The 60,948-nt window shown below is 39.9% G+C and overlaps 2 protein-coding genes and 1 long non-coding RNA gene across 4 annotated transcripts; 2 read left to right on the top strand and 1 right to left on the bottom strand.

The window, feature by feature from the left end:
- The first annotated feature begins 2,543 nt into the window (after positions 1 to 2,543).
- LOC110955348 (neuronal vesicle trafficking-associated protein 1) lies at positions 2,544 to 7,455 on the top strand. Of its 2 annotated transcripts, none has more exons than XM_022200299.2 (5): positions 2,544 to 2,808; positions 3,098 to 3,236; positions 3,490 to 3,606; positions 4,941 to 5,051; positions 6,108 to 7,455. In XM_022200299.2, the coding sequence occupies exons 2-5, from the start codon at positions 3,108 to 3,110 to the stop codon at positions 6,309 to 6,311; spliced, it is 561 nt and encodes a 186-aa protein (XP_022055991.1). In that variant the 5' UTR covers positions 2,544 to 2,808; positions 3,098 to 3,107; the 3' UTR covers positions 6,312 to 7,455. The 2 variants fall into 2 exon arrangements, with proteins under 2 accessions (XP_022055991.1, XP_022056001.1); XM_022200309.2 differs by having other exon boundaries at positions 2,555 to 2,808; positions 6,111 to 7,455.
- Positions 7,456 to 7,604: 149 nt separating this feature from the next.
- Positions 7,605 to 25,558, bottom strand: stx18 (syntaxin 18). Its single transcript, XM_022200285.2, has 11 exons — positions 25,346 to 25,558; positions 13,982 to 14,049; positions 11,550 to 11,665; positions 11,248 to 11,325; positions 11,074 to 11,140; positions 10,872 to 10,963; positions 9,766 to 9,857; positions 9,404 to 9,462; positions 8,841 to 8,910; positions 8,658 to 8,738; positions 7,605 to 8,554 (listed from the first exon to the last, which is right to left on the bottom strand). The coding sequence occupies exons 1-11, from the start codon at positions 25,496 to 25,498 to the stop codon at positions 8,459 to 8,461; spliced, it is 972 nt and encodes a 323-aa protein (XP_022055977.1). The 5' UTR covers positions 25,499 to 25,558; the 3' UTR covers positions 7,605 to 8,458.
- LOC110955245 (uncharacterized) lies at positions 25,559 to 31,049 on the top strand. Its single transcript, XR_007942213.1, has 4 exons — positions 25,559 to 25,627; positions 25,938 to 26,239; positions 26,826 to 26,958; positions 27,102 to 31,049. It is a non-coding gene; the product is annotated as an uncharacterized LOC110955245 (long non-coding RNA).
- The last annotated feature ends 29,899 nt before the right edge of the window (positions 31,050 to 60,948 follow it).

Raw genomic sequence — 60,948 nt, 5'->3', positions numbered from 1 at the left:
TTTTTGCTTCTTTTGAATAAAAACATAGAATGGTACAATATTTTACCATCTAGTTCAGAATTGTAATTATTATGATCACACAGTTCTCAGCAAAAATCCCCTCACTGTGGTCATCACAGTGTGCAGCATGTAGCTGTGAAACCAGTGAGCTGGTGTCTCCCTCTGGTGTTCATTCATGAGAAGACAACACCAGCGCGAAGCCTTGGAACACCTCTCATTAGTGGAGCTGCTACCAAAAGCTGAATAAATAAATAATAACAGCTGCCTCTAGCATATACGATCGTCACTTTTTATGCAACTTTATGCCTCTGACAGTCAAAGCTTTATATAAGAATCAGCTGATGAGATTCAACTTAAACCATGTATATATTGAGGTCAATCTCTGTAGAGAATCTTCCTGCAGAGGCTGAAGTTACTCCGCTGCTTGAGTATTAAAAACATATACAATACAGTTGCACTGCAATGGACCTATAATAGCTTTTTAAAGTGTAATGGCATCGCCATGTAAAATAATGAAATCTAAACGACACCGGAATAAAACTCGTTCTGATGATGATTTAAATTGTTGATGGAGACCAAATGAGAATTGAGTGGATGACCAGTACTCATGAATTTTGGAAATTCATTTTAACTGACTATCGCATTGCTAGTGATTACACTGAAATTAAAGGGTTTATCCGCAATCAGTGTAATGCTCATTTCCCTACAGTTCTGGTACTCTTTCACGTCTAAAGGAACAAGGTATGAACTGCTTGCCATCATGCTGTGTCACTGTACATTTACTTGCTCTCCACACTGTATTTGCTTTCAGGAAACACATGACTTCACCTCTCAGGTCCCAGAGGGGAAACATGATAGCTGATGACTTTGTACCATAGACTCATCAAATCCTCAGATACAAGCAGCGCTGCAAGGAGCCTCTGCAGCTGTCGTAGCCACGAGGCCAAGTTTTCTAAAGAGATGTGGTTTCTATCTCAATTTGCCATAAGATCATTGTCATTTTCTTCTCTGCTGCTTATTTTTCAATATGGATGAAGAGGCTGGACTAGATCATTTATGCATCTCCCCTAACCCCCTTTTATTCACACTGTAGCCTGGCAACAAGCTACTGGAAATTATGCAGGCACATGCTAGCTTTACTTCACCATTTCTTGGATTTAATGAAGAGATCCAGTGGAAGAAATCCAGTCAAAGTGTTATGCATTTTAGCAGTGATTATGTCTTGTGCTTTTTAACAGAAACAGACGATCGTTTGAGTGTAACTGGATTGTTTGTTTTTTGCTAAACGGATCATCTTTGGAGGTCTAGGCTTTATGGTGAGAGTCACATAAAGTGAATGAGGTGTGTTATTTTCCCTCATTTTTTAATAGGTTGTAGACCAAATCTGAAACTACAACGGAAATCAGTACATCTAGAGCATGAGAGAAATACTTAAAAACCTGCAATAACTAAATATGCAGCCAGCATTCGCATATTATCCTTTAAAGGTCCCACATTAAACCCCCTTTTCACAAATTAAAGTAGGTCTCGCATGTCCCCAGAGTGGTTATGTTAAGATTCAATTTAAAACAGAGCACAGATTGTTCACTGTACCAAATCTATAATACCTCTGGTTTTCACCATGCTTCCATCCGAGCTGTTTCAGTGTCTGGGGCTTTAAATCTGGATGAGCCACTGTGGCCTTTAAGGAAGAGGACTGCAGAACCTCCTCTTTATGCATCTTTTCTGCACAGTAGGTAGCAAAGGGGATCCCAGAGGAGGAGGAGCCAGCTGCTGGCGGTGGTTATCCCATTCTGACATCACAACAGGCTGCAAACCAGAGGGGGCTCATTCGGATGCACATTTCCTGGTCTATGGAGAAAGGACAGAAACGAAACGATGGCCTTTTCTTGTATTTGGTGGTTTTCAAGACGCACAGGGGACATATGTTTCCATTAAAAAACAACAATGATTTTTCATAATATGGTCCTTTAAGCTGATATAAGGAAACCTAGTCTGCTGCAGAGAGAAAAAAGGAAACAATGTGAGATCGAAGTGAATGTGAGAGAAACTGTGTGCAGCAAGACAAACAGCTGAAACTTGCCATACCTCTGAAAAAACCAGAGTGACTTTGGATTTAGGTGACAATCCTCTGGTACAGTCACAGAAAAACAATGTGACTAAACTGTCATCATGTTTTCATATTGATTTTTTTTGTATCATAAAATAGTAATACTCATCAATGCACACTAACATAATAGTTTTCAGACACTATGTTCCAATAATAATTTCCATATTTTTTTTAAACAAATACGTCAGTTATTTTGCTGTAAATCCATTCTGACAAAGATAATAAATGCAAAGATAAGTTGGATCTGTGCAATTTGCTGGAGACACTATCGTTACTGGCAGCAACCTGAAATGCCAGATATACATTTACCAATATTTTTGGCACAATTACGCATAAGCATAAACCCTCTCTTTTTCTTTACCCCCCCAGCCCGGATTCTCTCATCTTGGGCTACAATAACAGCATTTAGTTTCTTCTGATTGCTCCTCTAAATCTCAGCTGGTGTCGGGCTGCTGCCACTGATCGGAGTGTGTGTGAGGATGGATGTGATGAGGACGTTACATCACTTGCAGTGCAGCCAGACGCCAGCAGCAGCATCCAGCTCGGAGGTAACGCACAGACCCAGCTGGCCATATTGTGCAGCAGCTCCTCGCAAATCGGCTGCGTCACACCTATAAAACCACACAGCAGCTTCGCAACAATAAAAACCAACACATCAGGACAAGCACGCTGATTTAAAAGGCGACTCGGCTCAGCTGGTAAGTGTTTGGATGCGGTAAATCTTTTTTTCCCTCTCTCTCTTTCTGTCTTCACGGTGATGCATCAATCCCTTTATGTCGAAGCCTGTCCTCTCCTGCGCTTTTGTGGGCTTTTCTCGTGGCCCACAAAAGAGCCCCACATCGTTTTTTAAATTTCTGTTGTTGTTTTTATAGCTAAAAAAAAACCCCAATAAAAAACCCAAACATAATTTAACCCTTCTGATTCCTTGAATGATTATCGATAATGTGTTTCATTTAGCAGTAAGTAGCGCTTGTTTACCCCCCTCAGGTTGGGGAAAATGGTTAAACTGGGGAATAATTTCACCGAGAAAAACAACGGGAAGGTGGTTTCTGAAGACGGATTTGACACCATCCCTCTCATCACACCATTAGATGCCAGTCAGCTGCAGTTTCCTCCACCAGATAAGGTAAGATTTTCCATTTGATATTTCCCATTTAAAGTGAGGCGCCCCAGTGTGTTTAATAATGGATTTCCACCATTTCAATCAGTCCAGTTAAGGGAACTATATTATTGTTTGGGCAACCAGTGCCCATGATTACAACCAAATACTTCTACATTTAGAAAAATACAAATTGGGGATGTGTGAAGTCTCATTTTGTCATGAGGCTGTAACTGAAAGCTGATTGGATCTTGTGTGTATATGTGTGTCTTTCTACCAGGTGGTGGTGAAGACAAAGGCAGATTATGATGGGGAGAGCAAGAAGGGGAAGCTACGGTCTCCTAAGATTGCAGAGTTCTCAATAAGCATCATTGAAGGCGTATCTGAGCGACTCAAAGTAAGGATAATGCAGAGAGTTTCATACATCATCCCATTTCCAGTATCTCCCACACATGCTGAGAGACGTCTCCCTGAAGCTCAGGACATTTGTCACACCCGTCACAATGTTACCTCTCCATTTCCAAGTTGTGGCTTCTTCGCTCAGGCCTCCATCATGTCCTGTGTTGCCTGTCATCTTGTCAGGCTACACAGGAAGACATAATGCACAATGATTCACTTAACCCCGCCCTGAAACTCTCATTAATTCAGCTGCTGCCATGGCGATGGCCTCCAAATGACAGCATCTCCTCCACCTCCCTCAACGCCTCCCTGTTCGGCAGATGTGTTTCTCTGTTCACACCTATAGAACGGTTAAAATAAAGAAAGAACACAATCACAGTTGGGTGACAGAACTGCGTGTGTGAAAGACTTTCTTTTAGGATTCGTAAAACTCTTCGGCATTCTGCCTGCACACTTCACCGCTCAGGCAGAATCAACAGATGAAATTGTCTCTGCGAGGTGTGTCAAGCTTCCTTTATAGAGCTTTAATTCTGAAACATCTGAAAGGCAGAAGCTGTCTCAGGGAACACAGCTTGTATCGTCACATCGGTGCTTTGAAATGCTGCAGGCAGGCCTTTCATCGCAGATAGTCCCTTTCATAAGCTCCTGTTGCTTCGCCTTGTACATGGTGTACTGTTTGCTCTGCTATGTAACTACAGGATTCAACCAGACAGAAACAAAAGAGTAGAACTTAATTCAAGCTAATCCACACTGCTAGGTTTCATGGCACTTTGCTCTCTATCCAAGAAATCCTCAGGATCCTTGTTTATTCTGACTGTTGCATCATTAGAATCACGCAATTTAGAACTATTTCTCTGACATTTCTTCGTATTTCTACCCAAGCAGGCAACACATCAGCATAATCATCTATAGTGACTCTAAAAACAGCTCAAGCACACCTTTGGGACTTAACATCTCAGGCAATAATGAGGCGATTTCTCCCACACCTCGTCTTTTCCCTCTCCCACTGTCCAGAAACACCAGTAGCTGTTACATAACTCCCCTGAGGGGTAGGAGCTGGGCTGTACAGATGGTCACACAAGCCGATTGCTTGCCGAGTTACTATTGTGCAGAAAATCCTCAAGCCCTGACTCTGTTACTGCTATATGCACATGCATGTATTTGCACATATTTTATGCCGTTTAACCTTAAAGAGATAATAAACAAATAAAAACCTGTTGTTGTACACTAGTCATTTCCTTTCATGAAGACACAGTCTCTTTGCAGAGTCTTTTAACTGAGCTGTCTCCTACGTCTTGTGCTGCTGATGATGTTGTTACGCGTCTCCTTTAGGTGACCTTGCTGGTGATCTGTGCCCTGGCTTTCCTGATGTGTGTGGTGTTCCTGGTCGTCTACAAGGTCTACCAGTATGAGCAGCCGTGTCCTGACAGCTTCGTTTACACGGTAAACACTTCCGAGCATTCTATGTGTGTGACTCCACCTGATGGTAACACATGCACAACATTAGAGTGTCACTATTTTGTTATCATTTCATGTTAAAATTGCTCATTTTATCTGGTCAGAAAGCATTTTTTTCCAGCATTGCTTTGAGAAGTGCAGTTTAAACGGGATTAATTATGCAATAGGTGTGCTGATACTATAACCAGTTATAATGGTATTTCTATTACGATGTGCTGCAATGAAGCAAAAAAATTACAGGACTGATATTTTTGGGATTTTACCAAGACTCCTTTTCACAATCAAAAGAAATGTGAGTGAGATTTATTTTCCCTCAGATCTGCCTATTAATTATGACATTCAGATGATTGTTCTTTGCAGATCTGACCTTTAGTAGAATGATTTTCTATTGTGAAGGCGTCTTTTTTAATTATATCTCTACTCCTGCGAAATTAGCAGTGTGTCTATGTAGCGAGAATGTGCAACTTTTAAGAGAGAGAAAAACTTCCTACTACAGAAGAAAAGTTGAATTAACAAGTAATCAAACACACCACTGCCCAATTCAATATATCAACGGGCTTTGCTGATTCAGCCTTACTGGTCTGATATGACCACTAGCTTATGGTGGCTAATTAACTTAATGCAACAGGCGATACTGCGTGTGCTGACTTTGACTGTTTTCACTGTTCAGTAGTGTAGCAGTTTGCATTATCCTGTAGTTGTCACTTGTAGCTGCTGCGGCTGCTGTCTTACTAAACCTGGGTGCTTTGGTTCAGGTTATTGGGTGCTGCCTCTTTTATTAACCACCCCAGGGTATTTGCATAGATGCCTGTATGAATTAGTTCATCAGATTTAGCTTTTGTTTGTTTGGTCTGTTTTTGATGTAAACTGTGGTATTCTGCTCTTGTGCTTAACTGCACAGCTCCATTTAGTTTCTGTCATTCAGTCCTGTGCTTCATTCAACTGTAAAACAATTTGTTTTGTAGTTTCTTTTGTACTTGCGCATTGTGCTGACTAGATGATTTATCATCTTCTGGTATGTTTAATTATTTCTTCCTGAAGCAGCAAGGCCGCTGCATGCCGATTGGGCCATATGGCAACTACCCCACTCAGGGGCCTGGGGGCCGCGGACGCCTCTTCACCCTCATCAACCACTACAACATAGCCAAGCAGACCATCACTCGGTCAGTATCACCATGGATGACCATCATGTCTGAGGAGAAGGTCACTCAGCAGGAGACGGAGACTGCCCAGAAACTGGCTTAACCAACCTGGGGTCAGGAGGTGGCCTCCCCCTGCTGCAGAAAAATAAATAATATGGTTGTGCCATTCAAGCAAACCTCAGATATCAGCTTCTCTTGCCTGAGGTGCTCTGCTGCCTTGATGTAGTTTGATCAGCGGATTTGTACTGTAGCTGGAAATCTGTGGAAATTTTGAACATGTTTTAAGCAAAGCGAGGCTAACAGTGGGGGGATTCATGGTTTGTTTGAATAGCATATGTTGTTATTTATTTACATTTTAAAACAGAGTGGCAAATGTGTAGAAAAAGCCCCAGAAACACAAACACTGACACACACTCACTGTCTTTGTACATACACATATGTAACACAACTCACTTTAGTACTCTGATTGTGAGATGACTGTGAATCATTTCGTGTCTGCGTCGCTTGTTTTTAACGCACATGCACGGACGACTAATAACAACACTTTGCTTTGAATCTCTTTCTTTCCAAATCTGTCAGAGCATGTCAGACCTCTTGAGGTATGGCAAATGGTAAATGTCTCTTAAATCGACGAAGGTTGCAGCATATTTGCCACCGAGGTTATCTGTATGAAAATATTTTACTGTCATGATATTGTGAAAAGCTGAGGCTTGACCTGGAGAAAACGTACCAGCGGAAAAAGAATATTTTGATTGTGTTGTGTTGAGTTAGCCCATACTGCTCTCTGCATATAGTGCTGTTAAAGAGTTTTCAGTATTTGATCCATCAAGTCTTTTTAACAGACATTAATGATTGTTTCCATTCATTTGAACTTTTTGTGAACACCATGTGCTTTTCTTTGCAGGCTCCATTAGAGTTATTTAATAGTTACTTTTGATAGCATAACTTTTATGCTACTGTATTGAATGTTTTTGCATTGCTAGTGAAGACACTGTATTGTGCAATGCTTTGCATTGATGAACATCACCATAGATGGCTGTTGGAAGCCATCACAGATACTAGAGTTAGGTTAATATAGTGGAACAATCTGACAGTAGTTGCTTGTCCTGTTGCTTTTTCTGTATCGTCATTTAACTTAAACTGTCACAAATTATGTACCTTTTTCAAAAATGTAATGGTTACCATTGAAGTGCATTTGCTACATAAAAATGTTCAATGAAAAACTGAAATAAAGTGCCCACATTTCACACCACCGTCTCTGTGGGATCCATATATGTAAAAGAACATTTACATTCATTATTTTCAAAGTAAATCTTGTCAGTGCTGCTGAAACTCCCTCAGTGCAGAGAATAAATATAGTTAACAGTTCCTGTTCCCTTGAGTTCAGATCAAAGAAGAAATTTCAAAGCGCTTTAATGCTGTCACAAGAATCTAGGTTAATCCTAATAAACAGATTAGCTGAAACATCAGGAGTCAATAGGCTCTTTTCCTCGCTGACATAATCCAAGACAGGCTGTAGCTTTCTGCTGCTCTTGATGGTATCTGAAATGGCATCAATATGAAATGCATCAACTGTTATAAAATAATACCCTGAAGTAAGGAAAGAACATACAGAATTCAATTAGGCATATTGCTTGGCTTTACTAGAATGTAAGTGGTGTGTTGGTACAGTTATGCTGTCATAGATGCTAAATAAAATTCTCTGCTGCTGACAGCTACCTGGAAAGCAAAACATTTTCAGCATTTGAGCGTGTTAAGTTACAGCAATCTGTAATAACTGCAATAAGTTACAGTATATCATTGTGGGAGAAATCTATAATCTACTTACATACATGAGAAGAGAAGAGTCAAGTGTCCTCTAGTGCACTGAATTCTGCTTCAGAAAGGAGCAACAGAAATGAGGCTTTGCTCTTTCAGTTTCACAAAAATATGCGCTACCGAACAAACCATTATCACTGTTTTAGTGGTAGAGAAAGGCCAACTGCTCGACACAGGACAAAGTGTTAAAGTGGGCACAGTGCTGCATACAGACTTTGCCTCTACAGAAGTGCATTAATACATCAAAGCCACCCTGGAAGCACAACGATGAAAAGGGACCAACAAACTGACATCTCTGCTTGAAGACACAATCTTCATGATGAACAAGCTGTCCACCAGATCCAGCAAAATAAACTGTACATTCAGTCTCAGTGTTGTCATCACTGGCTTCAGGCAGTGTCCTGTCGCGCAGAGTCCATTGTGGCAGTTGTGTTAACTGTCATACCAGTCCAGGAAGAGCAGAGAGAAAGAGCACATAACAAGGAAAAAGAGGATCCATACCCTGAAGCCAGCATTGTTTTTGATTGCCTTGTGAAAGACAAAAAAAAATGAATGACATTTTACCAGTTGGATTCGTTAATATTGACCAAAAGCAAAATTGCAGATGTTTGCTTTTTCATCAAGTACGTACCTCTCGTATATCCTCATTGCCTTCTTTGACGTTCTCTGTTGCACCCACAACTAGTTGATGAATACTGTCTATCTCAGTTTCCTGTCAGAGAGTGAGAGGGATGATCAGTTTATGTAAAACCTCCTGTCAAAACACTGTGCATTTAAGTGGCTGAGTGAATGAAATAGAAACAACTCCACTCACTTGCTGCAAGACTTTCTCAGCAAAGATCTCCTGAAGTCTCGATATTTCCACCACTTTCCCCTCGATTGTCCTGGTGGGCACAGAACGTAAGCATGAAACATCCCATGAAAACAGTGTGTCTAGCATATGTCAGCCTTTCCAGATGGCATTAGTGTTCTCAGAGTAGGTTTTTCTGGTGTTTGGTGATTTTTACTTTAGGACCTCAGGAGTTTTGTTCCATCTGGAACAAACATGTCTGTGATTTTGTCTGGCTATCACAGCAGTAATGTCATCTGAAAACACCCATGTCTCCAGGTCATTTCAATCCTGTCAGGACTTGCATCTGGCTTTTCATTTAATTATTGTCTTGCTCACCTGGCATTTCAATCACTAAGACCATGTAATTTTGTGACGCAGTGTAACATATACAAAAAAGCGTCTCTGCTTCACTACAGTCCCCCAATAAATTGTTTACTATTAACATCATTATTTACTGTACTTGTGTGAACAGACTGAAAACACAGGTAACAGATGCTGTTCAGAACAGACTTAGGAAAAAGAGATGTGAGCTGATGGAGACTCACCTCACTTCATCTACTAGGCTGTTCATCTCACTGATCAGCCTCTGGTTTTCCTGCTCAAACTAGACAAAAGCACAAATTAACACCTTCATTAGTGAGGAATTATGTAGATGTCGGACATTAACGTGTCTTCTGGATATGTTGCATTATCTGACCCTTTCATGGATTTATCAAGGGATGTCTAAAAGATAATTTTGTCAAGACAAGTGACACTTGTCCTCTACATACTTAATTCCCACAAACACGCTCAGTAACGCACATTTAAATACAGATGTACCTTCATGAAGCTCATAGCTAATATAGAGAGTACAGTACTACATTTTGCGTAGTGTATGATGTTAATAAGGATTTCTGTGATGTCACACCATCTGGATCTCTTCAGGAGACAGCTCATCCTCCACTCGGCTCTCCTCCCAGGGGTTCACAGGATCATCCAGGACCTCAGACACACTCTTCTCTACAGCAAGGGAATGGAAATGATAAATGTCCAGTGAATAAATCTTTATGTTACAACAGAACTGTCAACACTTTTACTTCTTAAAAATGAAACTATAAGCCTGAGTTGTTAAATACATGGATTCATTTAATTGGGTTATCTACTTTACATGTCACCACATTGGACTTAAGAACTAAGTACAGCCAGTTTTAGTTTTAACGAATATGGATGCAATTATGTGCAGTTATTAAAGGAAAATGAGTTGAACAGAAGTTAAGTTTTAAACTGTCCTCATTTTGTTTAATAAGTCTTAGGAAATAGACATAAAAAATGCAGTTGACATAATGACAATAAATTATCTTCTTGTCTAACTACCTTTCAACTATTAAGCCTTTTTTTTAATTTACTGTTTTAATTAAACTGCAGTACATCAAAATGCCAAGAAAACTGATTTTAAGATGATACATGCAATGCTACTGTTGTCAGTCAAAGTGGAATTAAGCTGAAGACACTGCATCTTGTGAGCCACTGTTTGCTTGGGACATCGATATAAATGATGACGGTCTTAAAAATGTTAATTAAAACCATTCTGAACATTTATTAATCTTTTGATTTGATTTTTATTATTGTGGATTTTGTGAAATGTTGAGTGTATCCCTGCATGCTAAAGATTGTCCAAAACATTTGATTTTGATCACATAAACTTGCAGAATTACAAGTTATCGGTTGTGATTTTATTGAAGCACTCACAAGGGATCGTCACATGTAATAGCGAAGTACTGTGAGGCCATGACTTAGACCATCTATCCATTCTGATATACATATTTGTAAATAATGTTGTATTGCATTGTCTTCTTGCTTAACTAAAATCGATTTTCATACACCTTTTGACTTTTTAAATACACAAAATGACGAGACCAGTAAAGCATAACTCGTTCTTACTAAAGTACCCAAACGTAGCAGAGAGGTTGCTTGTCCATTCTCTGAGCCTTCAAAGCAGTAGAGCTCAGTGTCTCTGGGGACTCGCTAACTCACCAGAACTTTCCTCCTTGACAATCTTCTCCTGTGTGGGCTCCACTTCTACAGTTTTCTCCACTCGTCTGTGCTGCTCCGGTGCCAGTCTTGATCTGAAACCACAGAGCATGAGGTTCTGTGAATCACAAGCAGTTTCAACAGCCTCAGCAGCCTTACACTGAGGATGACAGATATTATGAGAATGAGGTTTGCAAGTACTCACAGCCTCTTCTTGTCCACCATTCTCTTGACTCTAATTGCTCTCTGCTCGGAATAGATTTTACACACTCCTTAAGGACAATCATAAAGACAGACAAGATATAAGTTGCAGTTCAGTCCATGGAGGAGTCAGTCATGACAAGTTTAGTCTGAAGTGCAATTTGTTGCACAAACTCACCTTTTAGATACATTTCAACGAGGTCCAGCACTGCCCCCCTGTGCTCCTTTATCTGAGCTGACGTCACCTGCTTCTCCGCTGTGGTGGCAACAACACACTGTTCCCTTACTACTGATAAACTCAGTGATTTTTGGATTTATTCAGAGTTTTAAAAAACTATGTTATAAGTTGTACAGTATGCTGTGTATAAAAGGCAGTCCCAGCATCTCCTGACAGTTTGTTTTTTTTCACATATTATTTGTGTTAATCTGCTGCACTGTAAAAAAAAAACAACAACCCAGAAAACACACACACACACACACCTTCATTGCGCAGCTGCTTGATGGCTTCAGAGCAGGTCCTCATGAAGATCTGAGCATCTTGGTCGATCTGGTCTCGTTCACTGTCCGTCATGCGGGTAAGATCTGATGAAATCAGACTACAAAATACACAAGATCAGTCAGAGCAAGTTTAAATACACAGAAACTTCAATGCTATCTTGTCAAGTTAAAGACTTGGTGAAGTTCTGGTATAATTACTGTTAATGAGAGATTTCTTCCTCATCCCTCATTTTTATGCGTAGCTTTAACCAATCTCTACTTCAAATATCCTCAGTCACAGTCAGTTTGAGCAGAGGCACATCCCACCATGCAATAAGTGGATGGCAGGGAAAATCCTGAGGAGTTTTCCAGACCATTAAATGTCAAAGCCATACACTCCCTCCTACCTAAATAAGCACGTTAAGACTTTCTAATCCATCTGAGCTATATCTTTTGCACTCTAAGTGGAAACGAAAATGCTTTAAGGAAATGCAAACAAGGAAAAAAGGGACATTTCACCTGCAGTAGGAAAGACTTCCTATCATCAAGTGCTAGTGAGAAACAATTTTACAATCTGATTCTAATGCCAGAATGAAGCCGAGGTTGTACTCCTTACAGAAGTGCACAGGAACAGCTGTGACCACTATGGATGTAGTTGTGGCTGTTATTATACTACTATTCTAATCTGCTCAGAAGACTTTGTTCCATACATGCACAGTAGGTCGTATCTACGTATTCCACATGTGCACACTACTGCCAAGCATGCGCACTGTTGCCCTTGTAGCGTAGACGGCACACGGACAAGAATTTGGGGCTGCCTATGGATGTCTGCTGAGCGGTCCACATGGACTCTCAAAGGTCTCAGTAGATGGCAAATTTTACATCACTTTAGTGTAACCTTACGTACAGATGAGGAAAGTATAATATAGTTTCTGCAAGGGTATGTGTGACATAAATTTTGCCATCTCCCCAAGCCTGCAAGAGTCCCAGCAGAAACCTTAGCAGACATCCAGGTGTAGCCCAAAATATATGCCACAAGTGCAGTAGTGGGATGTGTGTCATATACACATATTAATCTACTGATCTATTACCACTGATGGACTGAACTCCTGAGTCCTCCAGGTGGACCACAAAGTAGTATAACAACAACAGCAGCATGTCTGTGGTGTCCACCGCTGTCTGTATGCACAGGGAGTACACTCAAGGCTTAAAACACAGTTTTTCTACTAAGCTAAACTTCCATAGAGCTGCTGCAAACAGCACACAGAAAGCAGGGACTCTATTCCCTCTGTTGCAAAGGTAGATTGGAATGGATTTTGGATTACTTCAATTCATTTAAGAAAGTAAATTCATGCAAAAAGTCAGCGCTCGTGAATAACCTTGAAAAATCAGCGAGTATTTTCATATTTGATTAGACATTAAAGACATTTTCTTTATACTGTTAGGTCCTGGGCTGCTGACTGAGCAAAAAGCATCCATCTGAAGACATAAGTAATTAACAGACTAGTGGAGAGTGAAAGTAATTCTCTTCTGAATAAAGAACATGTGCAATACTAAGTCAGAAAGCATGAAACTGAACGTGCCATCCTGTATCATATTTACGGAGAACAACTGAAGGATTTAAGGTTTGATCAGGTTACCATTGTATAATGTTATTAAAACTGAATTGCATGACTTTGCATTCTATTCTTAGGGCCCATCGATCCAGTTTTTGCTTCCACCTGCAATGATGACCAGCTAAACTAATTCAGTTATAATCCATAGTTCAGAATTATTCTATCAGGAAAAGAAGTTAATTGGAAAATTGGAGGTCAGGAAGAGCTAAAGCCGGAAGGTATGAGACTTACACACATATCAGTGGACTTTCCCACCACTAAACGCTACTGCGCTCCACCCACTGACATCCCTAATGTTTAGCTAATGTGGTCTGTTGAGGCTTTATCAACAAATCTTATAAAACACCAGATACTTCACACACCCACACCTAGGAAACACAGAGGAGCCTTGGAGAGAGGAAGGCCTGGATTAGTCCCTGGGCGTGATTTGTTCTCCACTTGGTTGCAGTTCAATTATTCCAGACAATTAGACTGGAGCCTGCCGCTATAGACCACCCTACTTGCTGCTGACCTGGTGCCAGCAGCCAGCCCCTGCACCCCACACACACACACACACACACCCACACCCACACACACACACACACACACACACACACACACACACACACACACACACACACACACACACACACACACACACACACACTGAAGACATATTTAAAAAGTCTCATCTAATAACCCTGACTCCCGACCTTTTCTGAATTTTGTCAGAATCAAAGTGCTTTCCCCCCATCATCGGCGTTCCCTGCAGCCTTGAGGGGTTTTGCCGCTGCTGTTGTTGATTGTGGTGGATTACTGTGACTGTTTGGAGAGGCTTACCTTCCGGCGCTCACATAATCTTTTCTGTGTTGGAGCAGAAACTCCTTGAGCTTGGTGATGTTCGTGATCTGCCAAGATAAAGTGAGAAGCAGCGTTACTCGACTTCATTGCCTTCATATCAGCGAGTCTCTTGAAAGGCTATCCCTCAATTCCTCCTTCAAATATGTTCACACTGTCAACACAGGTTTAGAAGAGTTTTTGACGTGGATCAGGAAACTATTTTCTCCCGACTACATTCAGACAGAGCCAGAGAAAATGTATAATTTAATATTTATTGGTTGTGACAGGCGACCAATGCCTGTCTATCTCTGTGAAATTTCAATATTTACTTACGACAACTCATCAATGCCAGGACATGCAAAAATCAAACATGCAATTTCCACGTCAAACAGCTCTCATAAATATAAACCATCAACTACAGCGTACAGAGCACTGACAGAGCGAGCTGTAATAAGCTTTAAATTCAAGATCTGTTACTATTTATCACCAAGAAAATGTCCAAGTGTATGTGTGTGTCTACAGGGAAACCAGAGGAAACTTGGTTCAATCCAATATTTGCTCCTGTAATTCGGTCAAATATTAAAAAAGACCAAATTGCTTCCCCGTCCACAGAGCTCTGCTGGCAGTGTACAAGTGGGTGTGAATGCACACACAGCGGGCTCTGTTGGATCCACAACAAGACAGAACTCTGACAAGCCCAGGATTGAAAAATGACACAATGAGTTTGACTGTGACAGCAACCACAGAGCGTGGGGGATTATTTTCATAGCATAACGGCGCTGTCTTCAGCCTTCAGCCTTTTCACTCTAACAACCTCAATTATCAAATTGCCTTGGCTGTAAAGCGTAACCTGGCACCAGACGTCTAATAATGTCTCTAAACATTCATTCCTCACGTCACGGGGACCTGAAGCAGTGTTTCATTTGAGCCAGTGTTTGAGAAATGACAAGTTTTTCACCTCAGAGGTGTCCTGTAAACAGAGCTGAGCAATTTGTTAGAAACCCAGAACTCCTTACTTGGTTTAGAAAGCAACTCAGTGACGTATGACACTGCTGTGGGGGACATGCTAACGCAGGCAAGGGTTGTGAAGGCAGACAGACCCCTGTAATAATACAATTATTTGAGGTCAAGAGTTAATTGTTCAGTGCAGTTGAGCTTAGAAAAGGGGTTCAGGGAGAACAGAACCTTTCTCATGGATCAAAATTATTCAAAACATTGTCAGTTCTGTAGCGTGTCAGTGAATGACAAAGCAACACTTGGTGATCTTTTTAGCAAACTTTGTGAAAGTGCACTCAGCAAATTTCATACAATTTTATTTTTTGGTTTTTCTTGAAAATTGCTGTACAATGTGAGCTCTGGGTATTTTACCTTGTGCTTTGGGATTTATAGTCTTTAAAGGATCATCGTAATTGGAGAAGCATGGCGAGATGTTCTGTCTCATCTTCTGGATGAATCACACAACTATCGAAAGTAATCTAGAGCTGAAACAATTTGTAAATTAAATCTATTGTGATAAGTGACTGAGTGAATTCTTTAAATAATGTCTGCATTTTCACATTTTCTTAGTATTTAATATTGTATTTCTGTAACATGTCTTGAAACTAATTTAGATTATCCCAATGCTATGGAAGTAGCATAGTTAGGACAATGCCATAACATGACATTTGCCTGAACAACTTGGGGAAAATATGTAATTGCAATTTTTCTAGCAGATACTGTGATTGCAATTTATCTACCAATATATTAATTTTAATTCAAGCTTAAGGTCAATATTAATTTTGTATTAGGTTTTAAACATGTGTATGAGCAGTTACACATAAGACAGCATTGAAAGTGTGACTGTTAAATAAGGACGACGGCATTAAATTGAGAAACCAGCGACACAACAGTTTAAACCCCAACACGTATGAGACTGACCTTGAGTCATTCAAACCACAGCATGCAACCCTGAAGTTTAAGTCTGCTTGAATTGAATACATCTGATTAAAACACTAGTCTCATTATCTAAAAGCCACATCTCCTACATCCTAAATTGCACCTTTTGCAATTTCCTAATTGTATTGTTTCAAATTGTTCAGCCATATTTTTGACTCTTGATTTGCTTAAGCAGAGCCAGCTCTGGTGGTAAAACAGTTATTTATAAGCCAGAAAAGCCACAATGGAAGCACATTTTTGAGTTTCAATAAAGTTCTCCTTGGCCTGCCACAAGGTGGAAAATACAAACTCTTAAACATGACATGACTAATGTATCTTTTACCATAAACTATGTTTTCTGGTTGCAGTTAGCACTTGGCTGCAGCTCGGTATTTATGTACAAAGGTATACTTGACTAAAAACTCTGTTCACGGCACTACACGTTTTTGACCAGCAGGCAGTGCTAAAACCACAGCGTTGAAACCTGCTGAATCAGAAAACAAACAAGCGGTAGAGGGGTGTGTGTTTGTAGGGGTGCCGGGGAGCGTCAGGACGGCTGCTCTGGGGGTTGAGCTGTCTCCTGTGTGTATACATTGGAGCTCAGATTCCCAGCACAACCTCAAGGGTTTGCAGGGGGTCAGAGGGATCAATTGCTCTTGTAACTTAAGACCTTAAAGAGCAAGTAATTCCTCAACAATGAGGAAGGGGGTGGCCTTGTGCATGCGGCTCACCATATATATGTCTATGTAGGTATATCTGAACATGTGTGTGGGTGTGTGTGTGTGCATGCGGCAGCCATAGGTGTGTGTGAGGCAGAGCTCGCAGCGAAGTCAGGAGGAGACAGTCTGCCGGGCTGTATCTAATCTCGTCATCATCAAAGACCCCCACTTTACCTCCTCACTTTCTCCTTCCCCCTGCTTCCCTCCAGCCCTGACTGAGCCCAAACAAACCATCAGGGGGATTATTATGAGGAAGAAAAGAGAAAAGGCTTAGCTAGCAGATTTCTAAAGAGCTTGGATGGCTCTTTGTTTTGTTAAATCCAGGTAACTGACAAAATTTGATGATGACTGTCCTGCTTTGGTTTAAGTCCCTGTGTGTCCTGACCGTGGGCTATCCTCACTGACGCCATGCCATGTTGTGTTTAGCTATGTGGGCCTGATACAGAGAGGATGCTTCAGTGCAGAAGACTGTGCCACATGTTGACTTTATTATCATGTTTATGTCTGACTCTCTAACGGGTCGGGTTTTGTCTTCTCATGTCTATTCACAGGACGCTTAAGTCAGCTCTATAAACAAACAAAACGCAATCAAAAGCAGCTTTTAGGAACATTTTTCAATGGGGTCTTTGACCTTTTTTTGATATGTGCTGAAGCTGTATTAATTTGTTATGATTTTACTACATCATTTATTTAGATTCAAAGATGCAGTAAACAGCGTTTGCATGCAGTCTTCTTGTTTGATCGTGGAGGTCAAATCAAGCATGGATACAAAATGTCAACTACACAGTGTTAAAGTTATGGAGAGCCTGAATCATATATGAGTAAACGCATTGCATGTCACAAAGAGTACACAGCTGAAACAATCACAACACAGCCATTGTGCTGCATGACTGTGTAACATTTCTCCTTTTCACAACAGACTGCGATAAGTCGATCATCTCGTCAGTAATAATTGGTAACTTTGCTGCTGTTGGAGCTCAATAAGATGGACTGATTTGGGGACATCCCTACTGAGAAAGGCCCTGTACTCTGCTTTGGATAACTATGAATGGAAAGTCAATTTCTGCATTTTAAAGCAATCACATTTCAACAATCAATTTCATATGAAACAGATGTAAAGTCAGGGGTTGTCACATTTAACCAAAAAAACTCTGAACACAAGAGAAGACAAAACAACCCGAGTAAACCCAAAGGCAAGAGCCATGTTCCTTGTAATTGTAAAGTCAATTTGAAGCAAATTTTTCAAATGTCCCAATTTTTCTTTAACAGAAAATGCAAATTAAGCTTGTTTTGAATACACAACGCTGCACAGTGTCATCAGAAGGTGGCGCTACAGGTTATGCTACACATGACTGTAAAAAACAGAGTAGAAGAAGTCAGAAACAAAACCACTTGTTTGCTAACCACTAAAAAACCTCAAAGAAAAAAAGAAACAAAACTTTGGCCATCTAACAGAGAAAAAGAAACCTTCTGGAACAGGTTTTTTTTTATATTGGGCAACTTAGAATTATTCTTTCATGGTAACTGATGTTGGCTTCATGATATCTGGAGAGGAAGACGGTGAATAAAAGAGAAACAGCTGATCAGTCATTTGTGGTAAATAGTCACTACATCAGAACTTTATTTTTTAAAAACACTTTCCAAAACCCATTATGTGCATCAACACTTTTGGGATAAAGTCTAAAACTATCTTGGTAAAATTGGGGATTTTTTTCTTTTTTGAGTTTGTCATTTTCATTAACTTCTTCTGATGCAATACTTTTAAAATGAGCCTAAAAATACATTATGAAAACATGGCTAATGCTGTCTCCATGGCAGACAGGTGACATCAAGTGAGGAGTCAAGATTAGACAGCCAGAGCAGGTATTTAAGAAACAAAGCAGAAGAGCTCCACTATAGTAAGTACTATTATTATTATGTACTGTTTGTGAATAAGAAGATCTTCTACTGTCATGTTTTTTGGAGTTTGATGAGCAAGAGCATTACCTCGTTTCTCCCTTACTTTCTTCAGTGTTAATATGAAGGTGCCGAGTCTGATTCACCAGACTCTTTGAACTCTCATTCAAAATTTTACCAATTTATAATTATAAATGTCTGTAATTTGAATTTGTGTAACGCGTGTGTGCTATCAGTAGCTTGACTTCACCCACTTAAAAAACAGTATTTTTTTTAAAAAAGTTGCAAGCTTTAAATATTCTAATTAAACATTTCATTGATATTAATATAGAAGAAGTTAAATCGGAAAATTATTGGGTCTATGACTTCTACAATGTTTTCCTAATCCAACCAACAAGCAATAAATACATAAAATTGTGATAATAGCAACAAGCGAAAATAAGTGATGCAGACATGAAGCACTTCATTAAGTAGCTTAATAAAGCAATATAAAAATTCCACAAAAACACCTTCGATCAGGTTTGTGATCTCACAATAACAGGGACATTTAAGGAAAACCAAATAAGTGAAATTCCCATTACTCAGTATCATGCACAACATTAAACATGCAAAAATTAACTAAACAGTAGAAGGTGACAAGACATATTTTCTCCTGTATGTCATAAACTACAAATTACTGAAATTTTAAGGATGTTTCTAAAAAAGAAAAACAATCTCACTCTCTTGCTTCTAAATTATGTCTGAAAAGTGAAGGTCAAGGAAAAAGTTACATAAAGACAAAAACCACAAACATTGTGTGAGCAAAAAAATGAAACCATGATTGATCTGAAAAAAGGCATATAATCTGAGGAATGTCTGGGAAGCGAATACCTGGAAAATATAGACTTTTCAGCTGAGCGGATGACAGATTCTCATCATATTCTAATAATCAAAGCGCAATAAAAGCAGAGAAATATGACTTGAACGGTCTACAAGGCAGCAAACTCTCGACCTTTCCTCAGAAATGAATTTAATATACTTTAGATGAATAATCACCACAAGTGAAATGCCAAAACAATATGTTTACTGTTATTTAAACAACAATAACTGCTTAGGTTTCACTTAGTACATTCAGTATCAATGTGAATTGTAATTAATACCTCATGACTTATTTCAACATCTTCATTTATAACAAACGGCACACTAGCCACTTTTAGAGCTGTCATCTGTTTAAGCAGATGAGTACACATCTGTTGCAGCTTTCGTGGTTCAGACTGTGTATTTGGAGTGTCAGGGTCAAGTATGCAGCCTGCTGTGATTTGTACTGGTAGTGTTTCAGTGATTGTAAATCACAGTAATTTGGATTTGTCTAATGACAAAACCTTCTTGACTAAACGTCCAGAGCTGCTGCTTTAGTTTTACATGTTTAAATATTTAAATTGAGCCTTCATCGATTGAGCTTGACGCTACTTTTGTTCAGCTAAAACTATTTATTTTGCAGCCTATCTGGTGTCTATCTCATGATTCAGACTTTGACACACATCTGTTAATCTGCATTTCACCACTTTTCCTCATTTGTTTCACGAATCATTCAAAAACGCATTGTCGCATGCAGCGAAACAAAGTCAAAATTGTGCTCAGGCCTGACAGCAGATGTCTCAAAATTCAATTTGCCCGGCTTTCATGAGAAAACAGTGCTGAGATTAGGCCGACTGGTAAAGAGGCCATTTAGTGGGACTGTTCATCTCAGGGTGATCCTGGCAAATCGCTTAGTACAGACTGGGCTTTGACAGCTGCATGAGAGCATGTTTTACTTGCATGCCCGCATACTTTGTGACATTAGAGCACAAACTAAATAAAAAACTACAGATTACACACGGACACCCAGTTCACAATAAAATGTGGCTACAATAATGTTCAATATTGTCTCACTTGACTATATATAATAGTCATTTAATGAACTTGTGCAAATCAATATCAGAAATACTTAAAGAGGAATAGTTTTCCTGCAGTGCTTATCTTGCATTTTGCATCTTGCAAAAATGTTTTAACTTGTACTTATCCAAAAATTAGTTTTAATGACATGCTTGAGTAAAACGGTTCCTAGACAAGCCAGAAAAGGCATCATTGTACCATCTTCTTTCTTTATCTGAATAAAAATTTTAATAGAAAAATAAGAATATCGCTATAAGCTATTCCAAAGTTTGATCTCCCACTTTGAATTTGCACCTTTACTAACACGTGATGTAATTCAATGTGAAAATATTTTAATTTCATGTTCACAGTCTGACTTTGTTTAGACTGGTTGAGTTAAGAGTATCTCAAACATAATTTTGATATTTGAAATGTTGAAAAACTGCTTTGGAGTTGGAAACTCGATCATCTTAAAAAATATTAAGTAAACCAGACTGTTGAAATTTAAACTAAATGTTTTGAAAATACATCAGCTTACTATTTCAACGTGGAGTTTTCACAGGGAAGAGCCCCTCTAACAACACACCATACTTTTAAGAGCTGGCTGATGCCACACTTTTCAGAGTTTCAAAGAAAACACTGTGAGAAGGAGCCAATTTTGGCATACCAATACGAAAGGCACAGTGGGGAGCCAAGCACTATTTTCTACACCCAATTTAACAATTTTAGAGTGACCTCCACCATTTAAACTCAAGAAGGGCAGCATGCTGCGGAGAGTGACGAGGTGAGCAGTGAAATGGAGATCACAGCGCCCAGAACCAACCCCTATGAGGTAAAAGATTCCCCTGACCAAACCCCATCCTGCAAACACTGACCCTCTTATTAGTCAATCAAACATCTACTGCATCGCCTTGAAAGAAGCTACATTTCCTTTCGCACTGCACTGATTTTTGAGCGGAAAAAAGTCTCACAGGACCACTGCGTATTTGTCAACTTTGATGTTTTCTTTCTATTTTTGTGAAGCTTCAGTGGGAACTTGGGAGGGAGAGTTAGTGGGAGAGTTATGCATGTCTTGAAGGGCACCCACATCTGTTGTGCATTAGGTGCCGGCCGTCAACATTGTTACTGGGGACCTAATTTAATATTTTCTCTGTTTTGATCTTCCACCTTTAATCACTGGCTCTTGGGAGGATCGGCTTTCCCCAGAAATTGTTCGAGAGCCGAAAGAAAATGTTATTGCAGTATGTTTATGGAATCATACATAGGAAGAGGCGACTTGCGCAAAAAATGCTGCCTATGTCAGGCAGTATAGAGAGAAGAATGGATAGCTGAGTTAGGGGAGATGTGGGCAAAAACCGCCACATAACTGTAAGCAGTCAGGACATTCCAAACTCCCAATTTCATTTTCTACAAAAACTGCTTTACCGAGATGGTCCGAGATGATATCTGCAGGACCAAAGAGACAGCAGTAGGGGGGAGGAGAGCAGAGGGCAGGCACCACAGGATAGGTTCAGGTTTCTTTCGAATCAGCAGCAGTGCTTTTATTAAACCACCATTTCTAATATCAATGTAACAGAGCATAACAAAAACCTGGTTGTGCAGAGCTGCTGCAACTGGGCTCATATTTGCCTCAGACTGATGGTTGGAGACATCAGGTACAACTTAAAGCCCTGATTCCCCTAGGGAAACGTAAAGTGGTTCTTCAAGGTGCCTTTGAAGAGGTTTGTGTTCATGATATTCATGTCAGGCCAAGGACTTCTGGCTGCATAAGCAATACTCATGACACAGAGTGAAGCCCTTCACTTGCCAATGATCCATCTCTCAATGCCAACCACAGATGATGGCTCTGTGCTTCAGTGGTAGAATAAAACTTAAGATGTTTTTTGTGGAGTTTCCTGAACTAATTAAATGCCAATGTTACCTTCTGCGCCAAGTTTGTAAAGCCTGTGTCCCATGACAGAAACAAGAGGTTCAGAACAAGTTTTTTCTTCAATATATTCAGGCTTATGTGAAATTACAGTTCAATCCTACAATTAAATCAAGATTACAGCAGTATTATAGAAAATGAAATCAAAATTTACTCATGGAAGCATAACTCCAAGCTATAGCTGAAATTTTAACTAAGCTGAAATTCTGTTTTAACTAGTTTCTCTCATTACAAGAAAGCTTGTCGTGTCTTTCTCAGTGATAGACTGAGGAAAATGCTCTTTTTGGTTTGGCAAAGTCATTTTTCAGCTTACTCCCGCCTCAAGTCCTGATCACACTGGGCAATTTTCCGGGTCAACTCCAAGCCCAGAACCCAAGCCTGTCAGCATTGGGGGAGCAGTGAAACTCGACAGTTGGCATCAAAGTATTTTGGGTTCAAAACTGCTAAGTCTGGCCAGTTGGCCCAATGGAATTTTTCTTTCAAACTATTTCAGTTTTGTCTACCTAGATCTCAAGCAGAGCTGCCATTTATTTTGAAAAGCACACACTGATCAGCATTCCCGCTGTCTGACCTCAGTTCAGGGCAAAACAGAGGTATTTTTATGAGCACCCTGTTTTTCACTAATCTTTATCTCACTATGTAAATTGCATTTTGGAAGTGATTTTTGTTCCAAAGTAGATTGACTTAGGTTTTGGTACTGTTCTTAGAAGTCTTTAGTCCATATTTATTGATTTCTATTTTTCTGAAAATAAAATCCTTGTGGGTCATGAAATGCTCTCTTTCTGAAATATAATGGTCAAGCAGGTTAGCAGAGCAGAGAAGGATTGCCTTGTCTGAAACTGACCACTTTATTCAAGAAAACCTAAAATTTAAAGTGTACTATGTACCACTATTAATTCCACAGAGCCAAGTAGGTCCAGAGATATGTAATCTGATTTTTGTCAGTACAATAAAATACATTTTTTTATCACATAAAAAATAGAAATCTGACACAGAATAGAAGTGACTTGAAAACCAGCTGTTTGTGTAATTGTGTTAACTATTGGTCTTTTACTTTATTCATAATATGTTCTTTTGTTTACTGGTCTCTCTGCTCCTATCTCACTGATCAGACTTTTGTCGTTGCTGCCAACTAACTTGTTTGCACTGGCTGACTTCTTGTTTGCAGGTTTGACACAAACGTCTCACAGGTGTTCTCTGGGGTATGTATCCATTGGCTAATGAGTATTTGAGTGACAGCTGAGTATGTGCATTCTGGCAAGTGTCAGTAGGTTCCAGCCATTGATATCTGTTGTCTCTCTCCTACTTTCTGTGTTCACATATACTGTAAGTTATTACAGCCGAATCCCTCTAATAGCTGTTTTCAACTACAAGCTTTTTCTGTTTCTGTTGTTGGACATCCAAGCAAGTATAAAATAGTGACCGACACCCATTAAGACTGCACGTTGCCCAGCAGTCACTTCCAAAATGCTGCTCTACACCTGCATGAATTCTACTAAGACGCATAAATACAGGCTGCAAGTAGCAGCATTAGATTGACTAAAATCAAATGCCAACTATGATATTTTTCACTTTTGCTCGCTGTAATTCACACACTCCTGCCAGAAAAGTGAGAACCATTGAAGATGAGCTTGACGAACAGACAGGGCATATTAAAAGCAAAAACAAATAAACATTCGAGCTTGAGATGAATGATGATGTGAAAGTCTGACAAAACAAGCATTTCTATCTAGATAATGGCTCAGGCAGCATTGTTTAGAATTCAGAAAAAGGGATAACCTTTTTGAGAGTTGTTTATATCAAACAATGTTTCCGTTTTATGATGGTGGTCTGAAGATTCTAAAATTGTATAAGGTAGGCCCCAGAAATAAAACAACCAATGGCACTACAATGGAGGATTTTCTTATCAGTAAAAAATAGCAAAATTTACTAAAAGAATGTTTGATAGTTCGCCACCTGGGTATCCCCTCACCCCCGTCCACAGCTACAGACCTTTCTGATTTAGCCAGTGGAGACCAGCAGCTGCCCTTGCAAGATGGGCTTTCCAGTCTAAAACCACAAAGACTCAGTGTCCCCCGCTACTTCCATCTGAGAGATGCACTCACAGAGGCTTGACGTTGAGATCCGCATGGAGGTCAATGCAGCTGTCCCATCTGGTGACACACAGTCTTCGCCAGCCATTAGAAACTTAAATCTTAATGTAGTATGACGGCTTCACTCTGATCTCCCTCCATGTACCTCCAGGTTTAACTTGCTTTCTTTATTTATTGTGCATCAAGGTGAGATGATTCCTTAGTTCCTGGTCATTTTTTATGTGTGTGCATTTATTTACTTGTGTGTTATTTAATAATGTGTTACCAATAAAAGCCTTTCCTGTGTTCTGTTAATAATAGGCTAACTTGCTAAATTCAAAGTAGGATGGTTTAATTCAAATTAAACATTTGTCTCACGATTTAACAAAATACGCCAATAAAAATTCTAAGTAGTTTTCAATACTAATTGCAGTTTGTAAAAATGTACAACTGTACTACAGTTTTTCTGCAGAACATGAAGGTAATATTTCCCCCTATAAGGCTCTGAAATGTTTTCTTAAACACGTATAAGATCTTTACATGGTCGGCAATACACAGTACGATTATCTACTTACTGGATTACCCTAAAATAACTTCACCGTTTATCAACTGATTTGCAAAAAACCCTCAAAACCAATCTTTTTTTAAACTACAGATCGTGATAGGAACAATTTAATGCATATTCCCTCTTGGAAAACCAATTTAACTTTCATGTGGTATTCGCACTATTACAAGAGGCCTTACTGCTGGTGAGCAGCAATAGTAAGGACTTTCAGGTAGCCACTTTTACTGTACACTTTTACAGGCACAAAGGCTGCTTGTAAAATGCAAGAAAGGTTGCAGCCTCATCAACATCGCTCCTTTATAAAGCTGCCGTTAAGTGTACAGCAGGGTCGTGACAGTACTAGCACAGTTAGCTAAAACTAGCTTCAGTAACACTCACCACTTCTTTCGCTTTCGGCGAGAAGCCTCCCTTTGGTCTGCTTCTCTTGAAAATTTCATCTTTGGTGGAGTCAAAGCCGATTCCTATGGCTTTGTTCCTGGTTTTGACGGTCTTGACACTGGCTTTGAAAAGTAAAGTTATATCCACAGCCATGCCTTAGCCGCTGCAGCGCGAGCACCGCTGTAAACAAACCGACACGTCACCACGTGTTAACGTCACTGTCCTGCGACGCTGAGGATTTTCCCTGAGACGGAGAAGAAAGCCTTACGTTTCACCTTAAAGGTATTTTTAGTATTTATTTAACGTAGCATGTATTGTACATCTTAATATTTACATGCCGCAAGCGTCCGACCTGATATTCAATCACTTTTGACTTTAATTTAACTCGTGAAGCGAAAATCTTAACATTCGAGAAAATCTCTTAAATATAATAACTTAAGTCTTAAGTGGAAGCCTTTACCTGTGGTTTTGATCGTCATGCTGAGTAGTATTGTTGAATTTAGTCATGAAACATTTTCTGCTCAGTTTTAGGCATGTGTTTGCGGAGTAGTTGTACATATAAACCATTTGGCTGTGTCTCTTTCGCTTTCAGACAAATGTCTCTACATGTTGTTGAAGGAACACCCAGCAAGAAGCGAAGACCCAACTGGACAGACCAGGAGTCTCTTCTTCTTGCTCACTTAATGCAGGAGAGGAAAGACATTGTCAGAGGGAAGTACAGTACTGGAGTTTCAATCAAAGCCAAGAGACATGCCTGGGAAGAGATGGCTCAAGCCATCAATGCTGCTTTTCCACAGGTTCAGCGCACAGTTTCTGACTGTAACAAGAAATGGGAAAATCTGCTGGCGAAGGCAAGGGAGGAAATCAAACGACAGAAAAGGCAAGCGGGTAAAGGTGAGGCAAATCTGCAGGTTGTTAACAAGTAAAACCTTTACAATTAGTATTATACAGATGACACATTTATCACAATAAAATGATTTATTTAAATCAGTGTCAATAATTATTGCTAATGTTGAATGGCCTGCTTTAATAAAAAACAACAGTAAAAAGGAAAAATAAATATGAAAGCAACCACTTCAACTAGAAAGAAAATATGCAAATAATAATTTTAATGATAAAACAACAAATAAAAACACACTGAAAAAAATGACACACAAATGTAAAGGAATTATCTCATCTTAATGCACACTAAATTTAAAAAGCTGCCGCACTGCGCTGAGTTTAAGATTCTATGGCCGATTATTACTGGGTATCATCAGACAGGATACTGTGTGCACCCAACGTCAAGTCTGTCAACCTCCTGAGCAGGCTGCTGGGAGTTTGTCCCTTAGGTGGAGGTTCTGTTGGACACACAGGGTTGTGCTTCTACCCAATAAAAGATTAAACTGAGAGGAATAAATTAGCTTTTTCACATCCCTTCAGTTTTCTATTAAATTTACTGTATTTATTATTAATTTTTGAAATATTTTTTCATTCACAGATGCAGTCCTATCCATTGAACAGTTCAGTGCCGTGACCCAAATAGTTATTACAGTGATGAACCTCTCAGACATGCTGCAACAGGACAAAGACGACTCTTCAGTCTCGGAGCTGATGGAAACTGAACACAACAGGTAGTACATTTTTTATTTGTTGCCTTGAGTAGCTGCACTATCAAATCACCGTGGATTATTTATAGAAACTGTAACCTTGTTTGGAGAAAGAGGTCATGCCATTATTTTACAAAATTATTGATTAACTAACCTTTTTTTTCCAGCTCTGATAAAGACGGAAATGCTCACACAGTAAATGAAAGATTCACAAACAAGTGTCCGTCGCCTGAACATGAGCTCCCGACATATTCAGGTCCATCCATCTGTCCAGCAGCACAAAAGACGACTTTTTCCAACACCGCAAAATCATTCACTGTGCAGCTTGGCACTCCTCATGCGGTTGTCTTGACTGACTCTGGAGAACATCTGGGTAGTTCTTGCTCCACCTGTCCACCATCAGCACACTGCACAAATCTGCAGGAGCGAATGGATTTGGAAATGTCTGTGCTGAGAAGACAAGAAGAAGTCCTGAAGCTTCAACAGGAATATTACACACTTAAAATAAAGCTGATGAAAAAGCAAATGGAAGAGTCACCTCAAAAGGACTGAAAAAGCGATGCACCTGTATGTGATTTGTGCAATTCTACAGTTTATTTAGGAGACTCTTTTATCCAAAGCGACGTACAGTTAGCCTAGCCACGCTATACCCATGTTTCTGACGGCACAAAGGTCTAGGGAAGCTCGACAGGGAGGGAGGCGGGCTAAAAGGTTGTCTATCAAATCCCTCTGCAGCAATTGGGTAGGTATACAACCAATCTGCGCAACAAATAGGCTGACGGAGTTCCTAGAGCACCGGCGGATTGTGGCTAAGTCCCATTAGCTTCCCAACCAGCGGGAGCCAACTGGTATATTAAGGATTTGCCATATCCCGTCGGCATAAGTCCAAATATGTCTTTCTTCTCAATGAAACACTTCAGTGCCGTCCTTTGTTTATCTTTTAAGTAGAATTTTAGCTTCAAATCTTTAAGGGCTGTGGCCAAAGCCGAGTCGAAAGTTAACTGTTTATTGTGCGCTGGTTGTTTCTGTCAGAATCGTCGCGCCTCTGTCGTCACTTCGTTACGCCCGCCTTCTGACTCTACACTTCATGGTGATTGGTCCGGCCAGTTTTAGGAGCATCCAGCCTCGAGCCTTATGGAGGGTAACTAGACTCACCCTGGCAGAGAATTAAATTCGTTGCCTTGGGTTGTCTAGCGCGGCTAGGCTAACATACAGTGCCTATCATAAGTATTCACCCCCTTTGATGTTTTACCCTTTTATTGCTTTCATAAATCAATCATGGTCAATAAACAAAACAAAAAAAATATTGGAAAAAACTCTTTAATGTCAACGTGAAAACAGATTGCTATAAAGTAATGTTAATGAAAGAAAATTATATAAATAAAAATAATTGTTTGCATAATTATTCACCCCCTTCAAGTCAGTATTCAGTAGATGCACCTTTGGCTGCAATCACAGCAGTGAGTCTGTGTGGATAGGTCTTTTTGTTAAAAAAAGCCAAATTTTATTGACCATGATTGATTTATGAAAGCAATAAAAGGGTAAAACATCAAAGGGGGTGAATACTTCTGATATGAACTGTATATCTGAGAGTAGATACAACACAATATGACCACTGAGACTTTAAGCAGTGGGATTCATCTGTTTTACAGTTCAAATGTGTAACGTTTTCTGTACAGCACAGTGCGATGGAACAGAGAAACGCTTTTAATGTCGTTGAAAAATCTTTCCATATTCCGCTTTGAGAAACAAACGTCAGATTTGTTCCGTCACGCTAATGAGACGGCAGTGCCACTTCTGTCCTCATCATTCCAGTAAAAAATATTTTGTGACCTGGTCAGCTAGTAACGTTCATATTTTAGTACATCTGCAAATGCACAAATTGAATTTATTTTGGAGAACGCTGCTGGCCATGATAGCGACCAATGTGCCTCATGTTGGGCTGAGGATTTATGGTCTATGAGACATGTTGGATAGTTTCCAACGCTTTTTCAAGGCCTTGTATTCAGAAACTGTGCCATTTTTGTGCTGGACCGTGATGCTGCAAGACAACCTCTGGCTCGTAGTAGTGTGTGTGTGTGTGTGTGTGTGTGTGTGTGTGTGTGTGTGTGTGTGTGTGTGTGTGTGTGTGTGTGTGTGTGTGTGTGTGTGTGTGTGTGTGTGTGTGTGTGTGTGTGTGTGTGTGTGTGTGTGTGTGTGTGTGTGTGTGTGTGTGTGTGTGTGTGTGTGAGTGTGAAAATGATTTTTGTGTTTAGCTTAAGTTGTCGTTTTTCTGTGAGAAAGTCTTTTATTCCTAGTGTGCGTTAATGGTTCTGGTCAAAGAGCAATTTTGTCTCTTCCAGGCATCCATATAGCTGAAACCACAGTCAGTTTTATTACCGCTGTACAGTCTGGTAGATGATGACTGTGTATCAGAGTTAACCAAAACTTGTTAAATTACATAGTTTTTGCTAGAATTTTTGTTTGTTGTTCTACTTGATTACAGTCATTACAAAAGCGTTCTTAATTTTTTCGTAGCACTCTGTTTCCTACAGACCTATCATTTGTTATTTGAGTTGTTAAAAAAGTAATCCAGTGTGGTGTGCTGTGTCGTCTGTTTAGACTCTGAACAGACGACAGTCTAAAAGTTAGACTAAGTTGAATGCAATGTGAATGTTGTAGAGTGAGATACATCTTGAATTAATGAATTTGTCATGTCACATTTTATTGCCATTTCAATCTCTGAACAAAACATGAAAAAAGTGCTGTAATTCATTAAAGAAAAGAACTGTTGAAAAAAGAAAGCAAAGTTCCCTTTATCAACATATCCAGGATGAAATTTCAGTCTTATGTAAATCAAATGGTGCAGTCCGCAACTCTAAATGGTAATTAGATTTTCAAGGTAGTTTATGTCACACTTCACTACTATTACTGGTAAACAATATGGTTTAACAATAGTTAAACATCCTTCAAGTTATTTTAAATTATTGTACACTGACAGTCAATAGAAACTTTGAGACCATATTTTTCAACATAATTTTTTATTTTGAAGCCTGAAACTAAATTTCTTCATATGAATCATTTGTTTAGCATACTAGCATACAGAAACAAAAATCTAAAGTTTCAAGAATGATTTCAAAATAAAGAATTTCACAAAAGAAAACGGCACCTGCCAAACACAAAGTCACAACAGTCAACACCGAGTATGGCCTCCATTTGCTTCGATGCAGCCAGCAATCCGTCGGCGCATGCTTTGGACCAGGCTTCTGATTGTGGGTTGGGAACAGCCCATACGCCTGGCTACATCACTGTAGCTCAAACCGGCCTCCACCATACCCAGTGCCCGGAGACGTTGTTCATGTGATAGACGCGGCATGATGCTGTTCACTGGACTAACAATGGTGGCCTTTTTTGGGCCTTTATATAGACCTTCAAAACCCATTCTCAAATTGTGCAGATACTCACTGAGTCATGCTTGGTGTGGATTTGGTTCACTTTTGCAAAGTGACCAACCCATGTGCAATGAATCATGATAAAATGACAACTCCTCATTATCTCAACTACCAGGGCACTAGATCATCAGTAAATCCACAATGAATAATTACAACCCCCCTACAAGTAGAATTCTGCGTACATTTCTACCTCAAAGTTTCTATTGACTGTCAGTATACTATAGTTGTACAATACTAAGGTGACACATCTGCACAAGTTCATGCAACTTTTAAATATCTTTTCAGGTTTCCATATAACTAGAACTTCAGCTACAAAGTTCTCAAATTTTTTAAATCGACTCGTTCTTTGCGGGAAGTATAATTTGTGTTTTTCTTGCAGAAAACTACACTTCATGTGTATATTTGAAAACTGTGAGAAATGTAGTTTATTTGCTGATTCATCCCATTCATTCTTAAGTACAAATTTGGAAACTGTAAATGTTTGACATGTACCAATAAACATATTCGTAAAAATCAAACTTGATCATGCCAATGTAAGTAAAGCTACAATAATGTCCTGTCTAGACAAATGTAGTAATTTGTGCATAATATTTCTCATAAATCTGTTTATTTGTAAGTGACTGGGGTTGGCACCCAGATATAAGCAGTGGGGCCCAGCGTGTTGAATAAAAGTCTGTTATTTGCTGTGTGGTTTGCTCATTTCCTTTGTTAGTGTTGTGCCAGACTGTGTTACAGCTGAGTGCTGTGACAGTCTCTCCTTTTCTGCTCTCTCAGCATTAACAGCTCGTCTTTTCATGCACTATTTTAGCTCTCACTGTGGAAAGAGCAGCTTTTTAAGAACCAAGGTTATGGACACGAACTAGAGCTTGACTGACTTTATGGTACCAAGTGTGTTAAAAGCAATCTAACAAGGCATTAAAGTTTCCTAACTTTCATCTTATCACAGGATAAAACACACCAATTGAGCTTTCTGCAAGCAAATACAGAGTAAGAATAGGAAGCTGTGTGATGGAGGGATGCTTGTTTTTTTGTTTTAAAAAGATGGAGGGATGCTTGAAGAACTGATTTGACCTCAGTGTGTGTCACAGAGCTACAGTCTGTTTGTTCATATGCTGAAAAATCAGTGGTTTCCAAACATCAATGTAGCTTTCAGATGCGTTCATGTGTCCTTTTATCTGCAACATATTGTTATTGTACTATGAATTCAAACATTTTAAATTTAATATTATTATGGATAGGAAATTAGATAGTACTACACTTTTTCATCCATTAATGTCAGCCAACTATTTCTATTTACTCTTTTTTTAAAACTGTTTTTGTATTAATTAGAAAAAAAGAAAAAAAAAGTAAAACAGGGGCGTCAAACTCATTTTGGTCCAGGGGCTGCATACGGCCTAATTTGATCTCAAAGGGGCCGGACCAGTAAACTTATAGCATAATTACCGAAAAGTAACAATAATTTTAAGTTTTTCTGATGTTTTAGTGCAAAGGAGAACAAGTACATTAGAAAAATCTTCCTATGTAATGAACTGTCCTTTTAAAAATTATATTAGAAACAACCAGAGATTAAAGTAAATGCAATTTCAACAACATTACGACTCAGTTTAACATTTATTTGTGTGCATTGTGCATTACAACGGATCACAGTGATTGTACAATGGCACAACATATTTAGTCACAGGTATGTGTAACTTAAAAACATAGTCCTGGAATTAAAAAAAAACAAATTTATCAAGATATAGAAGTTTTTTGAAGTCCGTTTTCCACATCTGGAAAGTAATTGTGAACACCTAAAATAACTAAGCACACCTTTAAATCTTAAGTAGCAGCTATTTTATACAGACAGTTAAGAAAGTAAAGTTGTCACCTGCCTTGTTTATGTATAAAATGGATATGTAAAATATACATAAAAAACTACATACATAACATGGATGCATCCATTAGAAATAATCTATTCAATCAAACACTTTTGTAGTGAATCTGATGACCAACACTGAATTTCACAGTATTTACTACAGCAAGTTTTCATTTAGCAACTGTTTTTTCCTAGGGCAACAATGTTTAAAGCAGCATTTTACAGGATTTATCCTTGCTTCGTATTTGCTCTTGAACCTTGACATCTTTTAGCCTGCACAAGTGCATCAGTATCAGGCATCATGTCCTGAGCAGTAGCCAACTTCAGCATGTCAGTTAAGTGCTTATGTGTGAGCTTTGTGCACTGTTTTGTTTTATTGAGAATATTACTTGTAATGTATACTGTGTGCGGAGGGGTACCGGACCGCCGGGGGTCCGACCCGGCCCGTGGAATACATCTACAATATCAAAAAATATTCAAAATCATCTGCTTTTTGTGTGAACACCTTCAGCATACAGTTCTTCAGAAACTCTCCCTCGGTAAATGACCTGATTTGGCTATCTCTTCTGCCACAATAAAGCTTGCTTTCACAGCAGCTTCACTTTGTGTTTTCGTTTGGTGAAAAACGTCTGCTGAGATGTCAGATTCTTCTTTAACTCTTCTACTTTCTGTAGCTTCTGGTCTGCATGCAGGTTTTTCAGCTTGTCCTGATGTTTTGTCTCAAAGTGCCATCTTAGATTAAATTCCTTAATTACAGCCACATTAGCTCCACAAATAAGACACATGGCTTTACCAGCAATGTCAACATACATATACTCAGCCTCCCATCGCTTTGAAAGGCTCTGCTTGCAGAATCAACTTTTCTTTTCGCCATTGTTAAGGGCTAGCTTTGACGTTACAATAGGGTTGCAGACAACAACAGACGCTTGACTTAAATGATGCGGAAATGTTCCCAGGTAACCTCTCATTTGGCAAGGCAGCTGTTGCGCTGCATTATGGGATCTGTAGTTTGTGTGTTATCAGCGCTTCATATCGTCAGGCCATTAATAACAATAATAATAAATCAATGTAAAATGATCTCACGGGCCGGATATGGCCCGCGGGCCTTGAGTTTGACACATGTGGTCTAAAAGAATCCATTAGTTTTAGCCAGGTATTAATGTTTATTCATCACTTTGACTATTTGAACCACTGAATTTCTTCCTTTACTAAGAAATACGTGCCTTTTTCAACTAAATAACTTTTATTTTCAGTTGACCTTTAATTTTCCACCAAACCTCTGACAACTGCTGAGTTACAGTTGTGCCCTTGGGTTCAGGTAACTCTGGCTGCTGTTAAAGGTTGTTTCTCTTACTTTACTGCAGTCGACATACAAGCTTGTTGATATTTTCTGCCGTTCCTTTTATTATATTTGTTTTACTCATCTAAATCAGAATATCAGCAAGATGGTAAATAAATAATGTAAAACATGTAAACATTCTGATAAAGTAGACAACTGATGATAAACAAGAAATTCACCTATGGTACAAGAGACTATACATTCCTAGATCCTATCTATGCCTGGGTGAAGCGTCAGTGATGGTATCCATTCCCCACGTCCCTGACAGATGAGCCATGTTTTGGAGTGTCCTCTGGGCAGTCCACTTAACTCCCTGAAAAGGAACCCCTTAATCTCCACTTTCTCTTTGTTTGGACTATTATCAGAGCTGTCAGTCCTGGCTGCTTTATCTTCACAAGACTCATCTACTGGCTGTTTGACGTTGGCTTAATTATATCAAAGACTCTTATCTGTGCTTTGCCTGAGGATGCATCCTTCCTCTGACTTGCTAGAGTGGCCATAGCTCTGATAAGAGATTCATTTATTGGGGTGAATAACACTGTTTTGTGCAGCAGCTTTTTCTTTATGCATATCGCTGCATCATGGGAATTTTTTTCCCTGCTGGATTTCCTGCTCAGTCGAGTCCCTCGTTGTGCTGTTTTTGTGCGTTTGCATTGTTTATTAGCAGGGTGTAGTCTGAAACCTGAGCTAATGACACAACGATATCCCATCAGCCACCACTGATCCAGTTAGGAGATTGTCCCCTTTGATGGCAGCTGACTCTGTCTTTTGGCTGTAGTTACTTGAAACAGTCTGCAGGAATGTCATGCAGCTTGATCTGATGAAGAGCAATTACTTGGGAGGGAACTGCTGCCTTTGAGGTGGAAGCTTACCTGCCACACCCTGCAGGCTTACAAATAAGCCTCTGGACACTTCCCAAAATGTGTGAGGATAGTCTCCTTTCTTTGTGTCCTTCTCCTCTGACATATGGTCTGACAGGATCTGACAGGTGGAGGCAGAGAGGAAAACACTGGGGCCAAGGTGTTGAATCAACTCATTTAGTTTGGATTTTTATGTTACGTGTCAACAACACAAAAGGAAGAAGCCTTTTAAGAGCGCAGAAGGTAATTTTTTCCAGGACAGATTGTTTGATTGAGGGGATAATCATCTCAGTTTCTTTCTTTGCCTCATGACATCATGTCAATTAAATAAACAACGTATGATATGTCTATTTGTTTTCAAACAAACAGAGATTAGGCAGATACACGATGTATTACTGTTTGCTTGTATGAGCTTGTGTGTGTTAGGCTGTGAGAAAATACAAATACACGTTTCTGAGTTCTGTACGCTGTACATGGATTTGCATGTCTGAGAACACTTAGATGTAAATTCTTTTTTACCGTTATAATAGTAATGGATACAGTTTTTGCATGCAAGGTCATGTACATGTACGTTTCCTGGAAAACGAATCATGGAAAAGACGTGCAGCTTAGCTGCTTTGACCAACAAAGAGCTACCCATAGGTTAAGTACAGATGTTGCAATCACAAATTGGATTTTCCATAATGCAGTCGCTGTTACAAACGCTTAACTTTATTTAGAATAAAAAGGCCATTGCCCATTACCAAGAAGCTTCAGGCACAATTCTCTGCTCCAGGGATTAACCACAATTTCTGCTTTTATTTTGCTGGCATGCTGACAGCCAAGAAAAGGAAACTTTGTAAGAGACATGGTTACAAGGTAAATTACCCTTTACCCACTTCTTTTATTTTGTCTTACCTGTCACCACAAGAACAAACAAAATAGTTAGTCAAGAAACTAGTTTTTCAGCACGGATCGGTGGGACTGTGTCCATCACCGTATCTTGTTTTGTTTGCTCTTGTCACGAAGTCATTTGGTTTTTGGTTTCCATCAGATTAGAAGTAATTTTGTAAAAATCGTGGATATGTGAAATTCAAATATGACATAATCATACCGCACAAAAGCAGTCTAGATTTAAGCATTCTGGATACGCTTGACTTGATGATTTTCCACAACGGTCTTCAGAAATGGACAGCAATTGCCCCACCAATGAAAGGGGATCCTCTTTGTAATTAAAGCCAGTAGAAAATTGGATCATTTTTTGCCTGGACAGCTTTCACATTCCAGCCTAATATGGCACTGGAAGCTTTTGAAGTTGCTGTCTTGGCAGTCCCAAATTATACCTTTCATCAGCCAATCATAAGAAAATGGCAACCTGACATTCCCAATCACAGCTTACTTTTCAGTTGGAGTCCATGTAATCAAGGAGGAGTGCCTGATACCCACTGACAAATCGACTGTGAATACTAGAATTACATTTTCTTCATTATAACTCACGTAATGTTTTACTTTAAAGCTCAAAATGAAGCCTTTACTTCATCTACCAAAAGTCACATCTATATAATTATCTCTTTACTTCTTATTGATTCAAATGATCACCTTTTCAGTGAACCCTGAGTAATGCTACTTATTCTGATTTAACTGTCAAGTCTTAGCTGACGTCAGCAGTCACTGTCACTGCAAGCAGCGCATTAAAACTGATATTCTAAATAGGTTTTCAGTCTTCTGCAACCTCCTCTGACCTTCAGAGCTTTTGTTGTAATGCTTAACAGCACCATTATGGGTTCAAGTTTGTCTGAGGGCTTGGTCTCACATCATTTAAGCAACAAAAAAAACACAAAACAGGTATTTTTTTTTAAATATAAAGCTTCTCCACTTTACTGTCATACAACCAAGTTATTATATTAATTTTCCTGTTGCTGAGGAATAAATGCATCCATCGGGTGAAAAACTTGCATCCTGTTATTTGTGAGTCTTACAAAAAATAGAAACATGCTCTGTGTAATATGAAGTCAGCTGGTTGTATTGGTCAGAATTAATCACGTTGCTCTGTCACCGCTGTAATGGACAGCTGTATTGCTTTGCCCTCTGAGCTCAAGTTCACTGAACGGTTTTCTTGCTACTTCTGCACGGTCGCCCAATTATGACCTGACACAGCCGACACAGACGACTACATTCACACTGGCACAATGATCCTGCAGGACGAAAACGCTCAATGGAAGCATTTACAGAGCTGGATATTCTGTGCCCCATTGCCTCACCCTCGGTGGACCGCTGTGAGTTTGAAGTGACACAGGGAATTATGGGTGTTAGCACAGGTCAAAGGGTTCACTGGCAAAATCTATTTTACAGTAAGACTGTGGCAGTATAGGTAATATACAGTATATGCTGCAATTTTCTCCTCCAGCAGTATGAGAGCATGTAATTTTGTATAACCTTTATTGACCCACAGTAAAAGACAAAGTCGTCCAGCACGACAGTTGGCCAGTTGAGGTCAATTAAACTTGTGCTCTTATGCTGAGAGACTGTTGGCTGACCAGTGAAAGCCCAAAACAATGGAAGCTATTATGCATCGTCGAGCGTGTCTACTGTAAAGGCACGTACTTCTGCCCCAGAACAAACCAACCTCCTCAGAGACACTGGAATGAAACATGAACTAATTTGTGTTTTGGTGGTTTCTCCCATTCTTAACCCCGGGCTCTGGCCGAGGCCAGGGCATCGTGAAAGACTTCATGTATTTATAAATAGGCAAAGACAAAAAAGGATGGAGAGAAGGGAGCCCAGCAAATGACTGAAACCATATGGAGCTGATGGAGAGTAACTCATCTTGTGACAACATAGCACGCAGCACCCACCTCGCCAGCCTCCCACGTTCCCCCTCCGGTCCCACTCATGTCTCATGTCACAGCCGTTCACGAAAGACTGCAATTGGAGAAGGTCAGTCGGTGGCTGGGGCCAAGAACAAAGTGATTGTGATTTTCAAAAAGTACATGCAGGATCTGAAGAGGAAATGGTTTTGCCGCCAAACACTCAATTACATGTAATTACAATAATTCAACCTTGGAGGATGGTTTATTCCATTTTATTATGAGGTTTGCTCTTTCATGTCTCATAAGAGGGAGGAGGCCGAGGCGGAGGGGAGCGTCCTGAGGAGCGACAGGGACTATGTGAAACAGATACTTGGTCCCTCATCTGAATGCGTTCATTCTTTCCTTTCATGTCCTGCAGGAGTTGAGCCCAGGGCCAATTATTTTTTCTCAAGATTATATTAGGATATAAGGTCACTCTGCACAGACACTACGCACAACTGGCCAGACCTGCTGCAAAGGTAAAGGCCTCTGATGTGTATCCTGCACATTTCAAATTGCTCTTTGGATTAATATCACTATTTAGTGCAAACACAGCAGTAGGTGTGAATGTAAATCATTAAATGTTTCTTGTTGGACTCACAAGAGAAAGATTTTTTAAAAATACATGAAGCAGCTGGATAAAAGATAACATGAAGCTGAATTCGAATTTGAGTCCAAAAACCCTGGCTCCTACATGTCCCATAATTCAGTGCAATATTGTTTTTCATTAGATCCTCCTTGCCTGCTAAAAGCCTGTATTTTTCCAACACCTTAAATTTGTAACACGGAAATGGTAGAGATACCCCTGATAATAGCATCCATCCATCAATTATCTATACACTGCTTAATCCTCGTTAGGGTCACAGGGGGGCTGGAGTCTATCTCAGCTGACTTAGGGTGAAGGCAGAGGACACCCTGGACAGGTCACCAGTCTATCACAGAACTACATATAGCGACAAACAATCAAACTCACATTCACACCTAAATACAATTTACAATCACCAGTTAACCTCAGCATGTTTTTTGGATTGTGAGAGAAGGCTGGGGAAAACCTGCACAGAGAAACCACGCAAACTCCAAACAGAAAGATCCCAGCACCAGGCCAGGCCACAAACAGGGGATCTTCTAGCTGCAAGGTGACAATGCTAACCATCAATCCACTGTGCAGCTCTGATGATAACATCAGAATAGTTTTATGCAATCTTTGGAAAGCTAGCTCCAAGCCGACTCCTCATGATGACAAAAATGTATTTTATATAGTGGGTACGGAAAGTATTCAGACCCCTTGAAATCTTTCACTCTCTGTGTCATTGCAGCCATTTGCCAAAATCAAAAAAGTTCATTTTATTTATCATTAATGTACACTCAGCACCCCATCTTGACAGAAAAAAACAGAAATGTAGAATTTTTTGCAAATTCATTAAAAAAGAAAAACTGAAATATCACATGGTCTTAAGTATTCAGACCCTGTGCTCAGTATTGAGTAGAAGCACCCTTTTCAGCTAGTACAGCCATGAGTCTTCTTGGGAATGACGCAACAAGTTTTTCACACCTGGATTTGGGGATCCTCTGCCATTCTTCCTTGCAGATCCTCTCCAGTTCTGTCAGGTTGGATGGTGAACGTTGGTGAACAGCCATTTTGAGGTCTCTCCAGAGATGCTCAATTGGGTTTAGGTCAGGGCTCTGGCTGGGCCAGTCAAGAACGGTCACAGAGTTGTTCTGAAGCCACTCCTTTGTTATTTTAGCTGTGTGCTTAGGGTCATTGTCCTGTTGAAAGGTGAACCTTGGGCCCAGTCTGAGGTCATGAGCACTCTGGAAGAGGTTTTCCTCCAGGATATCTCTGTACTTGGCCGCATTCATCCTTCCTTCAATTGCAACCAGTCGTCCTGTCCCTGCAGCTGAAAAACACCCCCACAACATGATGCTCCCACCACCATGCTTCACTGTAGGGATTGTATTGGGCAGGTGATGAGCAGTGCCTGGTTTTCTCCACACATACCGCTTAGAATTAACACCAAAAAGTTTAATCTTGATCTCATCAGACCAGAGAATCTTATTTCTCATAGTCTGGGAGTCCTTCATGTGTTTTTTGGCAAACTCTATGTGGGCTTTCATGTGTCTTGCACTGAGGAGAGGCTTCCATCAGGCCACTCTGCCATAAAGCCCCAACTGGTGGAGGGCTGCAGTGATAGTTGACTTTGTGGAACTTTCTCCTATCTCCCAACTGCATCTCTGGAGCTCAGCCACAGTGATATTTGGGTTCTTCTTTACCTCTCTCACCAAGGCTCTTCTCCCATGATTGCTTAGTTTGGCTGGATGTCCAGGTCTAGGAAGACTTGTGGTCGTCCCAAACTTCTTCCATTTGAGGATTATGGAGGCCACTGCGCTCTTAGGAACCTTGAGTGCTGCAGAAATTCTTTTGTAACCTTGGCCAGATCTGTGCCTTGCCACAAATCTGTCTCTGAGCTCCTTGGGCAGTTCCTTCGACCTCATGATTCTCATTTGCTCTGACATGCACTGTGAGCTGTAAGGTCTTATATAGACAGGTGTGTGCCTTTCCTAATCAAGTCCAATCAGTTTAATTAAACACAGCTGGACTCCAATAAGGAAGCAGAACCATCTCGAGGAGGATCAGAAGAAATGGACAGCATGTGAGTTAAATATGAATGTTGCTGCAAAGGGTCTGAATACTTATGACCATGTGATATTTCAGTTTTTCTTTTTAATAAATTTGCAAAAATTTCTGCATTTCAGTTTTTTTCTGTCAAGATGGAGTGCTGAGTGTACATTAATGATAAATAAAATGAACTTTTTTGATTTTGGCAAATGGCTGCAATGACACAGAGAGTGAAAAATTTCAAGGGGTCTGAATACTTTCCGTACCCATTGTATGTAAATCTAACCTAAAAAAATCCAACATTTTTCCATGCAACATCGGCTCTTTTTGGTATATGCTAGCAATGGCAATGTGCAGAAACTATATTGATAAAACTATCCAGAAAGCCTCAACATAATTATTTAGATTTTTTTCCTTATTTATAATATTTTAGAGAAAACTCATGTGGGCCTGTTACTTAATGTCAATATTCTGATTCTTAGTACTTTTGGATTTACCCCCAAAAAGTATCTTCTTCAGTGCAAAAGCTCTGACTTGTACATTCAACAGTCAGCGATTGTGCATTTCAACTGAAGCATCTTCACAGAGTACAAAGACCTACTCACTGCTGGAGCAAGTGAGTTTAGAAGGTCAGAATTTTCCTGTCTCACTGTAAATTTACCCTTCTACTACAAAAACACAGTCAAATCTGAGCCCACTCAGTGTCGCTGCTGCTTCAACGACCAGGTCGGCACCACCACACCCGAAATGGAAGACTGGGAGCTCTGTGTGATTGATGGTCACTTTTAATTTTGCTTAAGGTTTTTTGGTGTGTTTCTGCACTGAAATATAGGCCCCTAAACAAGACTGAAGCACAGACATGGGCAGAGAGGAGGCTTTGAAATGCGGCAACCCCTGAACCAGAAAATAATCAAGGGGACTTAGGCATGGCACTGCGGCCGGAAATTCACTGTGAATACCGGTTTCAACCATGACCATTTGAGAACCCAGCTTTTTTGGCTTTTGCATTGATTTGAAGTCCACCCCCTCCAGTTTCCTCCTCGGCTGCATGTCACACACTCAATTTGGGCTCCCTCTGACCTAAAAGTTGATGAGTACCGTCTCTGTTTTCGGGGCAGCTCTTGTCAGCAAAAAAAATGAACTGGTGCATGCTGTGGGTACACTTATGACACACACACACACAACTGTGCACGCCCACACACACAGATTCACAGTGCGTCCCTCTTTATACCAGCGGCTTGCCTCCGCTCTTCACAGCACATCTTAGGGCTGGCTATTTTTCTGCTCGTCCAGCAAAAAACGTTCTCTCACCATTTCCACCTCTGTTATTCCTCTCCGTCTTCTTCCACTGCGGAGGAAAAAATTGTGGTTGAGAGTTTAGGCCAAGTCTCCCCACAGCTTGTCTTGATTACTAAGTAGACAAGTACCCCTGGTTGGACAGAACCAGGTCTCTCTGGTCCTCGGTTGCCCTCCTTCATACTTTAGTGACTGAGGTTTCCATGAAAGACAAGGACCCTGACGGCTTGAGGAGGATCCTAAAATAAGCTTGCTTCTAATCATTCTCCACTGTGGTGCTCAATATCATAACTGAACACAGAGTCATTGATAAAGCGGGTCATGACCCAGTTCAGCATGTGGGAATACACACAGTATAAATTAGCTTTGAATAAACAAGGATCAGCCACGTCATTATAATCTTAATGTGCTCATCAGCCCTCAGAAAGTCGACCAACCGTGGATTTTTTTAATCTGCAGTTTCCACTCGTTCTTATATTTTTCCCTCCTCTGATCACTGTTTTCCCTCTGAATTGTATCAACAGCGTGCTGCCTCCCAGCCAGTTAGTAAAGGCAAACACAACAACAAGCAGCCTCTTGGCTTAATGCACTCCACCTCTCCAGCAGTAAATACCGACTGATTCTTCAAAGTATTGTCATTCAGAAGGGCCCTGCTCGCTCTGGTCTTTGTCAAGAAGAGAGGGCCCCCTTTGAAATGGCATGCCATACTAGAAACATAACGTGTTTGAGGGGGAGACAAAGGCTAAAGGGAGTATCACAATGGCTGATGGGGCCTGATAAAGGCAGATTACAGTTAACTGGCCGTTTCATCAGTCGAGCGGTTTCTGCTTTATTGTGTACCAAAGACAGTTTGTGTCACAGGCTGCTGGATCCGTCTGGTGCCAGTGATTTGAGTTTAAAGAAAGGGATGCAACTTTTTAACTGCAAAAGTTAAGAAACTGTGTGCTTAAATCAGTACAGGTATAGATGAAGTTGGTCTGTCCCAGTGGATGGTGTTGGTTTTCTTCTGTAACAAGGAGCACTAGAATCTAAACCTGAGGAACAAAGGGATGAAAATAACTGATTTTATAGCTGTGGAAAGTCGCAAGAAACGACTTTTTAGCAAGTTTATTGAGTTGCAGCTGTATATATTAATCCAGGTAGCTGAAAAAATACATTTCTTTGGTGATGGGTAAAACAACTGACATATGTTTTTTTAAATTATGATCTCATTGTGCAAACTGCGCAACATGATGATTTCATTTTTCTTACCATTTATGCTTTGATAAAGAAACTGAAAAGCAACTGAATGAAAAACGGCATATACATATATTTGGGAAAAATGCCAAGCTCCGTGACTTGAATGTAATGTTCGTACATGAACGGCTACTCAATACTGGACCACACATTCAGAAATTGTGCAAATCTACGTGCATACGTAATAACAAAAATGATTTTCTCAGGAATTTTTTTATGTAAATATGCATATTTTAGAGTGACTCATGACTTTTGTTTTTGGTGTTTTCGCCTATGTATCAGCATCCAGGATATTTTTACATTTTTAGTTCAGATATTTATCATTAGTTACAACTATTTTACTTACTCTTGTGCAATTACTAAATGTGACCTGCTCTGATTTACTCCGAGCCTGTTTGTGTATTCAAAGGTACTAGAGCACAGACTTTAAAGCCAGAGATAAAGGAGAGAATGCTACCACAATAACAAAAAAAGGTAATCAAGAGGCAGTGGCAACCAGCATGACAAAAGGGGCATGCAGTAAAGGAGAAGAGTTTTGTATGTAAATCATTCCAGTTTCCTTGGCGTTATGTGAAAGTATGCGAGACAGTGCAAAGAATCCCAAGCATGTTGCTGGTATGGGAAGACCCTGACGCCAGACTAAGCGGCGGTGCTTTTGTCAATTTGCCCATCAAGAAACACAGAGAAAGAGGGAGGGATGGGAACAAAAAGTAGGGATGGGTAGACAGATAGGAGTGATTTTTTTTAAAAAAAAAGGATGAAAGGAGGGGAGTGTGATGTAAGGATCAAGAGTGGAGCTGCGACACACACCATCAGGGGGAGACAGGTGCCTGGAGGTTGTGTTGTGGAGACGGAGGGGTGAGGAGGGGGAGACGAGGCAGGAAGATGGATGAAGCAGACCCCTGCCGAGGGTTCGTCTCAGACTCCTGTCTCCTCTTTGCTCCCGTGAGCACAGTGGGTGAGAAAGAAGAGGACAGTAACTCCCCATCTCACATCCTCTCTTAAACATTTCTCCTATTTTCTCTGCTCTTTTCTCCCTTTGATGAAAAACCTGACATCCGGTCCTCTCATATATTCACCCTTTCTATCCCTTTACCTCCCTCTCTCTCTCTCTCTCTCTCTCTCTCTCTCTCTCTCTCTCTCATTACGGCCCATTTTCACTTCAAAGCCTCTCCATTATCTGCCATCTCTGAGGGCAATTAGGAATGGGGTGACTTTGAGCGGCAGGCACGGCCACTGCATTATAACTACTCATCCCCTGTCATGAGGGCCTTTGTGGGGGCTGCCGACATTGATGGAGAGGATACTGGGGCCCTGGTTACCATCACCACCACCCCCTCTACACACCCCTGAATGGCCCCCTCCTTTTGACTGGTAAACTGTGGAGTAAAATAGTGTGTAATTAAGTGGCAGTCAAAGCAGGTCCTGTTTGGGTGTGTGACAGGCTTGGCAGGGGAGAGTTGGGGTTGAGTCTGGAGAGGAGTGGGGTGCAGAGAGTCACAAGGCCTGTGGGGCAATAAGGGGAGGGCAAGCCTGAGATGAATGAGAATGGAAGCAACACAATAGTGAGGCTATGAAGTGAAGAAAGGGAAAAACCCACTTGGGATGAAATAAAGTCGGTGTTTACTCGCCTACAGTTAATCTGGTTTTCTGACTGTGTGACAAAGGGGTGGGAAAGTTGTAAAAATGACCCATTGCTTGTATGTATGAGCGCCGACTTGTGCAAACAAGCACGAATCACAGATTCAGCCAATCTTTAACCATATCCGCCCTGCAGAAGGCCCATTTCCGAGAGTTATTGCCTCTAAAATGAAAGTACTGTCCATGTTTATGACTTCCATTTTGTCATTTATGGCATCTCTTTATGTGAGTGTGAAACAGAGGCGCAGTGAGTGAAGCTGTCACCAAATAAATGTCTCATTATATTCCCTTTGCTCTCCACAACAACTTTTACCGCTGCACACTGGTGGAAGCAGACACGCACAGGGCCCCTTAGAGTGTGTGTGTGTGTGTTCACTGGTATATATAAATATATATGAGTTTTTTCTTTCTTTTTTTTAAGGATCGTGGTTACTGCATTGCTGCTGCCAAAGTAATGAAAAGAGCCAACAGTAAAGTACAAAGTGAAGACAGCTGTAGCTATATGTGCACAGAGCATGAGCAAAGAGACATGTATGTTTTACAAAATGTCTCAGGGAGTAATCACAGAATATAAATGTGTCTTCTACTACCTTCATAGTCAAAGACACTCATATTAGATGCAACTTTTTAAAAATTTTTTGCCATAAAATCTACAAAGCACATACTTCCTTTCATATATGCACCTTGGAGGAATGTGGTGAGTGTGGTGGAAGGGAGCTGATTTAGCCGTTCTTTGATGCTCCCTCTAGTTAGCCGTCTCCCACTGAGCAGTGACATCCTGTCAGCATGAAAGCTCTTCTCATCCCCCGGGTTAGTCACTACATGACCACAAGATGTTTGTGTGTGTCTCTGTGTGTGTGTGTGTGTGTGTGTGTGTGTGTGTGTGTGTGTGTGTGTGTGTGTGTGTGTGTGTGTGTGAGCGTGTGTGTGTGTGTGAGAGAGAGAGAGACCGTTCATACACAAGAAAGAAGGGATTGTCAAAACAGACTGAAGCTTTCCTGAAGTATAAATAACTTCAATTTATAGAAAACCGAAGCCAAACCGAATTTCCGTGTTCAGTTCCAAAACAAGAAAACCTTATTCAAAATTACATTTACAATCGTAATAATTCAAATGACTGAGATTCCAGCTGCGGGACATAAACATACTCAACAGCAGTTCACTACAGATCGGTTGAGGATTGTAATTAAAAAACATATATTCTAGTAAATTGAGTATTATTGCCTGTGGAGGATTTTTTTCTAACACCATTTAAACTTTAACTTGATAAACAAGGCAAGTCCAAAAACCCCAGAGTGAAAGGTGTATTTCTTTTGTAGATTTAGATACGACAGCTTCAGATTTTGTGGCATGTTGTTGAGCGTTGGTGGATATTAAAGACATGGAGGAAATGCTCACTTATCTTTCTGCTTTTGGTCTGTTTCCTTCTGTAGATTCTATCAACTTAACTTTTGCCTCTCAACTCAAATTTCCAAGAAAATGTGAAAAGCAGGTTTACTACTCGTTTAACATTGTGCGTCTGACGTTTCTTCAGATTTTTCTGCTGCAACTTAATGGCTTTTCTTCAGGAGGGAATGAAAAGTAAAGAAAAGAAAACAACGGTAAATCTAATAACAAAACCATGTTTTAAATTTTACATTCGGATAAAGATAAGTTAGAAAAATTGGAAACTTAAAGTTGAGTTTCCTTAAAATTACATTGCAGCAATGCTCATTTGAAAGGAATCCGACTACTTAAGTACATCTAACTTCCACCACTGGCATGAATCTTAATTGTCAACTTGATCTGGATGAACTTAAATGAATTGTGGGTCACCAAGTGAGATAATTCATTTAATTTGGTCCTACACTTGTCTTTCTTAAGCTTTCACGAAGGCTGCTAATCCTAGTTGATTTTTGTGACAATTTAGATGTTATTTACCTAAGAACTATTTCAACTTCTAAGTGTTGTTACTCATTCACTTTTGAACATGCAGAGTAAACCTCCAGATGTAACATATAGAAGCTACTGGACTAACAGGAGATGATGTCTTTTTTTACTACTTTTCTTATTTTTTACATTTTGGTCATCATTCCAGTTTGTAATCTGCACTGAGAAGTCAATTGCTAAAGTTTAGAAATGCAGCAACATCCTTAAAATATGCCAAAAGAAACAAGATTATTGTAAATGAAGTTGCAGGTTTTGTAACAAAGGGAAGGTAAAGTTCATTGCAAACAAAAAACCCATTCATCACAGTTAACAGACCGATCTTTGGTTATTTTATCACTGTGAGCTAACATTGCTTTCCCGGAACAAGGGGTTGTTTTGGGAGATTTAATAACCCGATGAATGGATTGATGGAGAAAAAAAATGCAGGATGTCCTGAAGAGACATCTGTTCATGATGCTGTAAATCTGTTCACCAGAGGTCACAGCAACGTGACTCATTATTTGACGTTTGAAGCATGAATTTAAAGACGCCTCATTCCAAAGTTTGGGTATTCACCACTTTTTATGGGCAATCAGAGACTGAACTTCTGAGCTCTCAGCTGAATATCATGTAATATCCTGAGGGCTGGGTGGAATTAGTTGCAATTACTTTTTCAGGTAATTATGAATCATCATGTGTCTAATAAAGCCTTTCGCACAACCCTCAAGGGCCCTCGACACTGTCATTTAAATGCGGTATGGAATTAGTGTGAAGAAAACCCAGGTCTCACGCCACCTTAATTGTACGGTGGAGGGAGCCTGTGGGTGGTTGAGGTTTCAAATAGCTTTAATTGATGCTGAGGTAACAAACAGGTAACAGAATCGTTGGGAAAGTACTGCCAGCGGGTCAACGATGAAAAATGGATAAAAAGTGTCAGTGGCAGAAAACCAAAGCAGGCCCAGCTCAAGCTTGTGGAAACTTAAAAAGTAAACTGTGCATGTAATTTAACAGTTTTAATATTTACTTGCATATCATGAATATATCGTCCATTTTTAAATCCTCTTTTCTTTGCTGTTCTTCACACAGTTTACTCAGTGCGTTCTCTGCTTCTTGAGGGGGACAAACCTTTAGCCTCCCCCACACACTCACCCCTCCTCCCCCAGATCTCCAAACACCAAACTGTGAACTCCTAATGAGTAATAATCCCTATTCCCACCCCTGCTAAAAAAGGAGAGTCAAGCGGCGTCATTGACCCTGGTTTTCGACAGCACGTTCCAAAGATTAAGCAAACACTGGTAATTGCCCCTGAGATCAGGTTCTGTTTTGACTGTTTGTGGCCCCCGCGCCGCCTGACGTGCATTTGATCTGCAGTCGGATGGCAGCAGAGCTCTTCGTTCACTCCTCACATCTCAGCTCTATGCAGAGAGACGGCCAACCGCCAGGCGAGCAGGGAGCCTGGGCTGGTAAAATGCGAATTAGCAGCCACTTACAGCATGATGTGTGCATGCTGTTTGCTGTGGTCGTTCTCTGACCAAGTCATAATGATGTCAGGATTTCATGACTTTCTTCTGAAAAGTGGCTGAAAATCTCGCACCAATAAACAAACCGACGTATCTTGCGTGCGCTCGCATGCCGTGCTCATATCAAGCCATTTGATCAAAGTCAAACATGTGCTCATAAAACTGAAACAACAATATATATTTCTAATAAAGTGTAATTCAGTTTCATTATCTCATCCTGTGGTGATTTTGGAGGTTTGCATGGAAAAAAGACATTAAATTTCATGCTTCCATGGTGGATAACATGGTCATTAAAAACAAGCAATTCCTGTGCACTTTTATGGGTGCAAACAAATCATGTCCAGACGACCGCAATAAGCACCCTTAACCAGTCAGATGGGGCTGGTTAAAAGGCAAGAAAACAGAAAATAAAAATGCAAAAGATCAGATTGAATATTTGTAAACTGAACCAAACATTATGGTCATTTATTTTTCCATCTTTTTATGAAGCAACACATTTAAATGCGGAAGAAATGTTACTTGTACCAGTACATCCAAAAATCAATTGACAGGAAATAAGAGGTGGATTATAAAAATGTTCCTTTGTTTGCCAACAAAAGACATTGTCGGATTGAGCTAATAATGATCTTTGGCTGTGTCTCAAGCAAACCTCACATTCGAGCAACATGACATGCTGACAAATGATTGCACAGATGAGTCAGGAGCACTTTTGCAGTCAGTCATGACAACCTCTCAGCGAGTTACAGCTGACCTTGTCAACAGGCTCGGATCAAACCAGCGACCGCGTCATACGACCTGAAGAGATCAAACCAGAGGCTGGGTCAATGCCTGCTGGAACAATCAATCTGCTTTTCATTTTCAACCTGCTGAATCATCTCAGTGCAGTTAAAGGTCTCTGTCAAGGATGAAAAGTCAGTTGTGGCAAGTAATTTTGACATGTCAATTATTGTGGATTTACTGTTATTACGGAGTTTGCTCCAATGAATCCACCTGGTGAGCCACTAGGATTAGAGGAGCATTTTACATTTCTAGGACGTTTGACGGGAAACCTGCAAATATTTTTCTCTCTCCATCTCTGACAGAGCATATAAGACGCACACAGTTTGGTTCTGCATCCTCGTGTGCAATTTGCTTTACCTTCAAACTGTGAGACGACTTGAAATCAACAATTAATCCGGAATGAGAAACATACATTTTTAAAATTGATGTCAGTGTAACATAATTAGTGGTTTGTTTCAAGTTCAGCTGATTGGATCAATTAGCTCATAACATTAAACCGGCTTTATTGATTTGATGGTTAAGTTGTTCGTGGTTAACAATATTCTGAAACAGTTATGACCTGACAGCCATGGGAAGGGTTCAGGCTCTAAATGAGGCATAATGACAGCCTGCGGGCAAAGCTAATAAAACCGCCTGACAACGCTACAGGAATGTTGCCTCAATTAATGAAACCTACCAGCCTCTCTTCTGTCTGGTGCCAAGGCACATGTGGAACCTCTAAAAGCCTGTGTTTCTGGTGGAGTGAATTACCCCCTCAAACCAGTCACACCAGGATATCAGGATGCAGCGCTGACTGAAGTTAAAAGGCCCAACACAGGAACCAGTCCCCTAAAAGCATTATTGTATACACGCACCCTCACGGGGATAGCTTGTGTACGCTTAAACGCAAATACACAGACAGGAACTCAGTTTGCTGCAAGATCAATGATAGAGTAAACACTGAGTAGGGGACAGAGAATGTTGAAAAAGCCGGATGATGGGTTACCATAGCTCCCTGGAGGTACGGAAGATAGGGATTTGTTGCAGAATGGCCACACTTTGTGTTCACCATCAGCTAATGTTGAATAAAACATAGTGGAGGAATAAAGGACAAAATGAGAGCAGAGGAATGTGAGAAGCCACAGTTTTGGTAGACACAACACAGTGGCAGACAGAAGCAACATGATGGGGAAGACTAGAAGAAGGAGGGAGGAGAAAGGATGAGAGGGATCCTCCTGTAATTGCTGCAACGACATGGGGGCTGATCCAAAGCCTTGGGCTGATATTAAAGTGACCTGTGAGACTCCAGACACAACAGGTCTCTAAACAGTCCTGGCTCCACTGTGGAATGAGCTTCCCACACCAACCTACCAAAAAAAAACACCAATATGCAGGATGGGCAGCCAGGTTGACTGACTAACATCTATGGCATCCCAGATTAGCTGTAAGCTAACGTACAAATGCCTTCCGTGGATGGCAGGTCGTCATTCTGAATGTCCTTTTTTTTTTAATCTTGCAAAAGATCTTTAAGGAGTCAGGTGGTCTAACAGCGGCACTAGAAAAACATCAGGTTTTTAGTTAAACTCTATATAATGACAAATGAAGGTACAGTGATTGTGATAAGCAACCAATAATCACAATAGACCATAATGAATTACAATATCCCATAATGACACTCATTACACTGAACTCTAATTAAGCATAATTTTCAGTTTGTCCATAAACAGGCAAGACTGTACCTGATTTGTAATTAATGGGAAGCAAAGCAGTTTGGCTGCTGGCTATAACAAGAGCAGCCAGAGGAGCTTTTCTTCTTTATCTTGCAAAAATGGCAACATCTAGGAGGAAAATGTTATATTTAAGACATAACTTTTTATATCGGTGAATTTGCCAACATTCAAGGAAGTCAAATAACACTGAAGCAGAAACCCTGTAGGAACAGAGGTGAGTATTCCCACATGCCAAACCTGAGACATTCAGACACAATATATAAACATCTTGATGTTCCTCGGTGTTTAGTTTGGCATGTCTAAGACACGTGTACACACTGATCATTCAAAATGACTGCTGTGCCAAACATTTAAACTGCTTGACTCTCCCTCAAGACAAGATCAGGCAATGCTGACAAATTCTATCCAGATTTCCCACAGTGTTTAATTGCAGAGGCGAGTCATCAAGCACCTCCTGTCCTAAGAAAAAAAAATTAAAATTTACTAAGAGTACTGGAGCCCTTTCACACAGCTAAAGTCACCATCTACTAACTAACCTGATCATGGGATGAAATATTTCACAACCTGGCCTGCTTTGCTTGACAATTTCCTGGGGAATCTCTGCTATCCACTGCTGGAAGAAGTATACAGATCATTTACCAAAGTAAAAGTAGCAATACTGCAATATATACACACTCCATCACAAGTAACAGTCCTGCACAGAACCTCACACTTAAGTAAAGTACACTGAACAAAAACACAACAGACAGCATGTCAGTGTTCTTCTTTTTTAACTTCAAGAACAAATAAGGTGCGGTTTTAAAGGTGTGGCCTCAAAGTACAATCACTGAACGGTGTGACCAGCACACAGACACTCCTTTGACCAATGACTCTGAAATACCTCCTTAAAATGTAGCTTTATTCAAATGGCACAATGCCACAGATGATGAGAGAAAGATGACAACACGCCAGTGGCTGCAGGATGCTGGTATGTCAGAGATGGAGCTAGAATCTTGAACGTCTGCAACCTCGTCATTTGTTGTCTAAGAGATAACTTCAGACACCAAAAATGTCTGCCAACTTCTCCAAGTCATTCAGGAAGACTGGGAAGACGTTCAACAAGCAGCAAATCAACATCCTCCTCCTCATCCTCCATTCTCCATCACCAATGTATGACTCTTCACTGACTTGTGATTTCTGGTTTGTTATTATTTCCAATATTGCACTTATTTGGTTGTTCTGTTGCAGAGATGCCACAAGCAGGAACTGCAAATATTTATTTCCCTCAGTGAAAAAGAATGAATACAATTTAATAAAATATCACATGCTGTGTTTTTGTTCAGTATATTATTGGCAAAATGCAGTTAAAATATCAAAAATCAAAGTAGTGACACTGTAAAAAAAAAAACTAAAATAAATAATAAAATATTGTACATTTTTCTTGGCACTTTTGTTTAGTAATTGCTTGAGGCAATAATTAGGATTATTTCAATTTTAATAATTTGTAGCACCTTCTAGTTGAATAGTTTAATTTATATTCATTTGTGAGTAATTTAATGTACAACAGGGAAATCATACATCACATGGTTTGTGTGTGACATGTGTAACTAGCAGGAGGTGTAAAAGTACTTTTTTCTCTCATTTGCAGTGGAGTGGAAGTGTAAAGTAGTGTGAAGCTGAAATACTGACGTAAAGTGTAAAAGTGTTCTTAGTTGTTCCTGCTGCTATCATAACCCAGACTGTCATTATTCGTATCATGAGTTACTTTAAACGATCACAAATGGACATATCTTAATAAGAAACACCTTGTTCATGACTGAAAATCACACTTTATCTCAGTTTTGCTTTAATAAAAGTGTGTGTTCATGCTGCTGCGAGTCTGTGTGTATTCCGTTGCGTCTGAACGAGTGTGTGTGTGTGTGTGCGTGTTTGTTTACTGCTGTGAGGTCCAGCGATGGCTGACTGATGCCTACCTTAGTCTAACACCATAGTTAACACAGTCACTCTGGCTCCACAGTGGGTGGAGTCGCCAGACAGCATAACTGGGCCCTGCAGCCCACTGTAATTAGCCTTATTGAAGCTGTCAGTCAATGAGCCGGCCCGATCCGGTCCCAGGGCGGCCCGGTGCGAACATCAAGGAGAAGGTGCTGGAGGGCAAAAGGCCCCGGAGCTGCTGGCCGCTGGATGCTAAGAGCTGCTATCTGTTACTGCTTAAATAATACTCCTGACAGTCCCTTCTGTTTTCAGCCATTCTCCCCCTCACTGGCTTTTTCTCATCCCTTCTTTCTCTCTGAGCCCCGAGATGTGTTTTGACAAACTGATTGTTCGTTGGCATGACGTGATGTAACGAGGGACACATGTTTGCCGGGGAAAGGGAAGAATATGAATGCAACATCAAAGGGGGGAAAATCAGATCTCAGGCAGGGCCTAAATGTACAGCAAAATGGAGCTTTTAAAATCTGTTTATGTATCTCAATGAAGATGTTTTCAATTGGCGGAAATGTAGAGCTCAGTTATAAAGAGTCTGCTTCAGTGTGGGTTTGATAGAATAACAAAGTCCACATGAAATAAAACATGCTGCGTGTAACCATCGCAGCTTTAGAGATTTCTGTTGTTCCTCTTAAACTCACAAGTGGTTTTCCTCACCGTTACCGCGGCGATGACATCTGCTTATTAATACTCCATGTCAGAGAAATACAAAGTGTTCACAAGCACACACCCAGACCGAACAAAAGTTCACACACACACCCAAACTCACACTTAAGATGCTCATTCACAGCTTCATGAATTCAGTTGAGTTTCTGTTTTCACACGAATGCTGCAGCGTAAACAGAAAAGTTTAAAGTGGGGCTAAATATCTGGAGGCTGATATGCATGCTACGGTAGCACCTTATTTTCACTGTAACCTCCTGATTTACACCAGACAAAACAAACTGTGTGTTTGCCATTAGTGCAAGCATATGTTGTTTATACCTCAACTGTTCCTCAGAACATAAAAAAGTTAGCATTTTGGAAGGTGAAGTTCTTTAATGAAGTGAATTTTTACTTGTGATCTGCTATCTTAGATTCCTGAAGTCATTCTTTCAATCATAATTGAGTGTTTTTCAGCTTATTAAAAGATAGCAATGCAAGAATTAGTTCATTTTGTACACAATATGATCTCAATGTATACAACATTTGACAGTTTCTGTGGAGGAATGCTGCATATGCATGAAAAAAACTGAGTTGTGTGTTATGTAGGCATCAGGTTTTGATAAAGAAGAAAAAAAAGATGGAACAAAGATGATTTCTCTTGTTCTACGTCGCTGCCAATATAAAATATATTTATGACACATTTCAACTAGTTTTCATTTATGTCTGGGTTTGTATTCTTTCTATTGATTACAACAGGGTAGACTTGATTATTTTAGTTTTTGCCATTTTTTGATGGTTCGGATTGAGATTCACTGATTCATATTACAGAAAATGATCAGTCACTGATGGCACTAGAAACTGGTATTACTGATGTTCTTTTCTTTTAATTTCCTTTGTGTTGTAGATGCAATTATGCTCGTGCCTTTTTGTGTCTGTGTTCTTTGTCATATTATTTATCTAATTCATTTTATTCTTCACATAATTCATTCTAATTTGTAGATAAGGCTCATCACGCTGCGGTTCATTCAGATCAGAGCCTCAGTTTGTGTTGAAAAGTGGTGGAAACACAAAGGGTTTAGATCAAAATGTGTTTTTTAAGCAGTCTTCAACATTCTCAACATTCAATGTATTTTTGTAAAAAAAATATGCTGCAGCTGATTCAAACTGAATGATGCTCAAGAGGAAAAAAAGGAGGAAACCATTGTAGCAAGCAGCACTGTGTAAGTCACTATATTATTACGTTTTCATGCAAAATGTGACCAATAAGACGCAGCGATCTTAATATGTTTGCAAAATTTGACTATTCTAGCTCGACGAGCTATTCTAACGAGCTAACTAGTAAATTAGTCCATCTAAGGTATTAGATTCTGATTTTAAAAAATGTGCTCATTATATATCTAATGAACAAGTTGGATGTTGTATAGTTTTAGTACAAAGCGTTGTGCACACGAGATCTTGGAATAAACTTTTGTCTTCCTTATGTACCAGAATCAGCAGCACCAGTTTCAACAGCAGGTGCTGATGGAGAGCAGAAGAGAGAGTCCAGAAGGTTCCTCTGTATAATTAGTTAAAGTTACTGATCGGGGCAAGAGTAGTTTTAGGTCATTTCAGAGTTTTTTTATGATTTTTTTTAGCTTAGATTACTTTTTTTGTACAACTGGCATATCTCAGCAAACCCTTCTCAAAAATGTTTCTCGCTCTGTAGTTCACATTTCAGGGTGCAAACTAAAATAAAATATTAATTAAAAAGTGATGTCTTCTGTGTAAATGACACCTCAGATTCCACTTATAAATAGCAATTTAACAGGCCTGAAAAAACTGAATATATGTAGTTTATTTTCATGCTTTTTTTTTTGCAAAACAGAGTACCTTTTGACACTTTTTTTTTTCAAAAAATGAATAAAACTATTTATTTAGAAACATTTTGCTGCTGACATGCATTCTGTAGGTATTTAAGTATTATTGCACAGCATTGGTCTCAACTACCTGTTTGTGTCATGTACTTAAATTTGGTCTACCTGATTTACAAGTCCAGTTCATATTCTAGAATGAAAGGATTTCGCTGACTTAACTCCATTACTGCTTTTATGATGTTCAATGCCCAGAATATTGTGATGACCTCCTGTCCCTGAGCATTCTACATTACATTTAGTCAGTTAGTATGACGATATTTTCCCCAATATTCTGCTCAAAGAGAGAAAGACATGGTGAGGGACGTTGCAGGAAACTTTGAGTCTTACACAGGGACACAAATTTGCTATGTAATGGAAGAGCTGTGTAAGCACAAATCTTCTGTTTATGGAGACTTGAATTCATTACAGTATCTAAATTAGCAATATCTCAGGACTGGAAAACATACATGCAACAAGTTATAATGACATGCTGCATTGTGCATGAGGGATTCGAGGGTTATTCCCAGTCAAGGCTTGTGTACTGACTACTTAGCGTTAAGCAAAGTACTAGCCTGCTGCTAAAGGCTGTAAAACAGCTTTGTTACAAAACCCTGAGGTATTTGTGGGCTTAATTACATTCATTTCACTCTTGGCATTTTGATGGTAAAACACTTAGCTAAGGAATTTTCATTCCCTTTGTACACCATTGTAATGAACACAAACCCATAATTGTTTCTCACCCATAGGCACTAACTGGGCTTTTTAATTTTCCATCACTCACTCAGTAGCTGTGCCAAGTTTTCTTCAGGTAATGCTGAAACTCTGACTCACAGGGGTGCAGGCTATGAGGGCCGGGCCAGTTTTGAATGGAGCTAAATATATACTGTAATCATAAATGCTTCCTGGGATTTTCTTTCTACGAGCCGACCCTACCCATTGCACCTTTAAAAGAAGGCACAGAATCACATGTGCTGTTTTTTTGCTGTTAGTAATTAGAATTGCTTTTTAATTACACCAGCATCATTGTACTTTGTGTAAGGAAGGCAATCACTCAAATGTAATTAAAGGCTAAACTCAAATCCTGAAACACTCAGGATCCACATCCGTCACAGCTGCACTTTAATGATGAAAATACGACGCCGGTCTCATAATTATTGCTTTACTATTGTCACAAAAGCAGCACCGAGAAATATCTTCTGTGGATTCTAACTAAAGGGGAAAATCAGCCTCTGCGGCAGAGGGACGGACAAAGGTTTAGTAAAAAATGCCTCACGAGCAGAGAAAGTGGCTCATTGGCACGAAAGGAGCGCTATTACCTTGTTGCTCAATGCTTAGTTCCTCCCTGACAACTCAGAATTGTTATCCACATGTATAACCACACACAAAACATAATCACCACAGGATTTATCTCAACTCTTGTGACAGTAATTACAAACACAACTGTCATTTTTTAATTTGAAAAACCATTCATTTTTTTCTTGATTAATGTTTTGTCAGTTGAAATGAGTTATGCCGAAAAACAAAATCACATCTGGTTTGTATTGGACATGAAAAACAACACACAAAGATCTAAATATTATCTATTTTGGGACCTAATTTGTAGAAAATAAATATATCCTGCTAAAGTCAGCTCCGTGTGAATGTGGAAACAAGCTCCCTGCAGAAGGAGAAAAGCTGTTTTCATACGTGCTGCAGTTTTTTGCTTCGTGCATCGAACTTCCGAGCAACCTTTCCTCCAAGTTCTGGCTTAATGTTGCATATAAACCACTGCACGCTGGTGGGGCTGCTCTCATCATATTATCTTGCAGTTTAACGGCTAATAGCACGACATGCATGTAAAGTTTGCACTCTGATTAAAGCAGTCTAAGTGATTAACGCTGATGAATGTGTGGCAGCATGCGGATGTGTGTTTTGGCGTGTGGGGGGGAAATCAAGGTTCCACTCTGTGCAGTTGCCAGCAGTGTGCAGAGAGAGCTGCATTCCTCAGAGTGAACACTGGGGAGAGCCCGTCTGCTCAAGGCGAGCCCGGCGCCCGGCGCTCTTCCCTCTAGGGGCAACAGCAATCACTCTGCTCAGCACTGCGGTTTCATTTGTTTGTTTTGACAAGAGTATTAACTTACAGAATCACACCTTATAAGTGTGGGATCATTTGGAAATAAACACAGGCGGCAACATGAAAAATTAATGCAACAGTAGCAGGCAGGAGATGATGCTGACAGATGTTCAAACTCTCGCATGTGTGAAAGTAAATTACTTTGAGTGACTAATGAGAGAAATATGATGCCTCAAGTTGTTAATTTCTTAGTATATTCAAAGTCTGCAACTGCAAATGAAGACCAAAGCAAAGAAAAAGCGTCATACTGTCTGCCACATAATGAGCATCCCTTTTCTGATTTTACATGTGTGATGACTCTGACTTTGGGTGGTCCTCTCATCATACTCTCTTATTTAGGTGTACAAACATGAGAAATGTTGGAAAATCTAATCAAGATGTAAAGATAATGACTTGCTATGTACATAAACATGCTATATATAGCAGACATTCCCCAAACAAATTTCAAGTCTACTTAAATCACGTATGGTCTCCGAGGCCCTGCGGGGAATCATCGTCACGAAGCGGATTCACTGCGGACGTCAAGATGGATTCAGAGTTTGTCTCTTTTTGACAAGTGGAAATGGATTGCACGTCTGAATCAGACAGGACAGACAGAGGCACTCAATCACACCGCAGCAGGACAATACACGTGCAGAATGTTGAACCTGCACAAAAGGCCTCAGTGCGTGCACACAAGTATGGAAATGGTGAAATGCACAACAACGGTTCAGCGTCTGAGTCATCAGCATGTGAACAGCATGGCAGATTGTTGAGAGACAGGGTGGCGCAAATAAAACACTAATGACAATATAATGGCTCATTAGCTTATGATGTGGGCAGCATTGCATGCATGCATGTGAAAGTGTGAGCGTGTGTGTGTGTGAGAGCGAAGGAAAGCGTAGAAGAAATGCCTGTCGTATGAGTACGTTCCCAGGCTAACCTGACTAGGTGAGACTCTCTGGCACCAGCCTCTCAATGCCGCCCCGGGGGGAGCTGTACAGTGCTGCAGCCTACAAACTGAGGTATGCACACACACACACACACACACACACACACACACACACACACACACACACACACACACACACTCTTAAGAAAAAAGCAAATTCTCTTCTGGTTGTGTTCCCCCTTCGTTTTATCTTGTCTCCTTTCAAAGCAGCACATGGCATTTACGCTGAACACTGTATTTACATGCCGTAAATACACACTTCACGTACTGCACCTAACACACTACGGACTTTAAAAAAAAAAAAAAACTGTAAAAAAAAAAAAAAGCTGCATTTGTATTCTTTGGTCCTCCCCGTTACCACAGTGTGATGCACTTAACACTCCGGTTAAAAGGTAACCTACTGCTCGTGACTGTGATGGGTGAGTTTCGGGGTCAGGTCTCTTCATGTGTTTGACATTATTAGCAGAGCTACCATGTAATCCAGACTCAATCCTCAGGCCAGTAAGACTTTATTGGGGGTAAAGGGTGATGGTTATGGAAGCTATTAGACAATAATGGAATAAACTCCCTCCCCTTTAACTTATTTGGTCCCTGGAGGATTGTCTCTTTCCACTGAAGCTCCTTATCGCTCAGTATTTGGACAGAATTGATGGCATACCTTAAAAAGTTTGCAGAGTTCTCATTTTGAAGCTAATCTCTGAGCATGATAATCCCCGTAAGGAGTTATGATTTAAATTTAGGTAATCTCAGAGGGCACTTTCCCAGGGTGAGAATGGGGGGGAGGGATGAGGGGAGGAGATATGATCAGTAACCAAACTAAGAGGCTTTGAACATTAACTTGTTAATTTTCTCTTTTGGTAAAAAATGATTACTTTTCTCTGGTTTATATAATTACATTTGCTGCATGTTTGTGTGTTCATTTAAGTGGTGTGTGACTCACCGCAACGAGAACACACCATTGCTGTTAAAAATGAGTCATTAAAAGAGCAAAAATGCAACACATTCCTGCTGGGTGTAAAGTCATAAATTCTTAAAAGACTCGATTATGATGAGTCTTCGGTTTCTGTATAACAGCGTTATTATCCATCATTAGCGTCTGTTAAACACTAACTTATTGCACAGATCATTGTCTTTGAAAAGACCATAATTATAGGGGAAGTTGCCAACAATTTTTTTTGAAGTGTCTGAGACAATATGATCTGATGAAGAAAAATTCGTTACGGGTTGTCTCCAGTCGCCCCCTCTGCTCAACATATTGTTGATTTTTTTTTGTCTTTGGGGAAGAAAAAGTGAAGAGAAACCCTGGAAACATGAACTCCTAAATTTATGAGTTTAGAAAAATTCAAAGAGCTTTTCACCCTCTACAAACTGAAATCTTAATTACAAGTCACCGTGCGCCTGTCATTCATCTACAAAGAGGAAGAGCAGAGGTAAGTAGAAGTCGGCAGTCTAACCTGTGTGAGCCCCTGGGAGCCCGCGGTGGGGCGTTTAACTCTGTGAGAATGTGGCGTGGAGGCTAAGCCCCCTGTTCCACTGGAACGTGTTTTCCTTTCTCTATGTTTGGACACACAGCAGACAAGTGGAGGTTAGGACAACACTCCACTAGGAGCCAAAAGACTTATCCGACAAGTAATTAGGAGCGGGGTCAAGTTGAGAGAACTAAGCCCCGTAATTCCCCTTCCAATGCCACGGGTGAGGTAAGGCCTGAGTGGAGATCCTTTAGCTAAGACCCTCAAGCAGCACTGGATGAGAACGTTATAAAACTATGATTTAAGATTTGGAAGACATTACATGAAGTTATTCATAAAGATGGCAATTTTTAGGTTTTACTAATCCAAAGCCTGTCTAGTACGTAAACTGCACATTCCACAATAGCTATTATATCATATCAATCTATTAGGCATTTTTTGTTTTACTTGAAACTTTCCAAAAAAGGTTTAAAATGTAACATATTTTTGTCATTGGGCAAGAAAATGATTAAGAAAGCTTATGAACCCAGATAGAAGATTGATACAGAAAATAAAAATGTGATATTAATAAAGTCATTGCTGTTTCTCACAGGTTATTGTGATTCTAAATTCACCAATACTGTCTGATGTGAGGTTCATGTTTCTGCCACATGATGAACGTCTATTTTCCACATATGTACAATCTTACAAGTATTTTATTTAAGTATGATTTTGATGTACTTGTTATTTACTTGTACACCAGTTAATACCACTTTGTAAGTCATCACATGTCAAGATAGTGGAGAAAAACATTACAGTTATTCCTCCAGTACATGTATCTCACAGCTATAGTTACTAGCTCCTTTAAAGATTAAGATTTTACATCCAAAACACGACAAAGCTGATCAACGTCACTGAATAATAAGGAATGGAATGCTCTTAAAAAATAAACTGTAGCTTTTAAATTAGTGGCACTGTGACAATATTAAAAAGCTGTACAAAAATGTATATTAATGCTAAATTTATGTTCCAACACTATAATGTATAAAATACCCAAGAAAATGCACGCTTTTACTCTTTTCTCTAGTCTCAATATTTCTAGTTTTTACCTAAGTAAAGCATTAATATGGGGACATTTACTTGTAATGGAGTGTGTTTACATATTTTTTACACATTTACATTGTGTACATCACAATACATCATTTTCCTACTCCAGAATCAAACTGCTTGAACACCGGTGCGACGCTCACCATCTTATTGTTGCTGTGAAGATTCCCATTGTACCTGTGAATCAGTCTCCTTCATATCAGTACCTTGGTGTATAAACTGCTCGTCACATGTCGTGCTCAAGCTGAAGACCGTTGTTCTGGGGTTCAACAGAATATGAACTGTTTGCAAAGGAGTCTATTGAGTAACCCTGTGTTTTTTGTGGCAAAAAAGAACATATCTTCAGTCACTATATGAAAATCTGTGCTTATGGAGGCACAAAAGATCGTGAAAAATACAAAACACGTCCTGAATCCTGAATTTGAGGTGTTGCCATCAGGCTGAAGTTCAGGATGCCAAAGTGGAAACTGAACCAATACAAGAACATTTGTCCTTTCCGCTATCGGGGCATTAAATCGCAACAAGCAAGAGAAGTATATAAACTCATTGGGTTTCATACAGTTTTTATTATCCGTTTTTTAAAATATATATATTTTTGTCTACTTTATCTATTTTTATTACCTCTTATTTTAGAATATTAGTTTAATATTTCAGGCTACTGTCTGTTTTCCAGATTTTATATTACCTGAAAAAACACTGGTCGATTAAATCAGTTTTTTCATAATTGCAACTACTGTCCCTGTGAAATTACGCTTTTTTTTTTGTTTGTTTAAATGCTTGCCTGATCATGCATAATCATGTTGCTGTCAAGGATGTTATGTGATGCAGTGGCTTCGAGCTCAACATAAGTTGCCTCGCGGGGCAATTAAACTTTTAATCTATCTTCGTAT

Source organism: Acanthochromis polyacanthus, chromosome 5 (assembly GCF_021347895.1).
Source record: "Acanthochromis polyacanthus isolate Apoly-LR-REF ecotype Palm Island chromosome 5, KAUST_Apoly_ChrSc, whole genome shotgun sequence".
NCBI classification, from domain to species: Eukaryota; Metazoa; Chordata; class Actinopteri; family Pomacentridae; genus Acanthochromis; species Acanthochromis polyacanthus.
The sequence above is the reverse complement of the archived record's forward strand: the minus strand, read 5'-3'. Positions and strand labels throughout refer to the sequence as shown.

Bases quoted from the DNA above. Each gene is read 5' to 3' on its own strand.
- LOC110955348 (XM_022200299.2), top strand. From the start codon at position 3,108: ATGGTTAAACTGGGGAATAATTTCACCGAGAAAAACAACGGGAAGGTG. The intron at 3,237-3,489 runs GTAAGATTTTCC...TCTTTCTACCAG, and splicing joins AGTTTCCTCCACCAGATAAG to GTGGTGGTGAAGACAAAGGC. The intron at 3,607-4,940 runs GTAAGGATAATG...CGTCTCCTTTAG, and splicing joins GCGTATCTGAGCGACTCAAA to GTGACCTTGCTGGTGATCTG.
- stx18 (XM_022200285.2), bottom strand. From the start codon at position 25,498: ATGGCTGTGGATATAACTTTACTTTTCAAAGCCAGTGTCAAGACCGTC. The intron at 9,858-10,871 runs GTGAGTTAGCGA...CCCTTGCTGTAG, and splicing joins TGTCAAGGAGGAAAGTTCTG to AGAAGAGTGTGTCTGAGGTC. The intron at 9,463-9,765 runs GTGTGACATCAC...GCTTTTGTCTAG, and splicing joins CTCCTGAAGAGATCCAGATG to TTTGAGCAGGAAAACCAGAG.